The 72,089-nt window shown below is 38.4% G+C and overlaps 1 protein-coding gene and 1 non-coding gene across 2 annotated transcripts; one reads left to right on the top strand and one right to left on the bottom strand.

Moving 5' to 3' along the window:
* Positions 1 to 14,550: 14,550 nt before the first annotated feature.
* LOC136329066 (putative selection and upkeep of intraepithelial T-cells protein 1 homolog) lies at positions 14,551 to 46,828 on the bottom strand. The gene is made up of 8 exons (XM_066265016.1): positions 46,753 to 46,828; positions 37,892 to 38,239; positions 34,448 to 34,729; positions 30,430 to 30,540; positions 25,960 to 26,052; positions 24,707 to 24,814; positions 18,924 to 19,046; positions 14,551 to 14,624 (listed from the first exon to the last, which is right to left on the bottom strand). Exons 1-8 carry the CDS (start codon positions 46,826 to 46,828, stop codon positions 14,608 to 14,610), a joined length of 1,158 nt encoding a protein of 385 aa, XP_066121113.1. The 3' UTR covers positions 14,551 to 14,607.
* LOC136332625 (U6 spliceosomal RNA) lies at positions 42,674 to 42,780 on the top strand. The gene has a single exon (XR_010730792.1). It is a non-coding gene; the product is annotated as a U6 spliceosomal RNA (small nuclear RNA).
* Positions 46,829 to 72,089: the final 25,261 nt, after the last annotated feature.

The raw sequence follows: 72,089 nt of genomic DNA, 5'->3' as shown, positions 1-72,089 counted from the left end.
AGCCCTCATAAATGGTACCATGCCCTTATAGAAGAAGCCCCAGAGAGCTACCTCAGCTATTTTATCATGTGGGGACACAGTGAAAAGATGTATGTCTATGAACCAGGAAGAGGATCTTCAGCAGACAATCTGTTGGAGCCTTGATTTTGAACTTCTTAGCCTCCAGAACACAAGGAAAACAAATTTTTACTGTTTATAAGCCACCCAGTCTATGGCCTTTGGTTATAGAAGCCTGATCGGACTGCAGCAAATGTTTAAGATATATTCATAATATTGAAAGAAAATTTACTTTATTATTTACTGAGTTTTATTTTCATCTTAAAAAATAAATGTTCTCTCTGTCTTGCTCTTTCCTCTTTATAATTTTATTCAGAACCACAACGAACACTTTGTCTAAGTAAAAGTAAAGAAAATTTATGTTAAAATTTTTGTATTAATTACAGTTTCTGAGTTGTTTTTAATCATTTATTTTTAAATCAGGAATGTATGATTTCCCATTTTCACAAATAATCACCAAAACTTGATGCTTTTCAATGTTTGCTTTTTGACAGTGGTAAAGTCTCGTTGTTTTAGATTTCTTTTACCCTAAATGGTGATTTTTTAAAGAATCTTTTTACATAACAAGTTATTATATTTTATTTTACAAATAAAACTTTTTTAGTTTCAGATCCTGAAAAAAGTGCTGCATACATATTAAATCAGGTGAGTATATTAGGAACCCATAAAACACTTAGTATATTTTGTTCTGCCAATTCCTGAACCCAGAGGCACATAAAATTTTTTAAAATAAATTTTTATTAATTTTAATGGGATGACATCAATAAATCAGGGTACATATGTTCAAAGAAAACATCTCCAGGTTATCTTGTCATTCAATTACGTTGCATACCCATCACCCAAAGTCAAATTGTCCTCAGTCACCTTCTATCTAGTTTTCTTTGTGCCCCCCTCCCTCTTCCCTCTCCCTCCCTCTCCCCCCCCATAACCACCACAGTCTTGTCCATGACTCTTAGTCTTGTTTTATGTCCCACCTATGTATGGAATCATGCAGTTCTTAGTTTTTTCTGATTTACTTATTTCACTCCGTATAATGTTATCAAGATCCAACCATTTTGTTGTAAATGATTTGATGTCATCATTTCTTCTGGCTGAGTAGTATTCCATAGTGTATATGTGCCATATCTTCTTTATCCAGTCTTCTATTGACGGGCGTTTTGGTTGTTTCCATGTCTTGACCACTGTGAACAATGCTGCAATAAACATGGGGCTACATGCATCCTTATGTATTAATGTCTCTGAGTTTTGGGGGTATATACCCAGTAGAGGGATTGCTGGGTCATAAAGTAGTTCCATTTTCAGTTATGTGAGGAACAACCATACTTTCTTCCATAATGGTTGTATTACTTTACATTCCCACCAACAGTGGATTAGGGTTCCTTTTTCTCCACAACCTCTCCAACACTTGCTATTACCTGTCTTGTTGGTAATAGCTAATCTAACAGGTGTGAGGTAGTATCTCATTATAGTTTTGATTTGCATTTCTCTAATAACTAATGAAGATGAGCATCTTTTCATATATCTGTTGGCCATTTGCATTTTTTTCCTGGGAGAAGTGTCTTTTCCTCTTCCCATTTCTTTTATTGGATTGTTTGTTTGTTTGTTGTTGAGTTTTATGAGTTCTTTGTATATTTTGGATATTAGACCCTTTTCTGAGCTGTTGTTTGAAAATATCATTTCCCATTTAGCTGGCTGTTTATTTTGTTGTCAGTTTCTCTTGCTGAGCAAAAACTTTTTAGTCTGATGTAGTCCCATTCATTTATCTTTGCCTTCACTTCTCTTGCCTTTGGAATCAAATTCATAAAATACTCTTTAAAACCAAGGCCCATGAGTTTAGTACCTATGTTTTCTTCTATGTACTTTATTGTTTCAGGTCTTATATTTAGGTCTTTGATCCATTTTGAATTAATTTTAGTACAAGGGGACAAACTGTAGTTGAGTTTCATTCTTTTGCATGTGGCTTTCCAGTTTTCCCAGCACCATTTGTTGAAGAGGCTTTCTTTTCTCCATCGTGTGTTGTTGGCTCCTTTATTGAAAATTATTTGACCAGATATATGTGGTTTTATTTCTGGACTTTCTATTCTGTTCCATTGGTCTGAGTGTCTATTTTTCTGCCAATACCATTCTGGTTTTTTGTTTGTTTGTTTGTTTTTTTACAGAGACAGAGAGTGAGTCAGAGAGAGGGATAGACAGGGACAGACAGACAGGAACGGAGAGAGATGAGAAGCATCAATTAGTTTTTTATTGTGCATTGCAACACCTTAGTTGTTCATTGATTGCTTTCTCATATGTGCCTTGACCGTGGGCCTTCAGCAGACCAAGTAACCCCTTGCTGGAGCCAGCGACCTTGGGTCTAAGCTGGTGAGCTTTTTGCTCAAACCAGAGGAGCCCACACTCAAGCTGGCGACCTCGGGTTCTCGAACCTGGGTCCTCTGCATCCCAGTCTGATGCTCTACCCACTGTGTCACCGCCTGGTCAGGCTACCATTCTGTTTTGATTGTCATGGCTCTATAATATAATTTGAAGTCAGGTATTGTAATGCCCCCAGCTTCATTCTTTTTCCTTAGGATTGCTTTGGCTATTTGGGTTTTTTTATAGTTCCATATAAATCTGATAATTTTTTGTTCCATTTCTTTAAAAAAGTCATTGGAATTTTGATGGAAATTGCATTGAATTTGTATATTGCTTTGGGTAATATGGTCATTTTGATTATATTTATTCTTCCTATCCAAGAACAAGGAATATTTTTCCATTTCATTGTATCTTTTTCAATTTCCCTTAACAATGCTTTGTAGTTTTCATTATATAGGTCCTTTACATCCTTTGTTATGTTTATTCCTAGGTATTTTATTTTTTTGTTGCAGTCGTGAATGGGATTATTTTTTTGAGTTTGTTCTCTAATGTTTCATTGTTGGCATATAGAAAGGCTATGGACTTTTGTATATTAATTTTGTATCCTGCAACCTTACTGTATTGGTTTATTGTTTCTAGTAATCTTTTTGTGGATTCTTTGGGGTTTTCGATGTATAGGATCATATCATCTGCAAAAAGTGAAACCTTTACTTCTTCTTTTCCAATATGGTTGCCTTTTATTTCTTTATCTTGTCTGATTGCTCTGGCTAGAACTTATAGCACCACATTAAATAAGAGTGGAGAGAGTGGACAACCCTGTCTTGTTCCTGATTTAAGGGGTAAAGTCCTCAGTTTTATGCCATTTAATATGATGTTAGCTGATGGTTTATCATATATGACCCTTATCATGTTGAGATATTTTCCTTCTATACCCATTTTGTTGAGTGTTTTAAACATAAAGTTGTGTTGTACTTTATCGAATGCCTTTTCTGCACCTATTGATAAAATCACGTGGTCTTTGTTCTTTGTTTTGTTGATACGGTGTATTACGTTAACCCTTTTACATATGTTGAACCATCCTTGAGATTCTGGGATGAATCCCACTTGATCATGATGTATTATTTTTTCAATATGTGGTTGTATTCGATTTGCCAGTATTTTGTTTAGTATTTTAGCATCTGTATTCATTAGAGATATTGGCCTGTAGTTTTCTTTTTTTGTGCCATCCTTGCCAGGTTTCAGTATGGGGGTTATGTTGGCCTCATAAAATGTGTTTGGAAGTATTGCTTTTTCTTCAATTTTTTGGAAGACTTTGAATAGAATAGAAACCAAGTCTTCTTTGAATGTTTGATAGAATTCACTAGTATAACCGTCTGGGCCTGGACTTTTATTTTTGGGGAGGTTTTTAATAGTTTTTTCTATTTCCTCCCTGCTAATTGGTCTGTTTAGGCTTTCTGCTTCTTCATGACTCAGTCTAGGAAGGTTGTATTGTTCTAGGAATTTATCCATTTCTTCTAGATTGTTGAATTTGGTGGCATATAGTTTTTCATAGTATTCTACAATAATTCTTTGTGTATCTATGATGTCTGTGGTGATTTCTCCTCTTTCATTTTGGATTTTGTTTATATGAGTTCTTTCTCTTTTTTCCTTGGTGAGTCTTGCCAAGGATTTTTCAATTTTGTTGATCTTTTCAAAGAACCAGCTCATTGTTTTATTAATTTTTTCTATAATTTTTCTGTTCTCTATTTTATTTATTTCTGCTCTGATTTTTATTATCTCCTTTCTTCAGCTGGTTTTGGGTTGTCTTTGTTCTCCTTTTTCTAGTTCCTTAAGGTGTGAAGTTAAGTGGTTTACTTGGGCTCTCTCTTATTTGTTAATATAAGCCTGAAGTGATATGAACTTCCCTCTTGTTACTGCTTTTTCTGCATCCCAGAGATTCTGATATGTCGTATTGTGATTTTTATTTGTCTGTATATATCTTTTGATCTCTGTGCTTATTTCTTCTTTGACCCACTCATTTTTTAAAAGTATGTTGTTTAGTTTCCACATTTTTGTGGGATTTTTTCCCTCTTTTTTGCTGTTGAGTTCTAGTTTCAAGGCTTTATGATCAGAAAATATGCTTGATAGAATTTCAATTTTTCTGAATTTGCTGATGTTGTTTTTGTGGCCCAACATATGGTCAGTTCTTGAGAATGATCCATGTACACTAGAGAAAAATGTATACGTTGTCACTTTGGGATGAAATGTCCTGTGGATGTCTATCACATCCAATTGCTCCAGTGTTTCATTTAAGGCCAATATATCTTTATTGATTTTATGTTTGGATGAACAATCTAGAGCTGTCAGCGGTGTATTGAGGTCTCCAAGTATGATTGTATTTTTAACAGCTTTTGTTTTTATGTCAATAAGTCTTATATATTTTGGTGCTCCTTGGTTTGGTGCATATATATTAAGAATTGTTATGTCTTCTTGATTCAGTGTCCTCTTAATCATTATGAAATGACCATTTTTGTCTCTGAGTACTTTTTCTGTCTTGTAGTCAGCATCATTAGATATGAGTATTGCTACACCTGCTTTTTTTTTTGGATGTTATTTGCTTGGAGTATAGTTTTCCAGCCTTTCACTTTGATTTTGTTTTTATCCTTGTTGCTTAGATGTGTTTCTTGTAGGCAGCATACAGTTGGATTTTCTTTTTTAGTCCATTCTGCTACTCTGTGTCTTTTTATTAGTCCATTTACATTTAGTTTAATTATTGACACTTGAGGGTTCCCTATTGCCATTTAATAAATTGCTTTCTGTTAGTTTTGTATCTCGTTTGATTCTTCTCTTTTGTTTTTCTATCATTTGTTTTTGTTTGGTTGTAATCCATACTTCTTTCCTCTGTTACTACTTTTTTAAAGTCATGTGCTTCTGTGGTTGTTTTTTCAGAGTTGGTTACCATTAAGTAATGAAAAGGGTACCTACCATGTTCATTGTAGCACACTATCTTATGAGTGCTTCTGCACTCCATCATCCTGTGTTACTGTTCATCTCCATACTCTCCTCCTTTATTTTGTTTTTGTTGTCACAGTTTAAATTTGGTTTTATTGTGTTCTTGGTGGAGCTTTTACTTGTGGTTTTGTTTTGTTTTGTTCTTTGTATCTGGTTGAAAAACCTCCTTTAGTATTTCCTGAAATGGGGGTTTTCTGATGATAAATTTCCTCATCTTTTCTGTACCTGTGAATGTTTTTATTTCTCCTTCATATTTGAAGGATATCTTTGATGGGTATAGTATTTTTGGCTGAAAGTTCCTCTCTTTCAGAACTTTAAATATTGGGGTCCACTCTCTTCTAGCTTGTAGAGTTTCTGATGAGAAATCTGATGATAATCTAATAGGCCTTCCTTTATATGTTGTGTTCTTCTTTTCCCTGGCTGCCTTGAGAACTTTTTCTTTGTTGTTGGTTTGTGCCAATTTCATTATGATGTGCCTTGAAGTTGGTTTGTTGGGGTTAAGAAAACTTGGTGTTCTGTTTGCTTTTTGAATTTGAGGCTTTCATTCTTTCCACAGGCTTGGGAAGTTCTCGTCTATTACTTGTTTGAATATGTTCTCCATTCCATTTTCTTTCTTCTCCTTCTGATATACCTATTATTCTTATGTTGGTCTTTTTGATGGAGTCAGACAATTCCTGTAGGGCTTTCTCATTTATTTTAATTTTTGAGGCTCTCTCTTTTTCTCTCTGTTGTGCTTCAAGTTGCTTGTCTTCTATGTTACTAATCCTATATTCTATCTGGCCTGTTCTATTAGCTAAGCTTGTTACCTTGTTTTTCAGTTCATGAACTGAGTTTTTCATCCTTGTTTGATTTGTTTTCATAGTTTCAATTTCCTTGGTAATATATTCCTTTTGTTCATTGAGTTGTTTTTTGAGCTCCCTAAATTGCCTTTCTGTGTTTTCTTGTATATCTCTGAGTATTTTTAGGATTTTTATTTTAAATTCTCTGTCATTTAACTTCAAGGTTTCCAATCTATTAAATTTTTTCTCCATAGATTTTTCCTCATCTATCTGTGCTACATATCTGTCTTTTGTATCCATGATATTCAATTTCCTTTTCCTTAATGGCATCTGAGGGTGGTTTTGTTAATAGCACTAATGAGAATTAGTAAAGAATAAAAGTAAAAAAATTTAAAAATTTTTTTTATTACTTCTCTTTTTTCCCTCTTTCTCTTCCTCCTTGAGAAAATACCATGAAAAACTGTGAATTATACTGTGCTAAATGGAAGAAAAACTACCTATAATGAAGGGCCTGAGTTGAGGAGAAGTGATAAAGGGGGAAGAAAAGAGGTAGGGACCCACAAAATGCAAAAAAAGGAAAAAATTTGAATCAAGAATAAAATGATTTGCTTGTAAATGATGGTCGACTGAGAGATATGATGAAAGGGATAAGAGGGAAACAGAAAAAAGAAAATAAAATACTATTGAATTAAGTGGAACAAAAACTAGATAGAAGGGAGAGCCAGGGTTGGGAGGAATGCTAATGAGTTAAAAAGCGAAGTAAAAAGCACCCAAAATGCCACAAAGAAAAAATCTGTGTCCCAAATAAAAGAATTTGTTTGTGAGTGAGGATCGAATGAAAGGAAAATAAAGGAGAAAAGAAGAAACTAAGAGAGAGGGAGAAAAAACAAAAAGGGAAAAAGGAAATGAAAAACAAAGGAGAGAGTGTATCCTTCATAGAGAGAAAGGAAGAAGAAAATAAAAAAATGGGAAATGTAACACTTGTGGGTTATGCAGTTCAAGATGAAGAGAAAAGAATAAGATGGGCAGAGAATTAAAGGACCAAGGTGGAGAAAATATTTAATAATAAAGACAAGAAGATGAAAGAAACAAAAAAAAAGTGGAAAAAGTTATAAAGTCTGTGGATTTTTCTTGATTTTGAGAGGTTATTGTTAGATTCAGGGAGTACTGACATGCTGGGGCTGCCAAGAGTGTACAAGGTCCCTGTGACGCTGAGAACAAAGAGTTCAGCAACATCCTGCATTGAGTCAGAGACCCTTATCAGAAGTTTATGTTTGAAATTCTCCACTGAGTAATACCCCCCCCCCCCGTAACTGCGCATGACCTCCCTAGCCAATGACTAACAGCCACATCAGCTTCTGTATGAACCGCTTGCTTGCTACGCTATAAAAACCCCTAGACTGTAGGCGCTCGGTGTGACTCTGGTGACTGCCACCTGAGCTCACCCCTGCGCAGGTTTGTTTGGTTTTTTTTTCTTTTTCTTTTTCTCTTGGCCATAACACTTTGTCTAAAACTCTCCAAACGTCTCCAGTGTTTGTTTTATCCAGCGAGTGCAACATTTATGGGGGCTTGTCTGGGATTCCCATTACCAGAATTTTGGCTGGGGACAGGCGGAACAGCTCGAGCTGGTGAGTATTTTGTTGTGGAATTCCTTGTTTCTGTAATCTGGCTCCGGAGCATTTGCAGTCTGTGGTGGCAGACAGGACGCTGTCAGTGACCCGCCCAGACACTCGGGCCAAGGGCAGGACGCTGCTGGCCGAGGTTTCTGTTTCTGTCTGAAATCGATCGATCGTTTTGAAGTAGTGAGCTCACTCGCGCCGTGCCACGCTGCTGTCTGGTTGTTTGTTTAGCCTGAATGACTGTGTGGGAAATTTTGTGTATTGCCCTCCTGGGATTTGCTGCACTGTTGTGTTTGGTGTTAATTTGTTTGCCAGTACAGTGTGATCAACGTTCATCTATCTGGATCACCCTGCTTATAGGGTGGGGAATCCTGTGTGTTGTCTTTGTAGGACTAGAAGCATACCTGGCTAAGAAGAACAAGTACCGCGAGATGGGACAGCAAGAATCTACACTTAAATCCCCTCTTGATTGCATTTTAAGTAACTTCTCTGATTTTCAGAAGAGAGCTCAGGGTTATGGGGGACCTCCACCCGATCGAGAAACTCTCCGGACCTTAAGCCAAGTGGAGTGGCCATCTCTTAAGGTTGGATGGCCATCTGAAGGAACCTTTGATCTGCCCATAGTTTTTGCAGTAAGAGCCATTATATATCAGGTGCCTCATCCAGATCAATATGTGTATATAGATATTTGGATAGATATAGCTACAGACAAACCTGGGTACATTAAGAGGTGCATAAAAGCTAATCAAAAGGTTAAGAGAGCTATTTGTGTGAGCGCAGCAGACATTAAGCCTCGCCCTCCCTCCGCTCCACCTGCATCTGAAAAAGAGCCTCCCAAATCGTATCCGGTCCTTCCTGACATTACTGAGGATATAGTAGACCCTGTAAATTATCCTCCTCCTTATCAGAAGCCCAGGGAGCCGGATTCAACTGTGCCCGAGAATGTCCAGAGTCCTCCCCACACTCAGGGGGGAACCCCTTATGCTCAACCTCCCTTTGCTGGAAGTGCCCCAATGTTACCTCTTAGGGAGGTGCTGCCCCCACTAGATGAAGGACCACACACACCGTCCCGAATGATTTATATTCCTTTCTCTACTAGTGACCTTTATAATTGGAAACAGCAGACCCCATCATTTTCAGAGAAACCCCAGGGGTTAATTTCTTTGCTTGAGACTGTTTTCAGGACCCATCAACCAACTTGGGATGATTGTCAGCAGCTTTTGCACACTCTGTTCACAACGGAAGAAAGAACCCGCATCGGCCAAGAAGCTGAAAAAGTATTTAAGGAAGATGGAGGCCCCCAGTGAGATTGGCCGTGTAAGACCCCTCCTCACGGAGTGGGCTGCAGCAGACTTTGGTAGCTGGCCAGCCTCCGGCAGTTGCCGTTTGGAAACTGAATTTGGCTGATTTGAAACATTTGGAGTCTTGAGACTGTTTGGTAAGGAAGCTTTTGGTAAATAAGCTTCCTCTTTGAATATTTGGAAACAGAGCTCTGGTTAGAAAAGGGTGTAGTGGAGCAGGCGGGACGCCACCTGATTTCTCCCCACCTGGTCAGTCGGGGAACGCAGGACGCTGCCTTCTCCCTTTGGTTTTGGTTTAGAAGTTTTGTTTGTTTTGTGTGCATATTTGGTTTGTTTGTCTGCTACTAGAATGGCCAACTTAAGAGCAGACTGGCCAAACCAAGGATTGCTAGACCCATAGAAAACATAGAGAGTTTAGCGTACTATCACCAGCACCCACCTGCAGGCAGGTGGCATGGTCAGTGTGCAGCCCAGTATAGCAGCAGAGGTAGAGAAAGAAAAGGCAGCCAGGCTGCAGCTGGCTGCAGGAGAAGCGGCAGGCTCCCCTCACAGTTTCAGGCACTTGCCCCTCCCCCTTGGGCACCGGCTCAAGGGCTGAGCCACTGCTTAGTCAGGCAAAAGATAACAGCGCAGTAAGCTAGAGGTTATCATCACCTTGCTACAGCCCCTGCCCTCCTCTGCTTTGGCTCCGGGGAATCCCCGCCTCCTATCTGGAGCCAGACCCGAGGAGAAGATTTAGGGAATTATGGCCCCTTCTAAACCCACTGCTTTAGGTTCTTTAAATACAGGACCCAATTTTGCTCTCTTAGTCAAGCCCCTCAGTGAGATCTTCTGAGCATGGCTTTTAAGGTCTATAATGACCAAGGAAATAACAGAAAAGGCAAATAAGGCCCAAAAGAAGTCAGGAAATACCAACTTTTGGCTCCAGCGCCCTAAGGGGCTTGCTTCATAGCATTCATCAAGCCATGCCTTTTCCCAGAGTAGGCAAGAAAGGTCATTGACTGAAGCCGTGCCAGGCTTCCTGGACACACCGGTTAGACACGATAGGTGCTGTGGAAATATGGGGACATGAGAAGGTTGAGCTGCCCAGCCCCCTTGCTCCATGGAGTGGAGGTTTCCGTCTCTTACTAGCCCTGCTCCAACTACCTGTGCCCTGAACTTTGCCCAGCTGATGCTGGGAATTGCACACTGAAGTGGCCCTAAGGACAACGATTCAGGAGCCTAAGGTATTTCTCCAAGTAGCAGATAAGCTAAATCAGTCTAGTTTCTTATAATCACAAGTGGTCCATATCTACCATATGCCTTGCTTGTAATATTTAATGTTTTATTTATCCTCAAAGATCCTCTACTTTGCGGGTATTGACAGTCTGGTTTTATTGCTTTATGTTTAGTATCTCCTTTATTTCTCTTATCTCAATGCCCCATGCCTATTATAGGCTAGGACCTGCTGCTAATTCTAGCTAGAAGCAGTGGTCACTAGGACTTAAACTCTAACTGCAAAGTGTAGAAATGTAACACCCTTTCCCTAAGTACTTACAGGTTTTATAGGTTACTCAGAAAACTGTTCAAAGACTGTCCAAGAGGCACTTCTAGCAGTACATCACCCAAGGACTGACTCCCACGTAGACGGGTCCAGACATCATGATCCTGACAACTCCCACTACTGCCAAGGTAGAAGGCATACCCTTCTGAGTCCACCACAGCCAGCTGAAGCTTGTGGTCCCAGCAGAGACACCTTTGTGGACAGTGAAGACTGACCCCACCAACCCTTGTAAGCTGACCCTGAGAAGGACAGCATGCCCTGCTTCAGCCACAAACCAGAAGTTAACTGGTCCACTCATGGAGACTTTGGGGAGGGAGGGAAACTAAGGTAAAGGAAAGCCAAGTAAGTCATCTTAAGAGGTTTGATGCATGTACTACTATGAGTCATACAGAAAGGGGTGTAAGTCCCTTGGCTGAGAGAGAAGCTATAAGGTAAATGAAAATTATGTATGTGCTCATAGCTACCACTATAGAATAATCTGTGAATATTGGTCATGTGTCCAATAGGCTACTTATGAAAAGGACACCTCCAAAAAGCAATCTTTAAAAGAGGATTACTTAGTACTAACTTAGTCTTTGCTGAAGGTTAAGGTTTTTAGGAATTAAGAATTCTGATAAATTAGAAAGGAATTGTATGGTTTTGATAATAGAAGGTATAAGGTGTAGAGGTACTTTTGAAAAGAAAAAGAAAAGCAAGTTGTTATGAAGGCCAGTTATTCCTGGATAAGAAAGTGCATAAAAGTTGAAGGTTTATGTAAGTTGCAGAAGGTTTGTGTAAGTTGCAGAAGGTTTGTGCAAGTTGTAAGAAGTTAGTACAGAGAAGAAAAATGCAAGGCAGAAAGAAATTAGTTCATAAAGCTTGTAGTACTAAGGGCACACTATCAGCATACCAGCACATACTAGGGAGGACCCCTGACCTAATTATCTTATAGCTACAGCTAAAGTAGAAAATTCTCATGAGCCCCAGCCTTATACCATTCTCCCCACTGATGAAGAATCAAGGATTTGATTTATGTCCAAAAGAGATGGGGGAATGTTAGATTCAGGGAGTACTGACATACTGGGGCTGCCAAGAGTGTACAAGGTCCCTGTGATGCTGAGAACAAAGAGTTCAGCAACATCCTGCATTGAGTCAGAGACCCTTATCAGAAGTTTATGTTTGAAATTCTCCACTGAGTAATACCCCCCCTGTAACTGCGCACGACCTCCCTAGCCAATGACTAACAGCCACATCAGCTTCTGTATGAACCGCTTGCTTGCTACGCTATAAAAACCCCTAGACTGTAGGCGCTCGGTGTGACTCTGGTGACTGCCACCTGAGCTCACCCCTGCGCAGGTTTGTTTGTTTGTTTTTTTCTTTTTCTTTTTCTCTTGGCCATAACACTTTGTCTAAAACTCTCCAAACGTCTCCAGTGTTTGTTTTACCCAGCGAGTGCAACAGTTATCTCTTCATTTTTCTTTCCTCTCCCTCTTCCTGGTCGGTGGTTCTGTACCCCAGGCTCTGCCCCTGTGGCACGCTTAGGTAGAGAATTGCAGTTGATGAGTCTCTATGGTGATGTCATATACTAGGGTTCATTCTCGTTGGTAGTTGGGGCTTGTTAGCATTTGCAGGCTCCTACAATGGGACAGTCCATTTTCCCAAAGCCTCTCTCCTAGTCTCTCCTTCCTGAATTAGCACCCTGATGGTACAGCTATGAGGTTGCTGTTGACTCTGCCTGGAGAGTAAGAGCTCAAAGAGCTGGCAAATCCCCACTCTATCCCTACTCAGCGCAGGGCTGGGTATAGCTCTGCCAGTCAGAGCCGCCAGTGTAATCAGGCAGGGCTTGGAGGCAATTGCTCTCTAGGTGCTTTTATATGAGCTTCCAGGCATGTCCAGTATGCCTCTGCACTCTGTGGGACCACTCTCCCCAGGCTTTTTGCACTTTGTAACCTGTTTTGGCTGGGAAGAAGATGCCCTAGTCCCTGCTTGCAGAACAGCTGCCAAGTTCCTCTTTTTAACGTACAACCCTGAGTATGAAAGCTTTGCTAATCAAAGCCACCAGCTTAAGCAGGTAGGGGGGTGTGTTGACTTCTGTTTAGTTCCCCAGGTATATCTAGTTAAATTTGCCTTAGCATTCCATGGATTGTTTCCTGCAGGTTTCTTCCTTGTTAAAAAGCCTACAGCCTATCCTGTCTAACTTCTGCAGTGTTCTCTGAGGTTTGTTCCATGTGAATGTATTTTTCACCCTATAATGGCTGACAGGAAGTTGCCCCCGCCCCTACGTGCATAGTAAGAGGCACTAAAACATATCATGTCTCTTGCCTTAGGTCGCTGATCTGAGAGAGACCTTGTTAATTAGAGCCGTGTAAGTCAGTTGGGAGGTGAGCAGACTGTGGGTTAAGCTAATTTCAGTGATTGATCTGCAGATCTTCTCCAGAGACAGACCGCAAGCTGCTTCTGCACCTCTCCCCCTAGCGCTTCTGTATTTTTTCTTCCCCAGGATGTTAGCTTGAATGGCTGGGTGAGGCACCCCACCCACCTAGAGAAGTTTGGGCATAGGGAAGTTTGCTTTCGCCCACTCCCCGCACGCTGCTGGGGGTGCAGGGATCACACCGAGACTGTGGTCGCAGCCCACGCAGAGGCCTCTGACTCTGCCCCTCTGTCTGGGAACACAGGTGCCCACTCCCAGCACACTATCCACACTCGCTGACCAGGATATGGGGGTAATGGTGGCCACTGCTTGCCCCCTTTTGCCAGGGTTCAGCATGAGTGTTAGCTCACCTGGGCTGAGTCTCCGCGGGCACCTCTTTCCTCAGCTTGGACGTCTGTGTTGCAGCCCAGTTCCTTCCACACTCCCAGCCCCCACTCTCTCTCAGTTCCAAGTGAAAGCAGCCCTTGCCCAGGCTAGTGAAGAAGGCGGAGTGTTTTGTTCTTCATCTTATTTCCTACAGGGTTGATTATATAAATATATTTAGTCAATTTTTCACTCGATCATACCTTCGTGTTCAGTGTGTGGGATTTCCAGATGCTCCAAGGATAGATTTTTCTGTCACTGGTTGAAGAACTTGTTGAAATTTTGGGCACAGGTATTGGGAGCACTCCTCATAGTGCCGTTTCTCTGACATCCACATTAAAATTTTACTCAATGTTTATAGAATTGTATATTTTTACTTGCATTTCTTTAAATGTTTCCTTTCTAGATTTAAGAGTGTATTATCAGTGTATATGTACTATATAGTAATATTTAGAATGTTTTATTGTATGGTTCTTATCTTAATTTTGTGAGTGACCTTTTAATATTTACTAATTTCTATTTAATTATATTTCCCCCCAGTATTAATATCTTTCCACATATTTTTCATAGAAGTTGCACAGTTTTCATCTTTTTTGTTTTTATTGAATATATTGGAGTGACACTGGTTAACAAAATTATACAGGTTTCTGGTGCACATTTCTACAACACATCATCTATATATTCTATTGTGTGTTCATGCCCCCCCCCAGGTCAAATCTCTGTTCATCACCATTTATCCCCCCATATCCTCCTCCACCTCCCCCGAGGTTTGGTCTTTGCATCCTGTCATTATGTTTAGTTAAGTCTCTTGTACATATCACAGACTGAAGAGTAGCTTTCTTTTCATTACTGCTAGATATGACATTTAATTATTGATGTAGATTTATTTTTACTTTCAGAGAGTTCCATTTTATCATGTAGATTATTGGTTTTATTCCAGTTATTCCCCTAATTTGTTATCTTCTGATTTCATTTCCATCATTTATCAGTATTAACAATGTTTTTACAAAAGCTACAAATGAGATGCAAATTTGAATATACAAATATATTTTATTTTCCCTCCACCTGGCAATTACTTGATTATATAAAATTGTGGCTCCATGGTTATTTTCTTCTGAGCTGTTAGCATATTGTTCCACTTTATGCCTTTGTCCAGAGTTCTAGATAAGACGTTTGGCACCTCTTTAATCTCTTATCTTCCTAGGAAACCTGTCAAAGAAACAAATTATATTGAAGGCACTGTAAATTACATTTTACTAAAGACAAGTAGTTAAAATAAAAACATGGTTGAGAACATATTGCTTTCCTTTGAGGTGCCAGAGACATCTTTGGAAAATCCATGAGAAACAACTGTAATTTGATGTCATGAACTCAAATTCTCTAGCTTAAATCAATAAGAGGAAAATTTCTTCAGGGTGGAGCCTGCAAGGAATAAAGGAATTCTAGAAAGGAATCTGATTTAATTTGCATATTCTCTCTTTGCAGCTGTAGAAAAGAGATACCTTAGTGAAACTTTAATCAAGAATTCCGTCTCTCTCTCTTTCTCTCTCTGTATCCTCATAAACTGAGATAATATTAAATCAATATTTGTTTAGAAAAGGTTTTTTCACAACAAAACTGATATGTATGTCACAAGACAGATCAGAAGTTGAAGTGAGTCTGTGAATTTGTTCTTTAAAAATTTTCTAAATATTCTTCTCATATTTTATTTATTTATTTATTTTGAATTATTTTTATTTATTTATTCATTTTAGAGAAGATAGACAGAGAGAGAAGTTGGGAGGAGCAGCAAGCATCAACTCCCATATGTAACTTGACTGGGCAAGCCCAGGGATTCGAACCAGTGACCTCAGTGTTTCAGGTCGACACTTTTATCTACTGCGCCACCGTAGGTCAGGCAAAAAATTTTTCTAAATATTCTTATTCAGCCTCCTGGAACTTGGAAACTTGTGAAACATAAAAGACATAGAATTGAAGTAATCAACTTTCAACATATGAAAAAGCTGAACTCGGTCAATAAATAGGCAAAGAAAGTAGCTACTAAAAAAGCAATGGGAATCATCATAAAACCCCAACATAAACTTGGTAGAATGAAAGAAAACATTAAGCAGCTTGATTAGTCATGACACAGTAAATAGAGCATTGACATGGGATGCTGAGATCCCAGGTTCGAAACCCCAAGATCTCTAATTTAGCACAGGGTTGCTGGCTTGAGCAAGGGGTCACTGGCCTGACTTGAGCACCCAGGTCAAGGCATGTATAAGAAGCAATCAATAGACAACCAAAGTGCCATAATTATGAGTTGATGCTTTTTATCTTTCTCCCTTCCTATCTGTCTCTAGAGAGAAAGAAAGAAAGAAAGAAAGAAAGAAAGAAAGAAAGAAAGAAAGAAAGAAAGAAAGAAAGAAAGAAAAGAAAAGAAAGAAAGGAGGGAGGGAGGGAGGGAGGGAGGGAGGGAGGAAGGAAGGAAGGAAAAGAAAATCATAAGAAATACATTTGGGGAAATTGTTCTGTCTTTGTAAAATACAATTGATTTAATTATGAGAGGTGGTTAATTTTTTTAACTTAAAAATTCAGCCGCTCATTTCTTTATTTATTTTTATTTATTTTTAAAATTTATTGGGTGACATGGTTTGCCAAACCATACAGGTCTCAAGTGTTCAACTCAATACAACACCATCTACACACACATCATGCCCTGTTCCTGACCACACAAAGTCTCTTTCTGCCCACGTTTCCCCTTTTTTCCCTCCTTCCCCTAACCTCCACCCTCACTTTCCTTACAGCTATTGCCACTCTGTTTTCTGTATCCATGTGTTATGTATATATTTTTTCATTTCAATTTGTAGTCAGGTTTGACCATTTTTTTAAAGTGAGAATTAGAGAGAGAGAGAGGCAGATAGACAGACTCTTGCAAGCCTCCTGACAAGCTCCCTACAGGGCAATGCTCTGCTCATCTGGAACCACTGCTCTGTTGCTCAGCAAACGCATCCTCAGTGCCCAGGGCTTGAGGCTTCAGAGAGAGAGAGAGAGAGAAAGAGAGAGAGAGAGAGAGAAGTGGGGTGTGTGTGTGTGGGGCGGGGTGGGTAGAGAAGCAGATGGTTGCTTCTCCTGTGTGCCCTAACAGGGAATCAAACCCAGGACTTCCACATGCCAGGCCGATGCTCTACTGCTGAGCCAACTGGCCAGGGCCAGTTTAACCATTTTCAATTTGGTTATGCTATCATGAGACTATTGCTATAAAACTCTATATTAGTAATGTAAGACATAGAGCATACACGATGATAAATTGAATAAATTGGGTCTTTTTAGTCCACTGCATTGTGTTATCTATAGTTCAAATCAATGAATATATTGTCTTGACCTTTTTTTCCCATGGAATTCTGGAGAAAACAAAATAAAGATACTGGATAAAATCTTTGAATGGCTAAAGGATTTTTTCATTTGTCTCAATGGGATACCGAGGAGAAGGATTAAGAAATGGCCTTGCAGCTTCACAAACCTGAAAATAGAACTTGTTTCTTAGCAGCTCTGGTCTCCTCCACTATGAAAGAGAGTAAAACTTCTTGACTCTGAACTTACTTTTAATTCTAATGGCTCAATAGGTAAAACAACTTGAGCAGACGAAATAGGCTTCAGGCTCCTTACCGCTTCCCTCTATCATTAATCCATGCCTATGGACACTGGAATCAGGATGGGTGGTTGTTCTTGGTGGCAGAAACTTGGATTGGAAGCATATATCTATATTCTAGGAAGCACACACGTGTCCCTTGCATTGGTTTAATCTCAACCGGTAGACTTTTCAATTTTGCTGATGTATGAGGAGTCTGACTCCAGGCCAAAATCTTATGTGTAATCCCTATGTCTGACCACAGGAAATTGACCCCAGACTTTGTCAGGCCCTATGTGGAAAAGCTGTCCTCTCCACATCAGGCTTGGTGCACAGCCAATGCCTTGCAGTCTCTGGAGGGAGCTGCAGTCAAGGACCCTGTCCCAGTCCCATAGGCGGCCATGCGCATATGCATATCTGCATTCCTAGCCCAGGATGTCCTTTTGGAGACCTTCATACAGGTTCTTCAGCTGAGATGCTTCCCAGTCACCTCTTCTAAGATCCATTTTTCTTTCTTTTTTTGGTGGGGAGGTAAGGGCTGTCTTGAGTAAATTATTCTCCTCCACTCGACTCAGTACCTTCCTATTCCTAGTCCTTCTCTGTCTCTCTTTCTTCTCCTTACCCCTACAGACCACACACCACTCCATAAAGCTGCAAATCCTTTTTTCCAGTACTCCCTTTTTACAAGACACAATTTTCCCACCTGTAATGCATGTCTCTTGACCCTGGCCCAGAACTGTTTCACGGAGTGAACGAAAAAGGGAGGGGCCAGCACTATTTCCCTTCTTGGCTTCTACCACACATGTAGATGAAGGCTTGTTACTTTCAGTTTGGCTTTTTGTCCTAATTGATCACTTCAACATCTGGCTGTTCTCCACATTTAGTATAGAGAAGGCCAAGAGTCAATGGATACAAAGATTTAGCAAAAGTGCCCATTCTTTGTTATTCTAGGTTGTGGGCCTTTTTTGTTTAAGTAAAAATAATTTCTCATGCCAGAATTTAAAAAGAGACTTAACTTCTACAGGAATCAGAAGGCCCTGTAGGGGGAGCTCTCTGGTGGCACAATTGGTTAGCATGAGGTACTTACACAGCAGTGTATGACCCTGTGGTTTGCAGCCTAACCTGGAGGCTTGCAGGTAACTCATACTTTTTTTTTTTTTTTTTTAACCATCCTCACTCTATATTGTAGATTTGCTTTGCGTATGGGAGGGGAAAATCTACTGGTAATTGAGGCTAAATATTTAAATAACCTTATATAACTTTTTAGATATAACTTTTTAGGATTGTAGCTACTAGTGGAGTACAGCATCAAGTATTAAATTCTTTCTTCCTGGGTGAATAAACCTGCCTTTCTTTCCATTTTTATAAGATCATATTAGCACAATAAAGTCAGGAATTTCATTTCGGGGCCTTAGTTAGGAAATGTCTCAAAGTCATGTGCCTTCCTGTGAACGTGTTCAGACATGGTCATGGTCCGCTTCTGTGGACGTTGAAAAGTCTTTGAAAGAGAAACTATAATATTAAGTTTTCAATTCTGACTTAGAGATCAAAATAGAAGAAAATACATCAGCCTTGAAAAACTCAGGCTATAGAAAGCTTTAGTGAATGCTTCCGAATAAAAAAAAAAAGCTGGGCCTTTGAAGCTTGTTTGAGAGAGTTGTCACATCGTGAAGGCAAACCTGAGATGGTCGTTGGAAGCGGAGGTACTTGTAGAAACACCAGGAGTTTCAAAAGTCTCCAATCAGGAAACCGTTATATAGGGTATAGGTGTTGTTTTGTTTTGTTTTTCTTTCTCCAACTATAAAGACACAAGGACTGGAAAAGTTACCTCTGGGGACATCCAGAGATCAGTCTGATGAATGATACCTCTGAGTTACGACCCTTCCCACTCCATTTACCTCTGAGTCTAAAGTAAACAAAGGAAGTGAGCATGGTGATGAAGACAATCAGAACACACAGGATCACAGTCACATCTTCCAACCACATAACATCCAATTCGAAATGAGGATCTGAAACAGGAACTGAAGAGAGATGCAAGAATTAGAGGGTCCCAGGTCTATAATAGATTTACTTTTTATGGTCCTATTCCTCCATACTTCTGGGCTTATAAGAGGGTGGGGAAGAAGTAGGCTGGGTTATGTAGATGATCCTGCAGAGAAGGTGCTTGGGCTCAGTCTGGAAGGGGCTGTGCAGAGGCAGATACATCTTCTTCCCTGGAGCAGCATGACACTTGCTTTGGCTGGCCAGAACTTGAAGGACAGATCGACACATTGTGTCTTTACCTTTTTATCTGGTGTTGTAGGCTTTCAATAATTTTAAGACTTTTGATGGGTATGGTGAAACAAAATAGTCTAGATTAATGAGGAGAGTCTCTGAAGTGAAGGAGATCTTAAAATTCTCAAAAGTCATCTCACCTGGAGTAAAATTCTCCTTTAAAGCATCCTTTATGGATAATTCTAAAGTAGAAAACACCCCATCTTATACTATTAGTTGTTACATTTTGTGATGGCAGTACCATTGCCAACAGCTAGAATATCTGTTTCATTACTGAACAGCTCTGCCTACTTTCCAATTCCAACCGTAGTTTGCCTCACTGTCAGGGATTGTTCACTGACTCGTACTGAAGAGTTTCGGAACAGGCCTCCCAAAGATGTGCTACTTTGGCATGTGGGTTATTTTCAGCTGAAGGACATGAAGACCCTGAAGCCTCAAGAGAAATTTTTATGTTTCTCTTCAAGAACTTAAATTGGGGTCTTGCCCATAATAGGAGTTATTACCAAGATAACCTGTTATAGCAGGGGTCCCCAAACTTTTTACACAGGGGGCCAGTTCACTGTCCCTCAGACTGTTGGAGGGATGTACTATAAAAAAACTATGAACAAATCCCTATGCACACTGCACATAACTTATTTTAAAGTAAAAAAACAAAACGGGAACAAATACAATATTTAAAATAAAGAACAAGTAAATTTAAATCAACAAACTGACCAGTATTTCATTGGGTACTATGCTCCTCTCACTGACCACCAATGAAAGAGGTGCCCCTTCCAGAAGTGCGGTGAGGGCCGGATAAATGGTCTCAGGGGGCCGCATGTGGCCCGCGGGTCATAGTTTGGGGACACCTGTGTTATGGCCTATCTATAGGGCAGCACAGACTTTTAATTACTGAATATTTGCTCTTCTTATGCTGTGACTTTTCCTTCTCCCCTCTGAAGGCCCAGGCATATTACTGTATTCCTAGCTCAGAGTGTCATATATACCTCATTTTACCACTCTGCCTCTTGTGGATGTGAGGTCTCTGACTCTCTTATGTGTGTGGGGTCTTTATATGTATGTATATAATTAAGTTTGGTTATTTTTCTCTTGTTAATGTCTTTTGTTGATTTAATAATTAGACCAGCTGAAAGAACCTAAAAGGGTATAAAAAATCTCTTTTCCCCTGGCATTTCCAGCACGTAGAGAAAGAAAACCAAGATGGGGAGGATAGGGTACTGGGAGTCAAGGAGTCTTAAATTCATGGCATTGAAATAGAAATAACTGATGATATTATCATTAGAGAAGAGAAGGCTTATGTGGAATTATGGTTTCTGGCTTTTATGTCATGGCTTATGAGGAATTATGGTTTTCAGCTTTTATGTCATGGAAAGGAGCCAAAATATTCCATATCATCTTAGATTGTACAAATGGGTTATAATGAATTCACCTACTTAGTATCTACTTTCCCCTTATAATTTGAGATAAATTATTTGCCCTTGATGAGGTCAGAGATTTCTTTTATGATGGTAAATAGAATGAATTTTTTTACATGGCAATACTGTTTTGGGTACTGTAAAAAAAGGAATCAGAAAGTGAAGTCAGCAAGTCTCTCTGTGGGTCACATACATCTGTTTTTCTAACAGTAACATTTAGGAGAACTTCAAGCCTCTTCTCATTATGGATATAAAATAATTTAAAACCAAATTGAAGAAAAAACTTGGAAATAAAATAGTCCAAAGTTGCTAAGAGTATTTACTCAGAGGAGTGTTTGTGTGTTTAATCTAAACCAATATTTTTTTATTTCCTTTCCTCTCTGCATGACTGTAGCTGGCCCATGTTTAGAAGGCAAGTTAAGATCATGGTGGGATGCAAGTGAGGAAAGGCAGGGCAGGACCTTAGGAAGGAGGGACGGAGGATGTCAAGCACATGCAGTCCAGTGTTCCTACCACATGAGGTCACCAGAGAAGGACTCAGGACAGAATCCCTAACTAGTGATAGTGACAATGATTAATAATAATAAAAGCAAACAATAATAATTGTTTTTACTATGTGCAATGCCAAGATAAAGGATTTTGATACAAATTTAATCTAAAATAATTGTATAAAATATGTATATTTTATCATCTATATTTCACAGAGGAGGAAACTGCAGTTCAGAGACTAAATAACTTTCCCAAGCTCACACACAGGTAATGGTATAACCACAGGAGTCTGGCTCTAGTCTGGCACTGATTCTGGGATATATGTGGTGTCCATCTCTTGAAGATTTCTCTGGGCATAAACAGAAAACAGGCAAAGCAGATCATGTCTATTGGAGATGTCAGTGCTAGCTATCTCTTTTTCTTTTTTTTAATTTTTTTTTTATTATTTTTTGTATTTTTCTGAAGTTGGAAATGGGAAGGCAGTCAGACAGACTCCTGCATGCACCTGACCAGGATCCACCTGGTACACCCACCGGGGGGGTGGTGCTCTGCCCATCTGGAGCATCGCTCTGTTGCAACCAAAGCTATTCTAGCGCCTGAGGCAGAGGCCACAGAACCATCCTCAGCACCCGAGCCAACTTTGCTCCAATGGAGCCTTGGCTGCAGGAGGGGAAGAGACAGAGAGGAAAGGAGAGGGGGAGGGGTGGAGAAGCAGATGGGCGCTTCTCCTGTGTGCCCTGGCTGGGAATCGAACCCGGGACTCCTGCATGCCAGGCCAACACTCTACCACTGAGCTAACCTGCCAGGGCTTTGGCTATCTCTTTTTCAAAGAAACAATTCTCTGCATTTAGGAAAGCAATCTGATTTACTGTAAAATATTCAGAATAAGAGACCCATGATTCAAATACCAGGAATAATCTTATTACTTGCCATACCAACTGATATGAGTTAATCAGATTTTATGTTCTGCTGTATCTGCATCACCAAGTTGGAGATGATTATAGACATTTCATAAGATGTTACAGATTTAAAGTATACAACGGTTATGGAAGTTTCTGGCACTTCATATTTGTTAAGTGAATTAGTAAGTGATTTCTCCATTGATAATCACCAAGAAGAAAATTAATCCAGAAAAGTCAGGGCAAACAGAAAGTTGGCTGTATAGGGAGGGAGGCTGCTAAGTGAGACATTTACAGAGGAAGCAATATTCTCAGGGCAAGTCTATTTTTAAGTAGAGAGAAGAAAGTTCAGTAGCAATTAAATAAGAAGTTAGTAGATGGTCTGGCTCTGGCCCTACCTAATGATCAGCAGTTGTCAGCAATGTGGGTAGAGTCCTCTGTGAGCACTTGGTTTTAGGTTCTCAGGGTAGAGCAAGCAAAAATAGACTTTTAATTTTGTGACTCATTCTTAAAGATTTCAGGTCAGCTTTGACAATGACAGTGACACTGACTTGTAGCCTATCCTTGGGGCTTTGAGTTATCTCCTGGGAGCTTCACAAATCACTAGGTGCCTAGCTATATTGCCCTGCAGTGATTATTACTTTTCACAGAAGAGCTGACTAAATTTCTCTCTTGTTATTTCCTTTTCATAGCAGAACAGTACAGGTGTTGAAACAGAGGGCTGCAGAATCTAAATGTCTGAGCTGGAGTCCAAGCGCCACCATCACTTAGCTATGTAAATAAGCTATTTAACTTCTTTGTGTACCAGATTTTATCACCAATAAAACCTAATTCGCTGAAGAATAAGTACGGTTGACGATTGAAACTCAGGGGTTAGGGATGCGCATCACCTGCACAGTTGAAAATCTGCCTATCACTTTAGACTCCTTCAAAATTTAACTACTATCAGCCTGTTGGTGATTATTAGCCTTACTGACCACATAAAAACTACACATATTTTGTATGTTATATGTATTATATACTGCATTTGTACAGTAAATAAGCTAGAGAAATATGTTATTAAGAAAATCATAGGAAAACATATACATATATTTTACATGTTGATAATCTAACTTTCTCTTATTTTTCTCAATATTTCTAAGCTACAAGTTTCACCTGGGAGCTTTTTCAAATTGTCACAAGTCTCTAAAAAATTTTTAAAGATATTTATTGAAAAAATTCTACATTTAATTAGACCTATGTGGTTTCAACCCATGTTGTTCAAGGGTCAATTGTATATTAATCTATATAAAATTAATAATGCACACAATATAGAAAATATATTACATATTATTATAGCATCTTGCTTATTTCTTCTGATACTAATGGATGTGGCATTAAATCTGCTAACATAGTTAATATGCCAATCTCAAGTATGGACTTTCTTAGATAAAATGTAAAATACATTTCCAGTATGGTTTGATTTAAGGTAATTCATATCTTAATTTCACAGGAGAAAATTACTAAATAAAATCCTCTGAATAATCCAGCCCTACTTTATGACTTCCATCCACATTGTGAGTTTTTGGCTCGAGTTATATCTCCAGCCTATAATGAAGAATTACCTTACCTGGCTGATCACTGCCTTATAAACATCATTTCCATGGGGTTGTCAAAGATAGAGCTGAGGACACTTTTCAGATGTATTAAATTCAGTTACTCCAAAATTTACACAATTTTCTTTTTAATTTCACCCTCAATGAGAGCCAAAGATAAAGTTCAGTTTCAGGTGTCCATGCACACTTTAAAACTGAGCAAATTTTGTGTGGACATGAATTATTTTAGAGGATCTTTCACTTTGATTCAGTCTCTAACAGAAATCTTTGTCTACCAAAAGTTTAAGGTTTACTGAATTACTACACTGTTTCCCCAAAAATAAGACATCCCCTGAAAATCAGACCTAGTACAATTTTTTTTAAGCTTAGAAATATAAGGCCTCCCCTGAAAATAAGACCTAGCATGTCTTTATGGGCAAAAATTAATAAAAGACACTGTCTTATTTTTGGGGAAACAGGGTACATTGTTGTACATGGAAATAGAGTCACAAGAAATTCTTGATGGAATTCAGAGTTTGGCTGGTTATGCTGATGCTTGTGATGACATGATTATAGTATATTAATAAATGTTGATTTTTTGTTCAACAATAAATGCGAATTCTTGCTCATGGGAAAATAAGAAATCCCCTGAAAATAAGACCTAATGTGTCTTTAGGAGCCAAAATTAATATTAGACACTGTCTTATTTCTGGGGAAACACGGTACCTCCTCTAGGCTAAAACCATAAAAACAATTGGCATCTTTTCTTAGGTGAAATGATGACTGAGGCTATTAAGACTAAAGAAAATATTTTTGTTTCCTAAGGGGCAGAAGCATCAACAGTTTGTATCATTAGTCACAAAATATTCAGGAGACTGTAATCCAAACCCTATGACATGAGGTCCTAGTGTTGATTGGCCCTGTAATTCAAACACATATCACTCTCCTTTGGCTAAATGTTTTACCAGTGACAGGGTTTTTGGAAAAGAAAATATTTTCTGGAAGTCCCCACCTTTTTGATTCCACATACCTCTGCTTTTGTGATGTAAATAGAGAATGAGTGAGGTGATTACACAAATTGAAGACAAGATTATTAATATGCCCACTATTATAGGAGCTCTCAATTTTCTGGAGCAATCTGAAAAAGAAGACATAAACAATCACCGATTATTGGTGGGGAGTTATTTTGGATTGGGGAAAAATGCACCAAGAAAGCGAGAGCTATATTTTAATGTCATCCTTCTGTATTTGTTTAGAATAAGACTAAGGAAAAGTAAAAACAGAATAGGACTAAGGCATTGGTTTAAGAATCGAAAGGGCCTGACCGGGCGATGGCACAGTGGATAGAGCGTCGGACTGGGATGTGGAAGGACCCAGGTTCGAGACCCCGAGGTCGCCAGCTTGAGCGTGGGCTCATCTGGTTTGAGCAAAAATTCACCAGCTTGGATCCAAGGTCGCTGGCTCAAGCAGGGGGTTACTCGGTCTGCTGAAGGCCCATGGTGAAGGCACATATGAGAGAGCAATCAATGAACAACTAAGGTGTCGCAATGTGCAATGAAAAACTAACAATTGATGCTTCTCATCTCTCTGTTCCTGTCTGTCTGTCCCTGTCTATCCCTCACTCTGACTCTCTATCTCTGTAAAAAAAAATAAAATTAAAAAAAAAAAAAGAATCGAAAGGACCTAAAATTTTTTAAATATTAGAGCTAAAGTTTCTGGGGACTAGGACAAGAAGCAGAGCTGTTCTAGGGTGTCCCAGGCTTTTGGCTGAGGCTAAATAGACCTGGAGAAAAGGAACTAATTTTTTTTCCTCCATCTAGCACACCCATCAGTGTGCCTTATCAGAGAGCATAACACATTTATTACTTTACCCAGGTGTGAAAGAGGCCAGGAGAAGGGTAGTTCTAGAGACCTCTGACCACCTACAAGTTTCATGAATCAAAGGGTCATTAAGCAACATATTATTTAAAATCTTATTAAGCATATATTATATTGTCTTGTGGCTATCTAGTCTTTCCATGAAAATCTTCTATGGTGTGGGGGCTCACTACCACAAGCAGTGTCCATTCTTCTGCCAGAGAGTTGTAGGCAGTTTCATTTAGTGGGTAAATTATAGCACACTAGGACCCATGAGCATTATTGTGGCATAAGAGGTCCCTCATTTCTGTCCTTATCCCCTCCCTTAAATAACAAAATATAGCACCCATTCACAAAAAAATTGCTTCTGTGAGAATTGTAAGACAAGGACCATATACCAAAGGACCTAGGAGGAGTGTTGCCCACCTGTGCATCTGGTAGTAGGCAGGCAGTCTTTGGTACAGACTCTGGAACATGCAGAAGACTGTACACTGGATCTCACTCCTTTCTGCTGTAGTTCTGAAACACATGTAAAACATTGACTTAAGTTATTACCTACCTATTTTGAGAGCCTTGTGGAAATCTGGGTTTCTCGAGGAGAAGTTCCAGCACTCCACTGGAGCAAAAAATATATAAGTGTGGATGAATTGGAAAGGGTAAAAAAGCCAGCCTGACCCTTCCCCGAGGATGCACAGTTTAAGACTAAATGAGATGGCTGTAGCTTCTCCCTTAGGGATGAGAGAGCCACCGAGTAAATACCTGTCTTCTCCAGCTATGCAGGAGGTTCCAGAGAGACTCATTCATCTCTCAGCATATCCAGTGTATCCACCAGTGGGGGAAAGGAAACTGATTAGGAGACTACACATAAGATTTAAGGAGGGCATTAATGGGATATGGTTCTTGCTGACTGCATTCTGGATTTCATCAAGAAGATTGCCTATGAGGTAAGGGGAAAACCTGACCCATGGATCCCCTCAAATTGAACTGCTGGCACGCCCAGCACACCACAAGCCAAATCCACACCTCCCTCAACTTTGTGGCTGGCTCCCCGTTTCTGCTCTGGAGAGCAACAGTGACAGCAAGTGCTGGTAGATAGCGAGCAAGAGCAGAAAGCAGGCCAGGGTGTGCGGGCAAGGGAGAACTGCATTGCCACCCTTAGGGAAAAAGACAGACTGGGAGCAGCCTGGTGTGTGTGTTGTAACATCCAGAAAACACACGCAAGCTGAGGAATTCTGCCATATATGGTTACAAGGTCTGAGAGAGCCTCAGAATCTATAGCAGCTGCAATCATATATTTGAGGAGGGGTTAATATCCAAACTATACAATGAATTCATACAACTCAGTACAAAAAATAAAAATAAATTCAATTTTTAAAGTGGACAGAAGATATGAGTAAATGTTTTTTTTTTCTGAATAAGACATACAGATGGTCAATAAGTACATAAAAAGATGCTCAACATCACTGATCAACAGGGAAATTCAAATCAAAACCACTAGAAGATATTGCTTCATACCTTTTACAATGGCTATTATTGAAAAGACAAGAAATAATAAGTGTTGGCCAGAATGTGTATAAAAAGAAAGGTATGTCCAGTGTTAGTGAGAATGTAAATTGGTGTGGCCACTATTGTAAAAAGCATGAAAGATCCTTAAATTTTAGAACTAGACCTACCATTCTAGCAATTCAACTCTGGGTACTGTCATGCACCATATAAGGACATTTAATCAACAATAGACTACATATATGATGGTGGTCTCATAAGATTATAATGGATCCAAAAATCTCTATCTCCTAGTAAAGTCTTAGCCATCATAATAGGGTAGCACAATGCATCACATGAATATTTACCATTGTGTTTCAGTTGCCAACAGTATTCGGGAGTGTAACATGCTGTACAAATTTGCAGCCTAGGAGCTGTCAGGTACAGAATTTGTCGCCCCCAAAATATGTCTATTTGGCATAGAATTATTTTAGTTTTGTTAATTTTAAGAAACTGTAGACATGAGATAAGCTCTGAAAACCAAATAAAAGTTAATAAATTTACATTGTAAGGGAAATCTCCATTTGTACAGGTATCTTTATAGTTGTATCAGGAAGAGGATAATGACCTTGTCTCTAGAAACTTTTATCAAGGCCTGTCTCTAGAAACTCCTATCAGTGCAGAAGAAAATGACTTAAATATGCATGACTGTTAATATTGGTAGGTAACTAGACTGTTGTAAGGTACCAAAAGCTACAGAATTAATATTAATATTTTAGGAAGCTTAAAGAACATTTTATTAATTTGGGCTAGGCGTGCAGAGAGATTTTGAAAATGATCTTTGCATTTCTGTAATTAGCATCAATACCAGGATGGCTGATAGCATTGTATTGTAATTGAAGAGGGGAAGGAAATTTGGATTCTCTGACTTCTTCCCGCCATACCTATAAGGAAATAGGTGAATAGCTAACCAGGTGCAGGAAAAGAAAGATTAAAATAAACATTTTCTTATATTAATGGGCCATTTAATTCATCCCCATGAAAACTACCCCTCCCCTCCTGAAAGCGTTTAATGTATATAGGAATATCTTTTAATATGTAAAGTGACATTCTTACCATTGTGTTACCTTGTAAGTTTTAATGTGTAGAAATGTCTCTTTATGAATCCTATGACAAATGTTATAAACTTGCTAATAAATTGTGTCCCATCCCCCCTTCATCCTTTTCCCAAACCTATATAGGTGAAAACAAAGGTTATAAGCTTATGCATTGATGTCAGGCTTTTTCCCTGCCCATGTATAATTAAGGGTATATAACCAGCCCCTTTAATATTATAAAGGCACATGATTTGGGACTGCTGCCCCATGTAAGCTATATGCAGTCAGCATATTTCATAAATTTCCTCCTTTAATAAAACTTTGCCAAATTCATCTGGACTTGGTGTCTCTACATGAACTCGATGAAATGAGGTACAGTGTCTTTCAGAATCTGGGGTACAGTACTTTATAACAAGACATTGAAGGGGAAAGGGAGTTGGACATTATATTTAATAAAAATGGAAAGCCTGCTTCAACAGGAAGCTATAGCATTTACAATTTTGGACATGGATGGTGGGAGTGGGGGCAGATGGCTTAAGTAAAGAGATTAACACTCCCTCTCTTGTTCAAGGAGGAAGAACTGCTTTTTCCAGCTTCCCAGGGTGTGAGGGAAGATGCTGCTGGGAGGTGTTTCTGTGCTTCCTCTTTGAGGCATGCACAGTGAAAGCCAAAATGGCAGCCATACAGCCCTGACAGTCTAGACTAGAAGAAGGTTCTGATTCGTTAGTGGCAGGAACTGATGTAAACCTGCAAAATTTTAAAGACATGGATTGGTTGACTTAAGGAAAAGCCACTACTTCCAAGCCCAAAAATATAAACAGAGGCTGAACAATGATCCAGCCTTTTTCTCTGCCTTTCTTCTTGTAGACAAGTGCTTACTTTGTTTGCTCCCAATGCTGAGCAGGTGGGCAGCCACCTGCAGACCGGGAGCCACATGTTCTCCCAAATACAGGCTTTGAGCAGCACCTTGACTAAACTAAACTTTGATATGGACTAAACCATAATGCAGAATACCTGAACTTTGGTCTTTATACCATTCTCAATGATGACAAGACTAGATGTTCCTGGGTAGGACAAATGGAAATGAGACACTGAAAACCAATGGGCAGCCTCCTATTTCAACTCTAAAAAAATCTTACTGCAAACATCTAATCTTCTCCAAATGAAGGTCTTGTGAAATGTTTTTCTGTGACTTCATAGAAGAATTATAATTTCACGTGCAATATAACAGCCTTGCACTTGTGTACTGTGCATTTCTGGTAACTCCATATAACTGACTTCTCCAACCCAACATCTTCTTTAGCCCTCAACTGAATATAGTATTTAAGGTGCCAGCTTTTGACATTTTGGTGAGCTACTTAGTTTCCTGGGTCTCTTCCATGTATATAGGAGATATACATGTTATTAAACTTTGGTTTGTTTTTCTTATGTTAATCTGTTTTTGTTGTTGTTGTTCTGTATTATGGTGATGTCTCAGGCAAGAACCCAGGAAAGTGCAAGGAAACTTATTTTTTCTTCCCTACAGAGCAATAGGCTATAGCAGATAGCCCATGTGTATGTAGGCTCTACCATTTAGGTTTGTGAAAATACATTCTGTAATGTTTGCACAATGATAAAATTGCGTAATGATGCATTTCTCAAAATTTTTCTCTGTCATTAAGTGGTTAATGACTATAATTTATTTGAATAAAATAAAATACTAACTTAAAATATATGCATCTTCATATTTATTGCAACATTATTTATAATAGCCAAGATACACACATAACTTAAATGTCCATTAATGAATGAATGGATAAAGAAAATGTGCATGCACACACCCATACACATAAACACAGAATAAAATGTTATATAGCTATAAAAGGAATAAAATTTTGATATTTGTGTCAACATAGATGGACCTTGAGAGTATTATGCTAAGTGAAATAATTCAGAAAGATAAAGAAAAATACTGTATGATTTCACTTATATATGAAATCTTAAAAACATTTTCTTAAAACAACAAGCTTATAGATTGAGAGAACAGATTGGTGATGGGCAGAGGGAGAGCATGGGGGGATGAGCAAAATGGGTGATGGGATTTAAAAAATATCAACTTCCAGTTAGAAAATAAATTCGTCATGGGAATATAATATACAGACTGGCAACTATAGTTAATAATACTGCATTGCATATTTAAAAGTTGTTAAGAGAGTAGAACTTAAAGTTCTCATTATAAGAAAAATTCTGTAACTATGGTGATAAATGTTAACTAAACTTATTGTAGCTTTAGCTCCCTCATTCCCTATTACATTTTTCACCCTTCAAACGTATTTACCTTGCAATCTATTATGTAGATCAACACTGGGCACCATGATGAAGATCACCAGCAGAGCCAGAATTATGCTCAGGGTCAGTATCCAAATAACGTTCCATGGAAACAATTGATCTGAAATGCAGAGCCCTAATTATTACCACTTAGGAATCTTGAAGTGTTTGGAGCCACCAAACCAGGAACGATGATTCACCCAAAGCACCTTTGCATTCAAGACCCCATGACCCTGGGATATTAGACCTAAACCAGTTTGGGGAGGCAGTTATAACTGGGTGGTTGAAAAATGAAAATGGGTCTGAGCCAGTTGTGAGTAATGGTGAGTAAAGAAGCACCTCCCCCACCACCAACCCTATTTTTTTTTTTATCCACTCTATCTCATGTTCTTCCTGACTAAAGGAAAAGAGCAGAGCTAGTTTTCTCCCACCAAGCCTCAGACCCAACTCAGTCCTTCAGCCCTTTTGTTTAAGTGATCAATATACATGCAGTCCTGAATTCTCCAATATAGTCACTGGGTCTGGCATTATGCTTCAGAATACATTTAGAGACATAAGTATATGTAAACTTTCCTCCTTTTCTACTCTATGCACAAGTTGTTTCTTTTACTCTTTGCTAGCCATTGTGTGTGGGCAAAATGTTCTTATGGGGTTTGAGGTGGGAAAAGCTAGAGAAACAAAGAGAGGCTCTCAGCATCCCTACTTAAAAGGATTTATTTTTTATGTTTGGTGCCTAATAAATTGTAAATTCTCTTTAAAATGGCTTGCACATACTGGGCGTGGACACCTTTCATTTTGTTTGGTAATCTTATATCTTTCTTCCTAGAGAAAAATCTCTATTCCACTTAAAACACACGATTATGTATAAGGAAGTAAACCAAAGTGGTTGCTTGAGAGCTAATAACGAATGCTGCTACTCACAATTTTAGGTATGTTTGGTGGGTAGAAACCAGGACAGAGCTGGTGAAATTTATGACACTAAGAACTCCATGAAGTTGGAGCCAACCTTATGTCCAGGTGAGCTACAACTCAGTGAACTGAAAAAGAGCTGTCAGCTCACAAGTTAGACAGGGACAGAGTCCTAAGTGAGACTGAATTTTGAATATGATCTTTTCATTATCATAAGTTTTGAATATTATCCATGTTTTCTGATGTTCAGTGAATAAAAAATAAGATCTCCCTCAGATGTCTCTATTTCCCAGAACTTTCACTTGATCCCTAAGGTTTGTGTTAATTACATTTCTTTTAATATATATTTTTAAAAAGTGCATTATCTACTTGTTATATCTACATGTTAACTCAGATAATATGCCTCTTGTTACTTATTGAAGTTGTAAATAAGTTAACAAAAATTTTAGCCATTTTTCTTTCTTGTTTTCTACATATATATCCTGCTATTAACTTTGGGGGCAAAGTGTAGGTAGTTTAGCCTGACCAAGTGGTGGCGCAGTGGATAGAGCATTGACCTGGGATGATGAGTTCATCCCAGGTTGAAACCCGGAGGTCACCTGAAAATGATCCCATGGTCACTGGCTTGAGCCCAAAGGTCACTGGCTTGAGCAAGGAGTCACTGGCTCAGTTGAAGGTCACCCCCAACCCCCGTTCATATGGTCAGTGAACATATGAAAAGCAATCAGTGAACAACGAAAGTGCCGCAACTACAAGTTGATTCTTTTCATCTCTTCCTGTCTGTCTCTCTCTCTCTTGCAAATAAATAGATGAATAAATAAAAATAAAAGGTAGGTTGTTTAATCTTTTATTTATCCCTTGTAATTACTTGCTTGTAGAAATGTCTTCCTGTTTCTAACACAACCATAATAAGAAGAGCTTTGGATGTTTTCTGGGAGATCAAATAAGCAAATAAACACAAAAATTATTTAAAAATAGCAAACTGTTAGGCCTATTAGGGAACTTATTCTTATTATAATAGTTTGCAATAAGATTGTTCCTTTCAGCATCTAACCCTAACATTAACTTTATGGACATACACAAATACTAATATTTACTTGGCAGTTTATAAGGCATTCGTTTTGTTTTATTTCAATCTTTCAAGTATCAAATATTTATTGCTTACTTACTATGGACCTTGCACTACTTGAAGCAGTATGTAAAACCAGCAAAGATCTCTACCTTCATGTTTTAGTAAGAGAGATGGATAAGAGACTATAAATACAGAGGGGGCAAAAGTAGGTTTACAGTTGTGAGTACCCAATAACTAAAGCTTATTTTTGTATTATTATTTATTAATTATTGTATTATTTTCCATATGAGTGACTGTAAACCTACTTTTTTTTTAAAATAAATTTTTATTAATGGTAATGAGATGACATTAATAAATCAGGGTACAAATATTCAAAGAAAACATGTCTAGGTTATTTTGTCATTAAATTATGTTGCGTACCCCTCGCCCAAAGTCAGATTGTCCTCCGTCACCCTCTATCTAGTTCTCTGTGCCCCTCCCCCTCCCCCTAACTCTCTCTCTCCCTCCCTCCCATGTCCTCCCTCCCCCCACCCCTGGTAACCACCACACTCTTGTCCATGTTTCTTAGTCTCATTTTTATGTTCCACCAATGTATGGAATCATGTAGTTCTTGTTTTTTTCTGATTTACTTATTTCACTCCTTATAATGTTATCAAGATCCCACCATTTTGCTGTAAATGATATGATGTCATCATTTCTTATGGCTGAGTAGTATTCCATAGTGTATATGTGCCACATCTTCTTTATCCAGTCTTCTATTGAAGGGCTTTTTGGTTGTTTCCATGTCTTGGCCACTGTGAACAGTGCTGCAATGAACATGGGGCTACATGTGTCTTCACGTATCAATGATTCTGAGGTGTAAACCTACTTTTTATCCATCCCGTATAATAAGTAAGTTACATAGATGGATAAGGCAATATACTAGAAAATTAAAGTTGGGTAAAGAGATAGGGAATCCCAGGTATTGTGAGAAGGTTGCTTTTTTTAAATTGGCTTGTCAATGTAGTCTTTATAAAATATGTAAGAGATGAGTATAGACTTGAAAGAGACAATGAAATTTAGTTGAATTAGAGCATTCTTGGAAGAGGGAGCAACTAGAACAAAGACTCCTACAGTGGGAGTCAGTTTGGCTTGGTTGTGGAACAGCAAAGAGTCTGTGTGACTAGACTAGACTAGAGTGGATAAAGGAGAATATTAGGGGATGTGGTCAGATAGGTAATGGAGACACAGAAAATGAGGGACATTGTGGGGCATTTTACTCGGAATAAAATGAAAACCATTGCATGGATTTGAACAAAAGGTAATGTTGTATGTCTCATGTTTTAAATGGGTTCTTCTACCTATGTGTTGAGAATATTGGACAAGAGTAAAAATAGGGAGAACTTTTCAGATGCTATTGCCAATATCCAAACCATGAGTGATGGTGTCTCAGACTTGGATGGCGACAACAAAGTGGTGAAAAGTTATGAGACTCTAGATTTACTTTAAAGGCAGAGCAAAGATTATTTTTAGACAAATGTGATATAGAATATAAGAGAAAGATAGAAGTCAAGGATGGCTGAAAGGATTTTGTTCTTTGAAACTGAGAATATGAAGCGTGATTGAGAAGGCAGTAAATTTCACAGGTTAGGATGTAATTAGCTGCTTAGTGTTTGATGTGTGTAATTTGGGATGTTTACTAGACTTTCATACGTTGAGATGTCAAGTTTAGAGATGAAAATAGAGTTACAGAGATAGGTCTGGATAAGATATCTCATTTGGGGAAGTGTTATCATATTGATGGTACGTAAAGCCATATGATCAAATTAAGACACAAGAGAAAATACTCAAAGACTAACTAAGCCTTGGGGAACTACTATATCAAAAAGGCAGAGATAAAAGATAAAGTGCAAAAGAGAATAGGAAAGAAAATGAGCAAGATGATGAATAATGCCAAAATAATATAATATCCTAGAAACCAAATGAAGAAAGTATATTAATTTTTTTCTTTAGTTTCTGAATTTTATGACAATGGTCATCATTTGAAGAATAAACACACAGATCTCACCTGCTAAGACAATGCTTATCCTTTCCTCTTGACCAGTTAGAGGGTTTCGAAGGTGGCACGTGATATTCCCATGGGAGCTTTGTTTAAGGAGAAGGGTCATCTTCATGTTGAACAATTTTTCTGTACCCTGTGAATGGGATGTTGCTACAGGTGGAATGATCTCTCCTCTGCTGTCTCTCCATTCCATTTGAGGCTGTGGGAACCAACCTTCTGAGTTACACTCCACCAAAACACCTTTGGTATTAGGAGGATGCACAAGAATCTGTGTTTTTAAACTTGTAGCTGGTTGGAAAGAAAGGGGAAAAGTAGTGTTTGTAGGTGAAAGAAAGGGAGGAACAGAAGAGAGAAAAAAAAGTTCTCTTCCCCTACTCTAATCACTATTCCATTAGAGACACTGGTAACCACGCACTGTGCAACCCTGATTTTCACTACAAACTACAAACTAAACCAAACTGAGAGGCTATACAAATTAACAAGTCAGGGGAGAAACTATTTGTTCCATTTATTAATTCAAGAGAATATATGTATCCCTATGGTCCTTGCAGCATTATTACAATAACCAAGATCTGGAAATACCCCAAGGGCCCATCAGTGGATGAGTGAATAAAAATGCTGTGGTATATTTGCACAATGGAATACTACTCAGTTATAAATAAAAAGAAAACTATACTTTTTGTGACAGCATGGATGGACCTAAAAATTATTATGCTAAGTGAAATAAGCCAATCAGAGAAAGACAAATACCATATGATCTCACTTGTAATGGAATCTGTTTGTTTTAAGTTGGCTCCTTCAGATCCAGAGCCCCTTTAAAGATCAAATTCCCTTCACCCAACTTCCCACCAGGGCTCAAAATGGAACATTCTCATCCCCCACTGCGAAGTTATAGTTAATTTGCTTGCTATTCTCTCTATTAATGGCGTCCTGGCATTCACTGAAATACAGCAAAAAGTTTACCTTTGTAGAAATGTCAGGGAAAGCTTACATTGGGGAGGGGCCTGACCACTAGGGGAGTTTAAATCACAATAGTTGATTGAGAAAGTCTAGCCACAGGCCTAAAGACTGTTTCTAGGAAATTCCTGACCTCTTAGCTGTCTTCAAATTTTACCAAGGACATCAGAAAGGACCACACTGATTAAGCCTGTGCTATATTAAAGAGAACATGTGTTTCTGCAGCAGAATGCCCCTCCTCCTGCTCATCTTCAGGTCAGTGACCAAGGCCATAAAGCTCGATGTGCTAATCTGAGGCAACCCCAGGCCAGAAAACGACTGCATTAACCTCTGTATCTAATGCTCAATCCTGCAGCTTGGGGTTGACACCTTTTGCTGGTCTCAGCCCGCTTGTATCCAGGCGCTTTTAAAATAAACTTTCTTTTTGGAACACAGGAGCCTTATGTTTTCAGTTTGGCCCCCTACAGTTTCTGCTTTCCAGAATCTAATGAACAAAGTAAACTAATAAACAAAACAGAAACTGAAGCATAAATACATGGAACACACTGACAGCTGTCAGAGGGAGGGGATTTAGGGGGCTGAATGAAAAGTGGTGAAGGAATTAAGCACACACACATATCCATATGTGTAGGCACAGACAACTGTGTGGTGATAGCCAGAAGGAGAGGTTGTGGGGGCCAGGTGGAAGTGAGCAAAGGGGGGATAAATGAGGACAAAAAGAGACTTTCGTTTGGGTGATGAGTGCATGATACAGTATGCAGATGATGTTTGAGTTGTACACTTAAAACCTGTATGGTTTTATGAACTAATGTCATCCCAAAAATTCAATTAAAAATAAATTAAGAAAAGTATATTGGTTATTTCCTAAATTTAGAAGACTGGGCTATGTCTATGGCTATAATAATGAACAAGAACTATCAAGACCTCAGTCCTCTTGAACTTATAGCCTAATGTTTTTCCTTGTTATCTTCATTATTAGTCATGTTTGAACTGTTCTAAGTTCTAAGTAACAAATAACAAAAATGTGTTTACATCCTTAATTAAATTCTCTATGTATGTTTTTGTATATAATAGCTACATGAAATAGAAAATACACTTCCATTATAAAAATAAAGCAGTACATATCAGTTTAGAGAATATAAACTAGTTTTTGAAAAATTTCAGGACATTGCCTGGCACATAAGACTTGATTAAATGTGTGGGCAAAGAAAGAATAATAAAGATTAAAGTGTTAAGTCAGAGTAGCTCTCAATAAAAGATTCTGCAATGATTTTACTATTTGTTATTTGTGCTGTCCAATACAGTAGTTATTTGGTACATGAGATTATTAAGCACCTGAGATTTGACCAGTGAGATTGAGAATTGATTTTTTTTATGTTTACTTAATTTAAATATATATTTAACCTGACCAGATGGTGGCACAATTGATAGTGTGTCAGCCTGGGACGCTGAGGATCCAGGTTCAAAACCCCGAGGTCAGGTGCTTGCTACCTTGAGCACAAAGGTCACTGGTTTGAAGCCCAATGTTGCTAGCTTGAGTCCAAGGTAACTGGCTTGAGCAAAGAAATAGCTGGCTTGCCTGAAGCCCCCTGGTCAAGACACATATGAGAAGCAATCAGTAGACAACTAAAGTAATGCACCTATGAGTTGATGTTTCTCATCTCTCTCCTTTTATCTCTCTCTCCCTCCCCCTCTCATGTATATACTAAAAAATAAATTGTCATTAGGGAGACTACTGACTATTGTAGAGATTTAGATAATTTACAAAGTCAGGTTTCACTAACATGTTGGCAGAAATAATTTAAAAAATAATAAATCTTAATAGGATTCTGTTGGTAGTTTACAGATCTAGCCACATATAGATCTAGTGTATGTGGACATGGGGAAATCATTCTTGCTGATAAAGGTAATGTGTGCAGACACAATTTGTATTCTTTTTTTGTTTTGTTTTATATTTTTCTTAAGTGAGAAGCGAGGAGGCAGAGACAAACTCCCACATGCACCTGACCAGAATCCATCCGGCGAGGCCACTGGGGAGTGATGCTCTGCCCATCTGCGGCTCTTGCTCAGTTGCAACCAGAGCAATTTTAGCATCTAAGGCAAGGCCATGGTGCCATTCTCAGCACCCAGGGCCACCCAGCTCCAATGGAGCCATGGCTGTGGGAGAGGAAAAGAGAGATAGAGAGAAGGGAAAGAGGGAAGAGTGGAGAAGCAGTTGGTTGTTTCTCCTGAGTGCCCTGACCAGAAATCAAACCTGGGACATCCATATGCCAGGCCAGTGCTCTGCCACTGAGCCAACTGGCCAGGGCACAATTTGCATTCTTAATCCTGCACTCTTCCCTGTTCAAAGACTAGGAATGCATGAATTTGAACTTGCTAACCTAACCATGTAATATGAAAGTAGTCAGAAACACTTGGAATTTTCCTAATATATAGCCTCAGATGAGTTGAGAATCATGAAAATATAAAAACCTCAAAGGCATCCATCCTTACCTGTGACTTTCACTTCTGTAATGGCTTCTTCATAGAAATCACCATCTTTGAAGAAGCAGTGGTACTTCCCATCATCATCAACACTGGCACTGAAGATCCTTAGGGTCACTTTACCCTCTCTAATAGCTTCTTTCAGGAACTCTGTCCGCTCCACATACCTGGAGATAGTTTTTCCATACCGGTCTGTACCATTATTGTATAGGTGAACAGGCTGTGTGTAGCGATCCTTGAACCAGCGTATCTCCATGTGTTCTGCAGTTTGTGGTGGGGACAGCTGACAGCTGAGTTCAACTACTCTACCCAGTGGAGTCAAGATTGGTCCCTGTAAGCCAGTCACTGTAAACCATCCTGGGAAAAGAGATTGTAAGCAAATACTGAGAAGATAAGCCAGTTACACCTTGTATTTGAATTGCAATATATATATATATAATATTATATATATAATATATATATTAAAGGTTATAAGGTTATTGTAATAATGCTGCAATGACTATAGGAATACATATATTCTCTTGAATTAATAAATGGAACAAATAAATACTTTCTCCCCTGACTTGATAATTTGTATAGCTTCTCAGTCTAGTTTAGTTTGTAGTTTGTAGTGAAAATCAGGGTCACACAGTGCTTGGTTACCAGTATCTCTAATGGAATAGTGATTAGAGTGGGGGAAGGGAACTTTTCTTTCTCTCTTCTGTTTTCCCCTTTTTTTCAACTACAAACACTACTTTTCCCCTTTCTTTCTTTTATATATACAGTATAATATATAATTACATATAATTATATATTATATATGATATATATAATTACACAAACACAGCATTTATAATAAATATATTATATATAATTAAACACATACACACTCATGCCATTTCACATATTTCTGTGAGGTGTTGGAGGCCATTCTGCCATATATATATGTTGTACTAATATGCAATATATAACTTTATATATTTCTATTCCTAATTATTTCACATTTATTTTCTAGCTTGATTTATAAGGATAATATGTGTTCCTACTTTTTTAGTCATCAATGGGTTCTAAACATCCTCTAGAAATACCACTTATAGACTGCCTAAATATTTTAATATCTTATCAGAGATCCCCAATATTTCCATTTTATTTGATTCTCTTTAAACTCAAGATGACATTAGAGGAAAATAGAAAAATGGAGACTAGTTAGAGAGTGTTCCACTAGTTCTTAACAAAGAATTCTGTAGTCTAAGTGCTTAACCAAATAATGTAGGCTCACTGATCTGCTCAGGCAAATAAAATCTTCTCCAAAAAATATTTGTGATCATTACTCTTGTTCTTCCTTTCAGCCTCAGGCCAATTACCAACCATGCTTGCTTAGAATGCAGAAATCCACACTGACCCTGACACTTGAAAGATTTAGAATTAAAAAATAGCTCTATGGGTATTTCATTATTTTTAATTAAAATTTATTTCCTCTTTATCTCTCAAAGGATAATACCTCATTTAATAGACTATGTAGAGGAAACTTCTGTACAGTTCAGGTTATGTTTTCTCACACTGTTGGTAGAAAGTTATCTTTTGTCTTGTGTGACAGAGACAGAGAGAGACAGAGAGAGGGACAGACAGGAAGGGAGAGAGATGAGAAGCATCAATTCTTCATTGTGGCACCTTAGTTGTTCAATGATTGCTTTCTTGTATATGCGTTGACCAGGCAGCCATACTAGAGCGAATGACCTTTTGCTCAAGCCAGCGACCTTGGACTCAAACTAGCAACCATGGGGTCATGTTTATGATCCGACACCCAAGCCAGCAACCCCACACTCAAGCTGGTGAGCCCTGCTCAAGCCAGCAACTTCAGGGTTTCAAACTTGGGTCCTCCGCATCCCAGTCCGACGTGCTATCCACTGCCCCACTGCCTGGTCAGGCTAAATACAGAAGTATTTAAATAATAAAATAAATGTGTCCCAAATTTGCATGCCAGAGAAATATACTTCACATCCAGACACAAATCATCTAATAATAGAGTAAGAGAAGAAATTAAATATAAGAGCAGGTACTGTTAAAAATGTAATAGCAATTATTGATAAAATATATTAAAGCACTTACAATATTCACGACAACTATTACATAAATAAAAAACAATATACAATTTTCATGAATGGGAAGAATTAATCTCGCAAAAGTTTCAAATCTCCCTCCCCCAATAAAATATAAGTTTAGTGTACTTCCAATATCTCAACAGGTTTTTTTTTTTCATAAAAATCGACAAGATGCACATCAGTGTGGATGAGGAAAGGCTGAAGGAGTGCCAAAACACAACCGAGAAAGAGGAAGAAACAGGGAATACATATGAACAAGAAAGATGGAATTAAAATAGAAAAGGAAAAAAAAAACAGAAAATATAATAGAGGTTGAAACATTAAAAACCATTGATATGAACTGAACCTTTTTTATTAGGATTTACCTAATATAAGGTATTACCTCACAATTTTTCTAAAAATAAAGTTGAGCAATTTGAAGATCAGTACAATGTAAAAATTGGTAAATATTATTTTAAACAAGTTACTAAGTGTGATTTAAAAATATTTTATTCATAGTTTTAAGTTTATAGTCATAAATTAAATGTATCTATTTTTAAGCATTCTTTTTTCAGATTGTGATATTAAGATTAATGGTCATTGTTACATCATTTAAAATCCTTCTTATTTTTCTTTATCCTTTTGCATTTTTCTCAAGGCATGGAAATTAGCTCTGTAAATTTTTGAAAATGAGCAATAATATATCTAAATTTGAAATTTGTTTTTGGATAGTTCTTTAAGAGTTTTTTCCACTTTACTAACTTAAATGGCCATTGACATAGAAATGGTTTTCTATATTTTGAGCAAATTTTTGTAAATATTTTTGTTGTTTTTACATAAAATGGTCTAATTTACTAACATTACCCAGTTTTATAAAACTTCTTTGTACTGATCATTTATAATTAGTTTCCTGAGATTATATCAATTTTAATATTTCTTTATTATAGATAAATTGTGTTATTTTTCTGAAAGTGTCTTAATTTTGCACTTCAATGGTAGTTTATCAAATTTTTTTAAGAAATATGAAAATACAGTTTCCTCTAACTGTTGTTAATAAAAAACTGCTACCCATCTAATTGTTGCTCCCTCCTAGATAAACATTCTTTCTATTAGATTGCATTTTAACTATGATGCTGAATCTATCTATAAATTTAGGTTTCATTTTCTGGTGTAAACTTCATAGTGCTTTTTGAATAGGATAGTCTTCATTTTTCTTCAACTATGAAAAATTCTCACCAATTACAGGTTTAATTTAATTACTTCCTGATTCTCTTTTTATATGAATTCTGAATTCAACACATAGCCTTAATAATCTCTTGGATATTATCAGCAAGATGTCTTAGAGCACTGGCATTGGAGTATAACACTGTAATAAATTTTTAGGCTTACAACAATTTTACAGAAAACAATGACAAATTTTTTGAAAGGAATAATTGAATCCACTAGGGCATTTTCAATTACAAGCAACAGTATGGCAAATATAGCTCAACGTAGCAATTTGAAGTTACCAAAATAAAATTAACTGAAACTATTTTGAATATATATGTTTATAACTTTTATAGAAAATTAATTTTAAAAAAGAGTTCTGAGTATGAATTATCTCTAAAAGATATTAAAATGTATTTTATAAATGTAATCTTTTTCTTTTAAAATTTGAAATCTGCCCATGAGAAGAGAGTTTAATGAGATAGGGTTTAGAAATTCAAATACATAGGGGAATTTAGTTTATGACAAAGATGTAAAAAGATGGATTATTTAATGAATGGAAAGGGCAACTGGGTAATCTTAAAATAATTTGAGTATTCTGTATCAATTCTTATAAAAGAAATAATTTTCATAAATAACTTGAGAATATAGAATAAATTTTTAAAAGTGATTGTTATTATCTTGGAAAGTTGTCTGGAAAACTTTCTAAGCAAACACAGTACCTGGAAACCACAAAAAGAATAAATAGTTGTAATATGAAACATAAAAATGTAAATAAATTGAATTATAAACTTGTCAGGAATATATACAAAAGATATAACTAATCAAACATTAATTCATTAAATTTGAAATTTTAATTTATTAAAATTTAAAATGTCTGCTCTACAAAAGCTTTTGTTAAGATAAAAAAAGCCACAGACTAATAAAAGTACATTTGCAAAACATAGATTTGATACAGATTTGTATCCAAAATATATAGAAGTCACAAAATTCAACAAGAAAATAAGGAACCCAATTAAAAATGGGCAAAACTTCTGAGCAGACATTTCACCAAAGAAGCTATATGGAAGGGAAACAAATATAAAAAGAAACTCAACATTACATGTCACTAAGGAATTGCAAATTAAAACAATTGCAGAATAAAACAACTACCTCCATTTATTAAGTGGCTAAAATCCAAAACACTGACAATACCAAATGCTGATTAAGATGTAGATCTAAAGGAGCTCTCATTCATTGCTGGTAGAATGCACATTGGAGCAACCATTTTGCAAGATGATTAGATGGCTTCTTACAAAGTTAAATATATGCTTACTATATGATTTAACAATAAAGTATCTAGGTATAACTCAAATAAGTTGAAAATTACATCCATACAAACTTGCACACAAATGTTACAGTGTCTTCAGTTATAACTGGCAGAAATTGGAAGCAACTGAGATGCCCTTCAATAAGAGTGAATGTGAATAAATAGTGGTGCATCCATACAATGAAATAATATTCCACAATAAAAAAATCATGAGCTGTGCTCGCTTCGGCAGCACATATACTAAAATTGGAACGATACAGAGAAGATTAGCATGGCCCCTGCGCAAGGATGACACGCAAATTCGTGAAGCGTTCCATATTTTTTCATTCACTGTTGGTGGGACTGTAAAGTAGTACAACCATTATGGAGGAAAGTATGGTGGTTCCTCAAAAAACTGCAAATAGAACTACCTTATGACCCAGCAATCCCTTTACTGGGTATATACCCCAAAACCTCAGAAACATTGATACGTGAAGACACATGTAGCCCCATGTTCATTGCAGCACTGTTCACAGTGGCCAAGACATGGAAACAACCAAAAAGCCCTTCAATAGAAGACTGGATAAAGAAGATGTGGCACATATACACTATGGAATACTACTCAGCCATAAGAAATGATGACATCAGATCATTTACAGCAAAATGGTGGGATCTTGATAACATTATAAGGAGTGAAATAAGCAAAGCAGAAAAAAACAAGAACTACATGATTCCATACATTGGTGGAACATAAAAATGAGACTAAGAGACATGGACAAGAGTGTGGTGGTTACCAAGGGTGGGGGGGGAGGGAGGACATGGGAGGGAGGGAGGGAGAGTTAGGGGGAGGGGGAGGGGCACAGAGAACTAGATAGAGGGTGACGGAGGACAATCTGACTTTGGGCGAGGGGTTTGCAACATAATTTGATGACAAAATAACCTAGACATGTTTTCTTTGAATATATGTACCCTGATTTATTAATGTCATCCCATTACCATTAATAAAAATTTATTAAAAAAAAAAAAATCATGAGCTATCCAGCCATGAAAAGACATGGAAGAATGATCTTTTAAAGGGCACATTAGAGCCGATGAACTTAATAGATATTTTTAGAACATTACAAAAGTTTCCAGAATAAATCACATGTAAGGTCACAACACAAATCTCAGTAAATTTAAGATTGAAATCATGGCTCCTTTCATAACAATGGTATGATATAGATATTAATTACTAGAAGAAAACTAGAGAAATTACATGCTACTAAACAATGAATGGGTTAACAGTAACGTCAAAAAAAATCAGAAGTTACCTTAAGACAAATAAAAATGAAAAGACAATGCCCTCGAATACTAGGGGACACAGTCCAAGCAGTTCTAAAAGCAAAATTCATAACAATAAAGGTCAAAATCAACAAACAAGAAAATTGTAAATAAGAAATCTAATCTTACATTTAAAGAAATTAGAAAAAGAAAAACAAAACCCAAAGTGAGCAGAAGAAAGGAAAACATAAAGATTAGAATGGAAAAACAGCATAGAGGCTAAAAAACAATAGAAAAGATCAATGCAACTAAGCACTGGTTCTTTGAAAAGATAACCAAAGTTGATAAATGGATAGCCAGACTTATCAAGGAAAAAGAAGACAGAAGACCCAAATAAATAAAATCAGAAATAAAAGAGAAGTGACAACTGACACCACAGAAATACAAAGGATTATAAGAAAATACTATGAACAATTAATTATGTACCAACAAATTGGATAACCTGAAAGAAATAGATAATACTTAAAAATATGTAATCTTTTAAGAATGAATATGAAAAAAAAATCCAAACAGAATGATAACTACTAATGAAACTGAAACACTAATAAAAAAAACTGCCAACAAACAAAAGTCTTGAATCAGATGGTTTAAAAGGTAAAATTTAACAAAACATTCAGAAAAGCGTTAATACCTATCTTTCTCAAACTATCCAAAGATCTGAAGAAAAGGAAAATCTCCCATACTCATTTTACAAGGCCAGCATTACCCTGATACCAAATGAGACAAAGACACTACATAAAAATAAAACTATGGGCCAATATTTCTGATGAACCTAGATGCAAATATCCTTAACAAAATATTGGTAAGTCAAGTTCAATAGTACATTAAAAAGTCATACACAGGTCTTGGGTGGTTGGCTCAGTGGTAGAGCATCAGCTGGCGTATAGATGCCCTGGGTTTGATTGGTCAGGGCACACAGGAGAAGTGACCATCTGCTTCTCCACCCATCCCTTTTCCCCTTCTCTCTCTCTCACTCTTTGTCTCTCTCTCTTTCCCTCCCACAGCCATGGCTTGATTGGTTCAAGAGAGTTAGCCCTAGGTGCTGAAGATGGCTTCATGGCCTCTATCTCAGGTGCTAAAAATGGTTCAATTGCTGAGCAATGTAGCAACAGTCCCCAGATGGGCAGAGCATCGCCCCATAGAGGGCTTGCCTGGTGGATCCCAGTTGGGTTGTACACAGGATGGAGCCTATCACTCTGCCATCTCTTATCTCACAAAAAAAAAAAAAAATCATACACAATAGTCAAGTGGGATTTATTCCTGTGATGTGAGGTGAGTTAGGTTCAATATGCACAAGTCATTTAATGCGACATACCACATAAACAAAATGAAAGATAAAAATCATGATTACAGGGGGGTCCTCAGGTTAAGACAGTCTTGACATACAAAGTTTCAAGATTACAACACTCACTGCAATAAAAACTTTAAAAAATTGAGACTTGAGTGTTTCAGCTTAAGCCATTAGTGTCTTATTTACAGACTATGTGGGCATATGAGTGAGGTTGTTGGAATTCCCAGTATGCTTATCTACACTATTATGGACTGTTAAAAACACAAGTGTCCCATTTGTGTTGCTTTCTTTAGCTAGGGTGTGTTTTGATTTACACCAAAATTTGGGTTAAGTCACCGTCATAGGAACAGAGCTATGTTGTAACCCAAGGGCCCCCTGTATATTCATAGATGCAGAAAGAGCATTTGACATTATTCAGCATCCATTTATGATAAAAATTTTCAGCAAAGTAGACATAGAGAGAACATACCTTAACATAATAAAGGCCATCTATAACAAACACATAGTTAACATCATACTCAATCATGACAATCTGAAAGATTTTTCTTTAAGATCAGGCACAAGACAAGAATGTCCATTTTCAACTCTTTTATTCAACATAATATTGGAATTCCTAGCCACAGAAATCAGACAAGAAAAAAAAGTGCATCCAAATTGGAAAGGAAGACGTAAAACTGTCATTATTTGCAAATGGTATAATACTATCTATGAAGAATCCTAAAGATTCCACCAAAAAGCTATCAGAACTATTCAAGGAATTCAGTAAAGTAGCAAGATACACAATTAATACTCAGAAATTGTTTGTATTTTTATACAGCAATTACAAACTATCACAAAGAGAAATTAAGAAAACAATCCCATTTACAATGCCATCAAAAAAGAATAAAATAGCCCTGGCCAGATAGCTCAGTTGGTTTCAGTGTTGATCTGAAGCACAGAGGTTGCCAGTTTGATCCCTCGTCAGGGAACATACAGGAACAGATCTCTGTTCCTATCTCTCTGTCTCTGTTTCTCTCTCTCCCTCCTCCTCCTCCATCCCTTGCTAAAATCAATAATTTTTTTAAAATGTTCTTTTAAAGAATAAAATACCTATGAATAAATTTAACCATGGAGTAAAAGACCTATACACAGAAAACTATTAAGACATTGAAGAAAGAAATTTTAAAAAACATAATAAATAGAAGTCTGTGTTCATGAATAGGAAGAATTAATATTGTTAAAACGATCATATTACCAACAAAGCATATCTGCTGATTTAATATCACTGGCATTTTCTACAGAACTACAACAAATAATTTTAAAATTTATCTGAAACCACAAAAGACCTTGAATGAACAAAGCAAACTTGAGAAAGAAGAACAAAATAAAAGGTATCACACTACCTGATATCAAACTTACTATTTACAAGGTTACAGTAATCAAAACAGCATGATACTGGCATTGAAACAGACAGATAGATTACTGAAACATTTGCTTCTTCTCCCTGGATCAAATCCAGCTACATGATAAAGAAACCTTTCTGACTAGAAATAATTAATCTTTCCCAATCATAAGCTGGATCCTATGATCCATGTCCTCATCATATAACTATGTATTAAACCTGAGAAACAATGGTCAAAAGAGCTTGACCCTTCCGTTTGGCCCTTGCTTTTTCAGGCATACTTGATATTGCCACGGCTCATATAGGTAGGAGAGAAAGTCATACCTGAACTTGGTGAGATCATCTGAAGGAGGACCATGACAGCAAAGCCTCTGGTGAGAGATAGTCCTGTAGTTTCCATTACACCTGTGATAACAAATGAGGGGGGTCTGAAAAGTGATAGGAATAAGAAGTTCCAGAAAGCACATATTCCCACATCTTTTTTCTGCATGAATGAGCTCTCAGATAGTGTTGCCAGCAAATATGTGTCCTAGTTAAATTTGATTATCAAATAATCAGTTACTGATATAAGAACATCCAAACCTGTAGAGAATTTTTATAAGAGTTATTTGAGCCAAACTGATAACATATGCCAGGGAGCAAGATCTCAAATGCTCTCAAGCAAGGGTAGTCAACCTTTTTATACCTACCGCCCAATTTTGTATCTCTGTTAGTAGTAATATTTTCTAACCGCCCACTGGTTCCACAATAATGGTCATTTCTAAAGTAAGAAAGTAACTTTACTTAATAAAATTTATAAAGCAGAGTTACAGCAAGTTAAAGCATATAATAATAATTACTTACCAAGTACTTTATGTTGGATTTTTGCTAAGTTTGGCAGAATAAATTTTTATAAAACAACTTACTATAGTTAAATCTATTTTTTTTTTTTTTTTGTATTTTTCTGAAGCTGGAAACGGGGAGAGACAGTCAGACAGACTCCCGCATGCGCCCGACCGGGATCCACCGGCATGCCCACTAGGGGGCGATGCTCTGCCCACCAGGGGGCAATGCTCTGCCCCTCTGGGGGGTCGCTCTGCCGTGACCAGAGCCACTCTAGCACCTGGGGTAGAGGCCAAGGAGCCATCCCCAGCGCCCAGGCCATCTTTGCTCCAATGGAGCCTCGCTGCGGGAGGGGAAGAGAGAGACAGAGAGGAAGGAGAGGGGGAGGGGTGGAGAGGCAGATGGGTGCCTCTCCTGTGTGCCCTGGCTGGGAATTGAACCCGGGACTTCTGCACACCAGACCGACGCTCTACCACTGAGCCAACCGGCCAGGGCCAAATCTATCTTTTTATTTATACTTCGGTTGCCCCGCTACCGCCCACCATGAAAGCTGGAATGCCCACTAGTGGGCAGTAGGGACTAGGTTGACCCACTACAAAGAGTAACCGTTTTGCTGCTTGTTTTATGCATTTGAAATTAAGGCAGGGATGTGAGGAAGATACATAAAAGTGGTCAAAAGCAAGGCAAGGCTTGGATTACAGGATAGTTTACAAGATTATGGGTTTTCTGATGGTTGCAGTTTATTTCAAAGGTGTGTTAACTTAGATGACCAAAAACAATGGAAAGAGCTTGCTTAGGGCAAAGATAATCCATTTACTAAAAAGTATATGGCTTGGGCATGACTATCCACTATGACATGGCAGGTTAGTAATTTATGATCAGATCACTTTATGAGGTTACTTTTCATAGAACATCCCCTTTTTTGTCCATACAGAGGATAAGTTTTTGGTATACATATTTCACATGCTATAATTTTTATTTGCCAATATATGGCAACCCTACTCTAAAGAATGTCCACTAACATGACTAAGTCCAACCATAGGTTTCATTCCCATTGAAGGATTGCTTCCACGAGGCTAGACACTGATTGTCTTCCTGTCTGTAAACTCCATCAGGTGAGCTGCTTCCCCAGGGAAAGTGAACACAGATCTGGGAAATTGGTTCCATCCTCCCAAGTCCCACTGGTCCAAGCATATGCCAGGATTAGTTATATTCAGTTACAGAAAAGTTTAAAGGCAGAGATTTAGGCTTATTTTCTGGAGAGATGAACTGAGTGGCCATTTTGGAAGGGAATATGAATTTCTTCCCTTAGTGGGTACAATCTCTGAATTTTCTGCTCCTGGAGAACTCATAATAAGAGACAGATGGGCTGACCCATATGGCCAGTAGGAACTAGGACAGAGTGAAATTGTCTTTCACAGTCAAATGTGAAGAAGGCTTTCTGTCAGTTCTGTAAAGGTTTGGCTATAGACTCAGCACACAAATGTAATCATCATCCTTTCCTCCCTTAAAAAAAAAAAAAAAAGATTTGAAAGGTGCTTAGTGATGGTGAAGTGGACAGACAGGTGAATGGTTACAATATTGTAAAAATGCCATGCTGTCAGCATTGTTCACAACAGAGAAGATCTGGAAACAGCCCAAATGTCCGTCACTGGACAGTGGATTAAAAAGCTTTGGTACACAACAGGGGAGTTAATCTGACAATTGTGTGTAAGGCAGGCTTTATTGGGGAAAATAATAGAAAGGACAGAAGAGACAGGAGCCAGAAGACACAGAGTGCAGAGTAAGAAAGGTAGAAGTAGTGGGGAGGCTGCACCAAAAACTCACTCCTCATCAGCAGCTTTAGTTATTGGCAGCATTTGGGAGCACAGAGGGAGTACTGACTTTCCAATGGAACCTAGTATCTGCAGAGACGGCATGGAAGTTATCCCTCAGAACAGCACAAGCTCACTTTGGCTTCTCTGTGCATTTATATTCTTCTGTTCAACCAGAGAGGTAAATACATACCTTTGCAATTAATGCTTCCAGACTCGACCACAAAGTCAAAGGCACCTGAGGGGGGGAAAAGAGCAAAGAGGAAATTAGGTTCTTCATATACCTAGAGTGTTTTTCCAAATACCATGCATGAATTATTTTCCCAAATTTTTCAGAAACTAGTATTTATACTAAACTGTGTATTTGAGTAATTCAACAGTAAGAATATGATCTAAGATAGGAAAAATAGGATGTTTGGATAAATACACACTAAACAAACAAGTTAGTAAAAAAATGACAATGTATACAAACTTTGAAAGAAAATGACCCTTGAAAACTCTAAGAAGGTAACTACAAAGGCATAATAAAACCAGAAATAAGTGAAAATTTAGAGATCCAAAACTAGACAGACTTAAAACTGTACCTAAAATTAAAGAAATTGGCAATTGGATGAGAACTGTAAAAAATAAGCTAGTAGGTTAGAATGTTTCACATTAAAATTACATAAAAAAGAAGTTAAAATAAATTAGAAAATCTCTGCAGTAAAATTTTCTTCTGAAGGGAACAAACTACGGATATATACAATAACACGGATAAATCTCAAAAACATTATGCTGAATAATAAAAAAAAAGCTTTGGTACATATATACTATATACTATGGACTACTACTGAGCCATAAGAAATGATGACCTCGGACCATTTACAACAACATGGATGGACCTTGATAACATTATACTGAATGAAATAAGTAAATCAGAAAAAGCTAAGAACTATATGATTCCTTCATAGGTGGGACATAAAAATGATACTCAGAGACATGGACAAGAGGGTGGTGGTTACTAGGGTGGGGGAGGGGGATGGGAGAGGCACAAAGAAAACCAGATAGAAGGTGACAGAAGACAATTTGACTTTGGGTGATGGGTATGCAACATAATCAAATGTCAAAATCACCTGAAGATATTTTCTCTAAACATATGTACCTTGATTTATCAATGTCACCCCATTAAAATTAATAATATAAAAATAAATGCCATGCTGTGTATCCAGACAGCTCTTAGGACCCTGGAGAGAGCGATTCACTTATTAGCCTCATGGTGGACATGAAGGCTTCACTAGTGAGATGGTGTGTACATTTAGAGGTAAATATTTCTCATAAAGTGTAAAGGCCGTGTAGACACACATCAGATTCAGCACAGGGAATCATTACTGAGCAGAGGAATTGAGGAAAATACATGTGTAGTAAGATTCGGGGTAAGGCAGAGAGCTGATTGTGAAGGGGCTCACTTGCCCAGGGTGGGAAGTGAGCCTCTGTTCTCTAGGCCAAGGAGCTCCTAAGGGACTGCGAGGTGGTATGCCTGGTGGTTCAGTCATAGTTCTGGAAAGATGGCACCTCAGTTTCAATCCTGGCTTTACTATGTCTTTTTGTTTGTTTGTTTGTTTGTTGTTTTTTTACTATGTTTTTATATAAGTTTAAACTAGTTACTAAAATTCTCCCTAATTTTGTCTTTTCACCTGTAAATAGGAGGATAATAATTTCTCACTCATTATATTTATTATTAAAATTAATGGAATTATTGTATCTAAAGTGGTCAGAATTATGCCTGGCAAATGCTAAAGTATAAGCACCACTAAGTATATAAGGACCATAAAATTTTGTATTCTTAATTTCCAGTGTTATGGAAGTTTGGTATTTTACAATGATGAACAGTGGGAGTGTTGGAACCAGATTCAAATCCTGGCCCTGCTACTTACCAGTTCTATGACGTTGGGTTATTGATGTAACCTCTCCATGTATCAGTTCACTGTCTGGAAAACACAGATAATAAAAGTACATATTCCATAGGGTTAAATTAGTTGAATATTCAGATTACAAAGTGGAATATATCAAATGTTTAAGAAATGTTACTGGCTAACAAGGAAGATACTATCTTTGGCCTAGTATATCCAGATTTGTGTATTTGAAATTTGATTCTGGAGATCAGGGAGGGGCCTGAGAAGGAATATCACATGGCAAGCTGTAACAAATATTTCAGCCTAAGTGGGTGAGGTTGGGTAAATAATGAAAGACCAGTATATAAGAGATACAACAATTGCACAACTCTTAAGACTCAATGAGCCTCTGAACATAAGGAATAAGTGAAATGTATTTTCATGTCTCTTGGGTTTTCAGAATTTGTGATTGTGTGCAGATAAATTATGTTATTAGTCTTGACAGGATATGGGAAAAAACCAATTAAGCTTTGAACAGGTCAAATTTTAGGTTTCTATGCAACTTTTTTTATTTTTTACTATATTGACATTTTTATACACATCACACTCTGTTACAGTTTTTAGGACGTGTATGTGACTTCACCACTAGATCTTTAAGTTTTTAAGTATTGGAATTATATCTTCTCATCCCAGAATGTGCTATGGAATTCTGCAGGGTGTCTAGCACACATGTATCTCAGTATCTCCTGTTTGCTCTTGCTGATTCAGTCTCTATTTTGTTCGTCTCTGCTCAGTTTCCCAAAAACTGACCTACCAGGATTACAACAATTGATTCCCTTCCCTCTGGATTCCAGTCAGATTTAGTAAGGATAAATAAACTGGAGATTGCAGGAATGAAAGAGAGTGAGGCTGCTGTTGTTTCAGTTCTTGATCTTTCTGGGTTGCTGTGGTTAGCTGTATGCCCAACCAAAAGTCATGATTTTCACACACCCAAAATATCCTCACTATGTGGCCTCTTTGCCCTCAGGTTTAATTACTATTTTCTGCCCCATTTCTTCAGGCCTAGGTGTGTGGTCAAAGCCCCTCTATTTCAGTTCCAGGTATTACACTCTGCCCAAGGGTTTCTCCACACTTCGTTCATACATTTATAAATCATCTCTTCATTTAAGGCTCTTCAAAGTTGAGTGTCATCTTTCTTCCTAGAACCCTGGATGATGCAGGAATTGTTATTAAAAGAGGCTCTTATAAAGAGACCCTCAAAATGTGAGTCTGAAGTTGGATTGTTCATGTATTTAGGGGGACAGAGTTAACGTTCTTACAGGAGAACAAATGGGCAAGCCATGCACCAAACTTGTTTAAATTGCCAATATTGGGATCAAGTGCAGTTGAAAGTAGGGCATAGGGAAGGAAAACCAATAGCTTGGTCACTATAGCAAAATAGCAGTTATAAAGATTGTGGAGTCTTCTAGCTTCTACTGACTGACCAAGAAGATGGGCATACGGAAACAGGGAAATTAAGAGCTATGAATAATCCATTGAGAACACTTGTGAGGAGACTCAAGGAATCCACTGCAGTTCTGAAAGAATCATAGGTCCCCTCTTTTGGCACAAGAGCTGCAGATGAGAACTGATACAATGTCTAATTTTAAGGGCTGCAGAGTTTGAGCAACAACTATGCTCTGCCTCAAAATGTCTCTTAAGCTAAATTAAGGGTACTGGAGGACATCCTGGTACCCAGAACCATGGGACAAAAATGTTTGGGAAAGCGTGGACAAGGCTAAGCATGAGATCAATAACATGGACTTTCTTGTAGTCAGCACGAGTGGCTATCACCTTGCTAACTTGGTCAGCTTTTTATTTTCAGGGGCATGGCATGTTGGCTGATGACATCTATCATAGAAGGGACATTAATTTGTTTTCACAATTAGAGACACTCATTAACTAGATCTGACTAGCCTGCAAGCAACATTTCTTTATGAACAGCCATTCATTTATGTACAAAACATCTTATTCATCCCCATGGTATGCCACACAACATTGCCTCTGATCCGCAAATGTGTTTTACAGCAAAGGAAGTGAAGTAATGGGCTCAAGACCATGAAACTCATTAATCTCAGCAAGTGCCTATGATCCAGATACAGCTGACAATGAAATATAATAAAAGATTATGTAAGACACCATATAGGAGCTGACTGTCACCCCATGCAATAGAGGATTGATTCTCTGTGACATATAGAATATACCTTAAGCTAGTGACCAACCAACCATGCAGACTGTATAGTACTGGAAAGCAAGTAAAAGATATGAGATCCTCTACTTATGAGGTTTTACAACCTTTTTGAATAATATTTGTCACCCTTATTATTTTCTTCACCTGAATATATTTGGAGGTCTTAGATTTCTTGGTGTTATGAATGTGATTAATTGGAAGTAGATAGAGGCTGTCCCTTTATCACCTCAGATCAGAAAAGTGGGCCACTGGAGGACTGAAGAAACTGATCCAGGGGACAGAGAGATGCCTGGATCAATAGTCCCAATCAATACAAAACTGAAGCAACTCAAATAAAGGTAAGACAAAAAAAGGCTCAGATCCATAAAAATAAAGATTTGAAGGATCATCAGGTTAAGAAACTCATGTAGCTGAGGCACTGACTGGAGGGAAGAGAAACACAGAATAAACATTGCAAGAAGGCAGCTACCATTACTTTGTTAGACCTTTATGACCACCTGGATGTATAACAGCAATGTTTTATGTTTATTAACCAGGACTTTTGCCCATTTACCCACATATTTCACATGAATGATATTAACTGTGATAGTCTAGGTATCAGGCAGGAAATCTGGCAAAAATAATATCCAGCAAGATATGGTAGCTCGTAGGATTGGGCTCCCCTTTGTTAAGGATGCAAACTTCTCAACAAGCTGAAAGACAGGACTAGGTTGTGGCTGAGACTCTTGCTCAACAAGAGGCAAAGGTGGTGGACTGCATTGGTTACCAACTTCTGCCCATCCCCATACATCATCCACAACTTTCCAAAGAAAATTTGTAATAAATTGGGATGAAAGCCAATATGAATATTGAAATAAAAGTTTAACGAGTGAATTTGTAATAAGGAATGTCCTTTGATACTTTGCAAAAATTTTAATCTCACTCAAATGAGAGTGCTGGTCAGGTATATATTTCATGCAGTGTATAATATTTTTAAACCACGTTTGAAAAATGAAGACTTAGTGTTTAGTGGTTACAGAGTTTCAGTTTGGGATGATGGAAAAGTTCTGGATGGATGGTTGTGATGGTTGCTCGACTATATATCACTGAATATACACTTATAATAGTTAAAATAGTAAATTTTGTTATGTATATTGTAAAAATATTTTTAAAACATTCAAACAAAAAATGAATATGCTAACAAAGGACTATAAAAAGTTAATTTAAATCATATTCAACCTGACAGGCAAGTGTATTTTATCACAAAAGAATAGATGCATGTCTCCCTGGTCAGGTTAATCAGTGGGTAGAGCATCCTTTCCTGCGCACCCACCAATGATGTGGGTTTCATCCTGGTCAGGACATGTAACAGAATTGACCAATGAATGCACAACTAGAGGGAACAGCTAGTCGATGTTTCTTTCTCACTCTTTCTCCAGCTCACATCTCTTTCTCTCAAACCAATGGTAAAATTAAAAAAAAAAAAGATCTGATGTCAACATGGATGGACCTTGATAACATTATACAGAGAAAAATAAGTAAATCAGAAAAAACTAAGAACTATGTGATTTCATACAGAGGTGGGACATAAAGATGAGACTAAGAGACATGGACACGAGTGTGGGGGTTACAGGATGGGGGAGAGGAGAGGGAGGTGATTTGGGGAGGGGTACAAAGAAAACCAGTTAGAAGGTGACAGAAGACAATTGGACTTTGGGTGATGGAAATGCAGCATAATCAAATGTCAAAATAACCTAAAGATGTTTTCTCTGAACATATGTACCCTGATTTATCAATGTCACCCCATTAAAATTAATAAAAAAAATTTAAAAGAAAAAGATGTATGTCTTTAACCAGTTTTATCACAGCAATTTTCATATTATGGAAACAGTAGTATCTAATTCACCCTTTTTCTGTCAATTTTGTTTTTATTTTAAGCAAAACAAAGTGTTTTTGATTTACCCTCCTAGTCTGTTGAGGATGGGCTAAAATATTATTTTCTTTTTTTTTTTTTTTATTTTTTTGGATTTTTCTTAAGTTGGAAATGGGGAGGCAGTCAGACAGACTCCCGCATGCACTCGACCGGGATCCACCTGGCATGCCCACCAGGGGGCGATGCTCTGCCCATCTGGGGCGTTGCTCTGCCGCAATCAGAGCCATTCTAGCACCTGAGGCAGAGGCCACGGAGCCATCCTCAGCGCCCGGGCAAACTTTGCTCCAATGGAGCCTCGGCTGCAGGAGGGGAAGAGAGAGACAGAGAGGAAGTAGAGGGGGAGGGGTGGTGACTGCTGACTATGATCAGGTGATGGGGAGAAGCAGTGGTGACTGCTGACTATGATCAGGTGATGGGGAGAAGCAGATGGGCGCCTCTCCTGTGTGCCCTGGCCGGGAATCGAACCTGAGACTCCTGCACATCAGGCCAATGCTCTACCACTGAGCCAACCGGCCAGGGCCTAAAATATTTTTTTTTCTTTCTTTTTTTTTTTTTTCATTTTTCTGAAGCTGGAAACAGGGAGAGACAGTCAGACAGACTCCCGCATGCGCCCAACCGTGATCCACCCGGCACGCCCACCAGGGGCGACGCTCTGCCCACCAGGGGGCGATGCTCTGTCCATCCTGGGCGTCGCCATGTTGCGACCAGAGCCACTCTAGCACCTGAGGCAGAGGCCACAGAGCCATCCCCAGTGCCCGGGCCATCTTTGCTCCAATGGAGCCTCGGCTGCGGGAGGGGAGGAGAGAGACAGAGAGGAAAGCGCGGCAGAGGGGTGGAGAAGCAAATGGGCGCTTCTCCTGTGTGCCCTGGCCAGAATCGAACCTGGGTCCTCCGCACACTAGGCCGACGCTCTACCGCTGAGCCAACCGGCCAGGGCCCCTAAAATATTTTTTATGAAAGTCGTTCATGTTATATTTTGACAGACAATAATTCAGCAAATATAATATTTTAAAACTCATCATAAATATTCCACAATGAGGTATTTATCCTTACCTGTTTTTGTTAATCTCAGCTAGCTACATTAGAGAAGAGGAATTCGGGTTGCAAAGAACTCTGTGCAGTGGTGACTGCTGACTATGATCAGGTGATGGGGAGTAGCATGCATAAGAGTAACATTTCCTTCATGCCTGATCAGAGCAGCTTTGCAGATGGGGCCCAGCATTTGCTGTGACACAATACTGTAGAGTGAGTTTCAAGTGGTCCACAAAGAAACATTAGAAGAGATTTTCCCTAGAGGTAACTGACACCTCTGTTCACACCATCTCACTAGTCTGTAATTTTATATGTCAAGTCCTTTGACACGTAGGGACAGGAGATCTTCCAGAAGGCACAAGGAAGAGGAAGGGAAAGAAGAAATGATGACCATCTATGAAGAGAGAACTGATCCTAAACCTGATACTTACCAGGGAACCCCAGACAACTCTCCATTGTTCCTGGAGAATGAGTTCCAGATGAGTCACCCAAAGTACTGATAGCACCCGACTCAGGCAGACTACTTAACAAACTCTTCACTGCTGCCTGACCTCCACCTCCAAACACCTGATTCTGCCAGTCTGTTTTTTTTCCAAGAGAAATTCCAAGGACACTGGCTGCTCCAGTCTGTGGTGGAGTCTTTGTTAAACTTCAGTGACTTCACCTGGCATCACTGTACTAACCTTACATGAACTAACAGGACTTGCTCACTCTGAAAGGAAGCAACACAATCTAATTGATACATTTTATATAATTTTTGCTGAATACAAGGGTTCTAATAAAAAATTTATTTTGAATGCTGCACTGTGCTTGGAAAGAAAAGGAACTGTGGAAGCACAAATAAAGGCACTAAATTCAGAACAAACATTCAAGAAAATGCTTCCACAGGTGATAATGACTGAGAGTGAGTCCTAAAATAAAATGAACAGTTAGCTTATTTAAGAATAGGAACAGAAGATGAATAGGTATTCCAGGTTAAGAGAGTGACAGTTTGAAAGGCATTTGACCTGTTTGGATCAGAAAATCAGTTAAAGAATATCAGCTTTAAATGACACATTGGACCAAATGGACATAATAGACATATACAGGACATGTCATCCCAAAACGTCAGATTATACATTCTTCTCCAGTGTGCTTGGAACATTCTCAAAGATAGACCATATATTGGGCCACAAAACTAACATCAACAAATGCTGGAAGACTGAAATTTATACCAAGCATATTTTCTGACCATAGGCTTTGAAATTAGAATTCAACTGCAAAAAGGAAGGAAAGAAAGCCACACAATTTTGAAAATTAAACAGCATACTTCTAAAAAATTACTGGGTCAAGGAAGAAATAAAAGCAGAGATCAAAAGATGTATACAGACAAATGAAAACAACAACACGACATACCAAAATTTCTGGGATGCAGTAAAAGCAGTAATAAGAGGAAAGTTTATATCATTACAGGTTTGTATCAAGAAACAAGAGAGATTCCAAGTAAACTACCTAACATCACATCTTAAGGAACTAAAAACAGAAGAACAAAGGTAACCCAAAGTCAACAGAAGAAATAAAATAGTCAAAATTAAAGCAGAACTAAGTGAAATAGAGAACAAAAAAACTATAGAAAAAATTAATACAACAAAGAGCTTATCCTTTGAAAAGATCAATAAAATTGATAAACCACTGGCTAGACTCACTACAGAAAAAAGAGGAAGGACTCATATAAAAAAAATCCAAAATGGGCCCTGGCTGGTTGGCTCAGTGGTAGAGCATCGGCCTGGCGTGCAGAAGTCCCAGGTTCAATTTCCAGCCAGGGCACATAGGAGAAGCACCCATCTCCTTCTCCACCCCTCCCCCTCTCCTTCTTCTCTGTCTCTCTCTTCCCCTCCCGCAGCGAGGCTCCATTGGAGCAAAGATGGCCTGGGTGCTGGGGATGGCTCCTTGGCCTCTGCCCCAGGCACTAGAGTGGCTCTGGTTGCAACAGAGCAATGCCCCGAAGGGGCAGAGCATCACCCCCTAGTGGGCAGAGCGTCGCCCCCTGGTGGGCGTGCCAGGTGGATCCCGGTCGGGCGCATGTGGGAGTCTGTCTGACTGTCTCTCCCCGTTTCCAGCTTCAGAAAAATACACACACAAAAAAAAATCCAAAATGAAAGAGGAGAAATTACCACAGACAACATAGATATACAAAGGTTCATAGTAGAATATTATGAAAGATTATATGCCACCAAATTCAACAACCTAGAGGAAATGGATAAATTCCTAGAGCTATGCAATCTTCCAAGACTGAATCATGAAGAAACGGAAAACATAAATAGACCCATAAACAGGGAGGAAATAAAAACTATCAAAAACCTCCCCCAAAACAATAGTACAGGACCAGAGGCTATACTAATGAATTCTGCCAAACATTCAAAGAAGATTTGATACCTATCCTTCTAAACATCTTCCAAAAAATAGAAGAAAAAACAATACTCCCCAACACACTTTATGACCAACATATCCCTAACACCAAAACCTGGCAAGGACAACACAAAAAAAGTAAAACTACAGACCAATATCTCTAATGAATACAGATGCAAAAATCCTAAACAAAATACTAGCAAATTGAATACAACAACACATTAAAAAATAATTCATGATGATTAAGTGAGATTTATTCCAGGAGCACAAGGATGGTTCAACATATGGAACTTGATCAATTTAATATACCATATCAATAAAACAAAAAAACAAAAATCATATGATCTTATCAATAGACAAAAAAGGTATAAAATAAGATATAACATCTCTTTATGTTTAAAACACTCAATAAAATTGGAATGGAAGAAAAATACCTCAACATAATAAAGGTCATATATAACAAACCATTAGCTAATTTTTTTTTTTTTCTTTTTCATTTTTCTGAAGCTGGAAATAGGGAGAGACAGTCAGACAGACTCCCGCATGCGCCCGACTGGGATCCACCCGGCACGCCCACCAGGGGCGAAGCTCTGCCCACCAGGGGGCGATGCTCTGCCCATCCTGGGCGTCGCCATGTTGCGACCAGAGCCACTCTAGCGCCTGGGGCAGAGGCCACAGAGCCATCCCCAGCACCCGGGCCATCTTTGCTCCTATGGAGCCTTGGCTGCGGGAGGGGACGAGAGAGACAGAGAGGAAAGCGCGGCGGAGGGGTGGAGAAGCAAATGGGCACTTCTCCTGTGTGCCCTGGCCGGGAATCGAACCCGGGTCCTCTGCACGCTAGGCCGACGCTCTACCGCTGAGCCAACCGGCCAGGGCTGAGTTGTTTTCTGATCTCCCTATATTGCCTTTCTGTGTTTTCTTGTATATCTCTGAGTATTTTTAAGATTTCTATTTTGAATTCTCTGTCATTTAGCTCCAAGGTTTCCAATATGTTAAGTCTTTTCTCCATAGATTTTTCCACATCTATTTGTGTTACCTCTCTTTCTTTTGTATCCATAATATTCTATTTCCTCTTTCTTATCGGCATCTGAGGGTGGTCTTATTGATAGCACTAATTAGAATTAATAAAGAGTAAAAAGTAAAAAAAAAAAAAAAAAAAGGTAAAACACCCCACAAAAAAAAACAGTAATAATTTATTATTTCCCCCTTTTTTTCTCTCTTCTCTTTCCCTCCTCTCCCCTCCTCAGGGAAATATCATGCCTATAATGGAGGGCCTGATTTGGGGTTAAGAGTTCAAGGGGCAAAAAAAGGGAGTAGGGACCTACTAAATGCAAAAAAAAAAAAAAAAAAAGGAAGAAAATCTTAGACAAGCATAAGATGATTTGCTTGTAAGTGATGGTCAACTAAGAGATATAATGAGAGGGATAAGAGGGAACCAGAAAAAAGGACCAAAAAAGAATAATAAAGAAGAAAAAATAAAAATAATAAGTAAAAATCTGTTGTATTAAGTGGAGCGAAGACTAAATACAATGGAGACCTTGGGTTGGGAGGACCCAAAATGCCACAAAAATAAACAAACAAGAAAAAAAAATAAAAACAAAAGCAAAAAAGAGAAATAAAGCCAAAAAAAAGCCTTGAGTCCCAAATTAACTAATTTGTTCGTGATTGAGGATTATATGGGAGGAAAGTAAAATGAGAAAAGAAAAAACGAATAGAAAGGAAAAAATAAGAAAAAGAGAAAAACGAAGGAAGAGATAAAATAGGAAGAGAAAAAAACAAAATAAAGCAAGACAAAAAAAAAACAAAACAAAAGAGGAGAGAGTGAGAGTTAAGTGTTTTGGAGTATAACCTTAAAGGAGGGTGAGGATGAAGAAGAAAAATAAAATGCAACACTCATGGGTAGTGTAGTTCAAGAAAGGGGAAGCATAAGATGGGCAGAGAATAGAAGGACCGAGGTGGAGGAAATAAAGGCAAAAAGATAGAAGAAACGAACAACAACAACAACAAAAAATTAGTGGATCAAGTTGTAAAGTCTGTGGGTTTTTCTTGATTTTGAGAGGTTAACTTCTTCCTTTTTCTTTTCTCTCCCTCTTCCTGGTCGGTGACTCTGTACCCCAGGCTCTGCCCCTGTGTCACTCTTAGGTAGGGATTTGCAGTTGATGGGATTCTATGGCAATGCCATATAATTGGCTTTAGTCTTGCTGGAAGTAAAGGCTTGTTGGCGTTTGCAGGGTCCAACGATGAGAGAGTTTGCTTTCCTGGATTCTCTCTCCTAGTCCCCGCTTTCTGAATTAGCAGCCTGGTGATCCAGCTATAAGGCTGCAACTGCTTCTGCCTGGGGAGTAAGAGGCTCAAAGAGCTGGGAAATCCCCACTCTATCCCCACTCAGTGCAAGGCTTTGGGAAAGGCTCTGACAGTCAGGGCCTCCAGTGTAATCAGGCGGGGGTGGGAGTCAATTGTTGTCAAGGTGACTGTTCAGCGCCTATCATTTAGTTGGACCTCTCAACCCAGGCTTTCCACACTTTGTAGCCTGTTTTTGCAGGGAAGAAGAGGCACTAGTCTCTGCTTACGACTAGTGTAGTATAGACCTTATTATCTGCCAAGTCCTTCTTGTTAGCGTTTATCCCTGAATATGGAGGCTCTATCAATCAGAAGTTGCCCCTGCCCCTTTAGCGAGAGGCACTAAAAAATATCACGCCTCTTGTCTTGGATCGCTGAACTGAGAGAGATCTTATCAATTAGAACCGAGGGTGCGCAGATTTCATGGGTTAAGCTAATTTCAGTGATTGGGTCGCAGCTGTGCTTCCGAAGGTATTTTAGGCTGCCTGCACGCACCCCTCCCCCAACGCTTGATTGTTAGCTTGAATGGCTGGGTGAGGTGCCCTGCCCACGGAGAGAATCTCCCAAGCCTCTCCCGCTCGCCCCGCCGCTGGCGGCTGGACCGCACCAGGCGCAGGATAATGGAGCCCCCTGGGTGTGCGGGCCAGCAGGGCGCCCTGGGCGCGTGGAATGCCCAAGGCACGCACGCGAATGGGGCGCTCCGGGCACCGGTGGCCCGCGACCCCCACTCGCTGTGTGCAGGCCGCTGGGAACGTCAGTGGTGCTCAACCGGACCAGGCGCGCGCGCGGCTGCTTGCGGCGGCTCGCGGCGGCGGCTCGTGGCGGCCGCTCGCGGTGGGTTTGCGGCGGCCGCTCGCGGCGGTGGCCTGCGGGGGCTCGCAGCGGCTCGCGGTGGCGGCTCGCAGTTCCCAAGTATATGGGCTGACTCACCACAGGCGCACTTCCTTGTGGTTTGAAAGAACGTCCCTGTGGTAGATTCCTCCACACCCTACCCTCGTCTCTCAGATTCAAGTGATAACAGTCCTTTTGCTATCAGCTTGTGTGGAACTCCGGAATGCTCCGAGGATAAATTTTTCTGTTTCTAGTTGATAAATTTGTTGTGATTTAGGGGAGAGCTGTCGGACGCGCTGCTCACGGCGCCATTTCCGTGACGTCACTCTTTGTACTCTTATTGATCAATGTCACCCTGTTAAATTTAATTTTAAAAAAAGAAAGACATTTGAGAGAGAAAATATTCAATTCAGAAAACTTCAAGTAGTTTATTACAGCTGGAATGAGAGATATGATCAGGGAGAATAAGGTAGATGAGCTGTACAGAAAAACAAAGGTAAAATTGTGGTTTGAATTATAAGAAATGTTTGCAATATATACTTAAGTACATATAGACACACATATACATAATAATTCTTATATATTACAGATAATATACATACATGAATACTAAAATATATAGTTATATATATAAGCATATATGTGTATGCACAAATAGATGTACATTTATAAAGAATTATGCATATTTATGCATGTATACTTGCATAAATATAAATAAATGTACATATGGCATTTTGTTTATATGCTTATATCCTAGAGATGTATACATATGTATATGTACATGTGTAGGTGATGACTTGCATATATATACCTATACATACACATATGACATGTATGTTTATACATACAGTACATAAACATATTGCCTATAAAGTAAATATGGGTATATGGTGAGCAAAAACATTTACATATATGTACATGCATATGTAAGTAAATAATCAGGGACAAGTGCAATGAGAACTTAAAGTAGTGGCAAAGCAGACAATGGAGAATTGGAAAGAATTGAGATATACTTAGAATGTAGAATTGACTGAATGAGGAAGTTGAAGGAAATGAAGACTTTCAGGATCTCTCCCAGAGGTCAGCATTTAACTGATTAGATGAGTAGGGTTAGTATTATTTGAGATATGGCTTAAGGGAGGATGAGCAAGTTTAATACATGAGGAATTTAAAATGTGGTAGTTGAGAATACGTTAGTTATTAGGCTCTAGAGCTCATGTTTTTTTGCAGAGACCTACTCTGCAAAGGATAGTCCCAAGTGGAAAGCATTGCAAAACTGAAAGAAATCACAGACACAGGATGCAGCAAAGATGGGACCAGGGGTCTCTCAGCCTCAACGACTGAAAGCCCCAATATGTGAGTCCTCATTATATTTATTCTTTTTCTTTATCTCTATCATAAAGCTTCAGTACATGAGGTAATCATCCACTACTATATCAGGACAAGCTTGCTTTTGTAAGCGCATACTGGGGAGATAGGAAATGGCATACAGAATACAGAAGCTTCTTGTGCAGACAATCATGTGCTTGCTTGCTAGAACAGCGTTCTGTTCCAGCAGGGACCTGGTGTTCCTAAGTCTGCACCCATGATCTCTGTTCAAAGCAACATTCAAATCTCAGGCCATTTTCCCACAGTTTATCCTTGATCCCCTGTTCTGTAAAGGGCAGGAACTCCTCTGCCTCACCAAAACACCCACCTTGTACTTCTGATACACTTCTGTATCAGGTTCTCCATCCAGATCATACAATTGAATCAACTAAGGAGTATTTTAGAACTGCTTTGGAGTAGGGAATGCCATTGGCATTATTTACTGACTTACTTACATGTTTATTTCTAGTTTTGTGTATCTATTTTTAATTGAAAATAAATTTGCATAACATAAAATGTACTATTTAGAAGTATACAAGTCAATGGTTTTTAAAATATTTACAAAGTTGTATAACCATAACCTCTATATTATTCCAGAATATTTTAATCACCCCCGATAAAAGCCTGTGTCTCTCAATTTTCGCCTTCTCCCATTAACTGCCAAATCACTGACCTACTCTGTCTCTATTGATTTTCTCATTGTGATATTTCATATTAATGAAATCATACAATATGTGGCTTATGTGACTGGCTTCTTTCACTTAGCAAAAACATTTAAGGTTCATCCATGTTGTAGCCAGTACCAGTACTTAATTTCTTTTTTATGGGTGAACAGTATTCTATTTATAAATATGCATTTTTTTAAAACTATGAATTAGTTTACCAACTTTATTCAGTTTTTGTTGTTTTTTCATTTCATTACTGTGTTCCTCATTATGTTCTTTTATAAAATCTGAGATATAATTAACATATAACATTGTATAAGTTTAAGGCATACAATATGTTGATTTGATACATTTATATATTGCAATATGACTACCATCATAGCATTAGCTGATATATTTATCCTAGCTCACAATTATCATTGCTTTTTTTTTGTGATGAGAATAATCAAGATTCTCTTAGAACTTTGAAGTTTGTACCACAGTTTTGTTGACTATTATAGCTATGCTTGCATTAGATCTTCAGAACTTAGTTTATCTATCTACTATTATATTGCATGTCTGTACCCTTATACAACATCTCCACCATTCCCCAAGCCCTCAGCTTATGGTAACCACCATTCTCTTTTATTTCTATAAATTCCGGGGGGGGGGGGTTAGATGCCATTGGTAATTTCTAAAGTTTCCCCAGATGATTACATTATGCAAACTGCATTGAAAACTATGCTTCTGTAGCTAATGAATATTTCTGACACACCCTTACAATTTTTCAGGGTTTGTGACAGGAAGTATTTGAGAGGCAGAGTAATAAAGTTTTCTCGCTTTGGGTATTGGGAATGGTATTAGGGGCATTCCAAGTCCTATTTACTCTGCTGTTCAGTGACTATGTTTATTCTCTAGTCCTCAGTGTGGGACTACATTGTCATGTGGAAGAACAAGCTTCATCTTGCAAAGAAGTGACTTCATGTGTTGTTATCTCCGTTTGTTGCTTTCACTCTTATTTACAGTCAGAGTTTCAGACTTATATTATCTTCAATTATTTCTTAGAGTGGTCACATAACCAACCATAAAAGCAAAAGAATGATGAATAAACCTCATCAAAATTTACAATTTCCTCTCATCCAAATACAGTGTTTAAGGTTTCTGGCCTCCTCATGGGACCCATACAGTTAGAGTGTTGCTACAAGCCTAACAGCAAAGAAAAGCTGGGTAATCAACAAAATCATAATTTTTCTCAAACCCTGCTGGGTTTGCAGGGGAAAGGTAGCCTGAAACTTCCAAGAATAAAGAGACACAAGCAATGACTTACCTGGGCAGAATATGGGGAAAAAAGAAGACACCATCACCACTGAAACTGGTATGAAGATATGAGTTAAAATTCTAATCCGCAGATAAAGACTGAGTGTAGGCTAGCTAGTATGAGAGTATAGATCCTAGCAGATGAGGACACAAGAGGAGTTTGCACCCACCTGCCCGATCTTCATGGTGGGTATTCATGAGGATGACCAGAAAGGCAGGGCAGGATACTGTGATCAGGCAGGGGAGAAGGCAGTCACCTGTTTTGTGGGAGAGGCAGAGGTTACACCCAGTTCCTGCTCTCTTATGTATAAAAGTGTTAAGATGCTGGCTACACCCTTTTCCTCCTCCCTGTGAAATAAAATTGTTAAGATACCTGGTACGTATGATATGATATATATTGATTTCTATACATAAATAAAGCTGCTGTGAATGTATTTGTACATATCTTTTGGACAAAAGCACTAATAGCTGTTAGATACTTAGATGTGAGTGTTCTATAGGAACAGCAAGAAACAAATGTCACACAATCAATCAATTAGCCACATTAACATATTAGGAGTCTTTTTTTTTTTTTTTTTTTGCATTTTTTTCTGAAGCTGGAAACAGGGAGAGACAGTCAGACTGACTCCCTCATGCGCCCGACCGGGATCCACCCGGCACGCCCACCAGGGGGCGATGCTCTGCCCATCCTGGGCGTCGCCATGTTGCGACCAGAGCCACTCTAGCGCCTGGGGCAGAGGCCACAGAGCCATCCCCAGCGCCCAGGCCATCTTTGCTCCAATGGAGCGTTGGCTGCGGGAGGGGAAGAGAGAGACAGAGAGGAAAGCGCGGCAGAGGGGTGGAGAAGCAAATGGGCGCTTCTCCTGTGTGCCCTTGCCGGGAATCGAACCCGGGTCCTCCGCACGCTAGGCCAACGCTCTACCACTGAGCCAACCGGCCAGGGCTTAGGAGTCTTTAATTAACCAGCCACGCAGACTGCATGGAAACCTAAGTCATTCAAATCAATGCGGCCATGCATACAGTTTGGAGTTAGGTTTTATAGGGAGAATTACATACTGATTGAGGAATGGGGAGGGAAGAAATTATAACAGTAAAACAAAGCAGTGAAACAAGCTCTCTTGCAATGTTTATCTATAGGGTTAGTTCAGGGAGAAACATTCTGAGAACACCTGCTACTTCACAAAACTAGTCCAAGTCTGGGAAAACCAGCCTCAGCCAATAGGGAGCAACGTACTTTCAGAAAAAGTAAGTTCTGCTAAAAGTCTCTGTTTTAAAGAAAGTAAGTTTGCCAAAAATTACTTATATTACAAGCATTTCTTTTCTACACTTCAGTGGGTTACTAGCTTTTATGGTATACATATGTTCATTTTTAATAGATATTGTCAAATAGATTTTCAAGTTGTAGCAATTTACACAAACAATTCTACAAGCAAAATCTTACACTTTGTGACAAAGATAAATCTGGAGGACATTGTACGAAGTGAACTAAGCCAGACACAGAAAGACAGATAGTTGTGATTTCACATATAAGCAAAATCTAACAAAGTCAAACCCATAGAAGTAAAGAGGAGAATGGGCATTGCAGGGGATGTCAGTGTGGGGGAAGTGGAGAGTTGCTGGTCTAAGAGCATGAAGGCTCAGCTGTGCAGGATGAATCACTCTGGAGGTCTCCTGTACAGCATGCTGAGTATATAAATAATACTGTGTTGTACACTTGAAAATTTAAAAGAGTTGTTTCAATACACACACACAAATTTAACTATGTGAGGTAATGAATATATCAATTAGCTTGACTATGATAATTATTTTACAATGTATGCATATATCAAAACATCTTAAATATATACCATTTTTACTTCTCAAGTATACCCCAATAAAGCTGGCATCAATCAATCAAAATTGTGGGAATGGGATATCCTTTCAATCCAATGTCCTTTAAGGAGTGAATGAATAAATAAATTGGGGTACAGTACATCTATACAATGGAATATTACTCAGAATTAAAAGGAAATGCATTATTAATATTATTCAGAATTAAAAGGAAATGTATTATTAATATATCATACAACAATATGGATGAATCTCAAATGCTTTGTATTGAATGAAAGCAGTTATTTTCAAAAGATTACACACTTCATGGTTCCATTGTTTGACTTTCTCAGAAACAAATCATCACAATGTTACTAGGAATTAGGAGTGTGTCTGTGAGGAGACACATAAGACATTCTGTGGATTGATGGAATGCTTCGATATTATTGTTGTGGTGGTGATTACACAGTCTATACCTTTTCCTTCCTTCAGCTGAATGAGTTCTGTTTGTTTTTATTCTAGTCCTATGAGATGTAAAGTTAAATTGTTTATTGGAGATCTTTCTTACTGTAACTTCCTCCTTAATATTGTTTTTGCTGCATCCCATACATTTTGGTATGTGTGTTTCCACTTCCATTTGTCTCAATATTTTATAATTTTCCAAGTTCAAGTCTTTAACCTCCTTGGTTAAATTTACTCCTAGGTACTTTATTTTTTTGTTGTTGTTGCAATAGTGAAGGGGATTGTTTTCTTAACTTCTCCTTTAGACAGTTCATTGTTGGTGTGTAAAAATGCCTCTAATTCCTGAATATTAATTTTATATCCCACCATCTTGCTGAATTCATTTATCAGGTCCAGTAGTTTTTTGACTGAGACTTTAGGGTTTTCTATATACAATATCATATCATCAGCAAATAATAACAGTTTTACTTCTTCTTTGCCAATTTGGATGCCTTTTATTTCTTCTTCTTGTCTGATTGCTGTGGTTAGGAATTCCAGAACTATGTTAAATAAGAGAAGTGAAAGGGGGCACCCTACCTTGTTCCTGATGTTAATGGGATTGCTTTTAATGTTTGCCCATTGATTATGATGTTGAGTTTGGGTTTGTCATAGATGGCATTTAAAATGTTGAGGTATGTTCCCTGTATTCCCACTTTGCTGAGAGTTTTGATCATAAATGGGTGCTGGATTTTATCAAATGATTTTTCTGCATCTATTAATATTATCATGTGATTTTTCTCCTTCCTTTTGTTTATATGATGAATCACATTGTTTGATTTGCCAATATTGTACCAGCCTTGCCTCCCGGGAATAAATCCCATTTGATCATGATGTAAATTTTTTTTCATGTATTGCTGGATCTGTTTTGCTAATATTTTGTTGAGAACTTTAGCATCTAAATTCATCAGGAATATTGACCTATAAATTTCTTTCTTTGTAGTGTCTTTGCCTGCTTTTGGAATGAGGATTATGCTTGCCTCATAAAAGGAGTTGGAAGCCTTCCCTTCTCTTGAATTTTTTAAAAATAGCTTGAGAAGGATAGGAGTTAATTCTTCTTTGAATATTTGGTAGAATTTGCCTGTGAAGCCATCTGGCCCAGGGCTTTTGTTTGTTGGGAGTTTTTTGTTTTTTTTTTTTGCATTTTTCTGAAGCTGGAAACAGGGAGAGACAGTCAGACTCCCGCATGTGCCCGACCGGGATCCACCCGGCACGCCCACCATGGGGCGATGCTCTGCCCACCAGGGGGCGATGCTCTGCCCATCCTGGGCGTCGCCATGTTGCGACCAGAGCCACTCTAGCGCCTGAGGCAGAGGCCACAGAGCCATCCCCAGCGCCTGGGCCATCTTTGCTCCAATGGAGCGTTGGCTGCGGGAGGGGAAGAGAGAGACAGAGAGGAAGGCATGGTGGAAGGGTGGAGAAGCAAATGGGCGCTTCTCCTGTGTGCCCTGGCTGGGAATCGAACCCGGGTCCTCTGCACGCTAGGCCGATGCTCTATCGCTGAGCCAACCGGCAAGGGCCTGGGAGTTTTTCCATCTCCTTTGTTGTAATCGGTCTATTTCGGTTTTTCTGATTCTTCCAGATTGATTTTTGAAACTTTATATGTTTCAAGGAATTTGTCTATTTCACCTAAGTTGTCTAATATTTTGGCATACAGTTCTTCATAGTATTTTCTTGCAATCCTTTGTATTTCTGTTGTGTCAGTTGTTATTTCTCCACTCTCATTTCTAATTTTATTTATTTGAGTCCTCTCTCTTTTTTTCTTAGTGAGTCTGGTAAAAGGTTCATCAATCTTGTTTACCTTCCAAAGAACCAGCTCTTGGTTTCATTGATTTTCTGTATTTTTTTAGCCTCTATGTCATTTATTTCCACACTGACCTTTATTATTTCCTTTTTTCTACTTCCTCTGAGCTTTACATGCTGTTCTTTTTCTAGTACTTTCAGATGCAGCATTAAGTTGTTTATTTGAGCTTTTTTAGCTTCTTGAGGTATGCCTGTAATGCTATGAACTTCTCTCTCAGGACTGCTTTTGCTGTGTCCCATAAAATTTGAGTTGTATATTCATTTTCATTTCACTCAAGGAAATTTTTTGTTTCTTCTTTGATCTCATTGATAACTCATTCATTATTTAATAACATGCTATTTAGTTTCCAAGTGTTTGAATGTTTTTCAGTTTTTCTATTGTAGTTGATTTCTAGTTTCATGCCATTGTGATCAGAGAAGATGCTTGATATGATTTCAATCTTTTTAAATTTATTGAGAATCGTTTTGTGTCCTTGCATGTGGTCTATCCTAGAGGCTGTACCATGAGCACTTAAAAAAATGTATATTCTGGTGCTTTAAGGTGAAAGGTTCTGAAGATATCTATTAAATTGAGTTGATCTAGTATGTCCTTTAAGACTGCTGTTTCTTTGTTAATTTTCTTTCTTGAGGATCTATCCAATGATGTTAGTGGGATATTGAAATTTTCTACTATTATAGTATTGCTGTTGGTCTTGCCCTTTATGTCCATCAAAATCTGCTTTATATATTTAGGTGCTCCTATATTAGGCACATAGATATTTATAATGGTTATATCTTCTTGTTGGATTGCTCCCTTTATCATTATGTAGCAACCTTCTTTATTCATTATTATAGTCTTTCTTTTAAAGTCTATTTTGTCAGATATAAGTATTGCTACCTCAGCTTTTTTTTTTTATTTCCATTTGCATGAAATATTTTTTCCCATCCCTTTACTTTCAGTCTATGTGTATCTTTTGTTTTGAGGTGGGTCTCTTATAGATAGAATATGTACGGGTCCTGTTTTCTTATCCATGCAGCTACCCTATGTCCTTTGATTGGAGCATTTAATCCATTTACATTTAAGATTATTATCTATATGTAGTTGTTTATTGCCATTTTATTTTTTAAATCTACATTCCTCTTTTACTAGATTTTTCCCCCCTTTGTTCTGTTTACAACAGGCCCCTTAACATTTCTTGCAGCAATGGTTTGGTTATAATGAATTCCTTGAGTTTGTTTTTGTTTGTTTATCTGGAAAACTTTTTATTTTTTTTCTCAATTTTAAATGATAGCCTTGCTGGATAAAAAAGTCTTGGTTGTAGGCTCTTGTTTTGCATTACTTTGAATATTTCTTGCCATTCCCCTCTGGCCTCAAGTGTTTCTGTTGAAAAGTCAGATGTCATCCTTATGTGGGCTCCTTTGTAGGTGATTGACTGCTTTTCTCTTGCAGCTTTTAATATGCTTTCTTTATCTCTTAGCTTTGGTATTTTAATCATGATGTGTCTTGGTGTAGGTCTCTTTTGGTTCCTCTTTAATGAAATTCTCTGTGCTTCTTGAACTTGTTTGACTTTTTCCTTCATCAATTTAGGAAAATTTTCAGTTACAATTTCTTCAGTCAGATTCTCTATCCCTTGTTCTTTCTCTTCTCCTTCAGAAACCTTATTTTGCGGATGTTGTTTCTCTTCATATTGTCACAGAGCTCTCTTTGAGTTTCCTCAGCCTTTTTGATCCTCTTTTCTTTTTGCTGTTCTGCTTGTGTGCTTTTGCTTATTGTGTCCTGTAAATCTCTGATTCAATTTTCTGCTTCATCCAGCCTGCTTTTAATTCCTTTTAGTGTAGTGTTCATTTCTGATATTGTATTTGTCATTTCTGTCTGATTCTTTTTTATGATTTTAATGTCCTTTTTGATGCTTGCTATCTCTTTGTTTAGGTGCTCATTATGTCCATCTATTGTTGCTCTAAGATCCTTGAGCATCCTAACAATCATTATTGTAAACTCTGCATCCAGTATCTTGGTTATTTCTATCTCATTCAGTTATTTTTCTGGGGATTTCTCTTGTTGATTCATTTGGATTGCATTTCTCTGTCTTCCCATCTTGTCTCTGTATAGACTGCTCCTTTGGATTAGCTCTTTGTGTAGCAAGCAGAGTATAGGGTTGGTGTTGTCTGCCTCCAGCTTTCAGTTGTGTTTTTTCTAGATCTTTTTGGGTTGGCCTCAGCTGTTGTTTGTAATCCACTGTGGGCTACTTGTCTGCTACTACTGTTGTTTTGTTGTTGTTTTTTGTTTTTGTTTGCTATTTGTGTGAGCATTTTCTATGCCTTAAGTGAGTCAGGTGTGAGGTGCTCTTTCTTAAGATACCACTCTAACTAGGGTTGTTAGGTCCTGAGCTAATGCTCTCCACATCTGGCCACTGGATATACCACCCTGGACCTCCCTGGCTGGAACTTGGCACAGACCAGTGAGGTTCACTGCTTATGACTGGCCCTTAGCAACCTTCTTGGAACTACAGGTGATCTAGAATTTATGGCTGCCTTTGCTGGGCTTGATGCCATTGTAAATATCAGCTGCATTCCGAGGCTGGCTTTTATCTACTCTTGGCCAGTGTGTGGCCTCTCTATTCCAGAGGTGTGGTCTTTCTATCAACCTGCCAACACCTCCTCAGACACCCAGGCACTGGCACTGCCAGGCTCACAGGCTTGCAGGTCACAGCTTGGGCTGCCATGTAGGCACAAAGGCCACCTCTCCAGGCTCTGCCTCTGCCACCACCATGCAGGCTGCCTTGCTGGGCTCTGCCTGCTGCCATTGTGTGGGTCAAGTAGAGTGACTGCTACCAAGTCAGGCCTTCTCGCCCTTCTGGAGGGTACTCAGTCAGCAATTGTGAGGGGGTGTGGCCCAGACCTCAACACTCAAAACCTGGGTCCCTGATGCTCCCCCTGCTTCTAAGTGTCTCTTTGCACTGACTGGAGCAGGAGAGCCTCTGGTGGACAGAGTAATTGCTTCCC

The sequence above is a fragment of the Saccopteryx bilineata genome, chromosome 3, assembly GCF_036850765.1.
Source record: "Saccopteryx bilineata isolate mSacBil1 chromosome 3, mSacBil1_pri_phased_curated, whole genome shotgun sequence".
NCBI lineage: Eukaryota > Metazoa > Chordata > Mammalia > Chiroptera > Emballonuridae > Saccopteryx > Saccopteryx bilineata.
The sequence above is the reverse complement of the archived record's forward strand: the minus strand, read 5'-3'. Positions and strand labels throughout refer to the sequence as shown.

What these genes read in the sequence shown, in the direction of transcription:
- LOC136329066 (XM_066265016.1), bottom strand. Translation starts at nt 46,828, where the DNA reads ATGGAAACTACAGGACTATCTCTCACCAGAGGCTTTGCTGTCATGGTC. An exon ending in GATAAGCATTGTCTTAGCAG is followed by an intron (nt 30,541 to 34,447) that starts GTGAGATCTGTG and finishes TCTGCATTTCAG; the next exon opens with ATCAATTGTTTCCATGGAAC. An exon ending in TCTACATAATAGATTGCAAG is followed by an intron (nt 26,053 to 30,429) that starts GTAAATACGTTT and finishes CATGTGTTTCAG; the next exon opens with AACTACAGCAGAAAGGAGTG.